Source organism: Rhinatrema bivittatum, chromosome 16 (assembly GCF_901001135.1).
Source record: "Rhinatrema bivittatum chromosome 16, aRhiBiv1.1, whole genome shotgun sequence".
Classification (NCBI taxonomy): Eukaryota; Metazoa; Chordata; class Amphibia; order Gymnophiona; family Rhinatrematidae; genus Rhinatrema; species Rhinatrema bivittatum.
In genome coordinates, this window is record NC_042630.1 from 7,907,264 (window position 1) to 7,973,099 (window position 65,836).

General features: G+C 39.5%; 4 gene segments (V, D, J or C); all 4 read right to left on the minus strand.

Moving 5' to 3' along the window:
- Positions 1-8,682: 8,682 nt before the first annotated feature.
- On the minus strand, positions 8,683-9,240 carry LOC115078516. The segment is given in 2 exon segments: positions 8,683-9,047; positions 9,149-9,240. Coding segments are annotated over 2 exon segments (405 nt in total).
- A 6,789-nt stretch (positions 9,241-16,029) lies between these two features.
- Positions 16,030-16,640, minus strand: LOC115077930. The segment is given in 2 exon segments: positions 16,030-16,437; positions 16,528-16,640. Coding segments are annotated over 2 exon segments (411 nt in total).
- A 5,199-nt stretch (positions 16,641-21,839) lies between these two features.
- LOC115078517 lies at positions 21,840-22,373 on the minus strand. The segment is given in 2 exon segments: positions 21,840-22,192; positions 22,284-22,373. Coding segments are annotated over 2 exon segments (396 nt in total).
- Positions 22,374-29,009: 6,636 nt separating this feature from the next.
- On the minus strand, positions 29,010-29,640 carry LOC115078518. The segment is given in 2 exon segments: positions 29,010-29,419; positions 29,552-29,640. Coding segments are annotated over 2 exon segments (453 nt in total).
- Positions 29,641-65,836: the final 36,196 nt, after the last annotated feature.

The window sequence follows — 65,836 nt, forward strand, 5'->3', positions numbered from 1 at the left end:
TCTATTTGGACAGTTGCTTTATACTTTTCTACATACATTCATTGCTTCTTTATTATATTGTAAGTCTGTCTGTTCACTCCAGTTCTTGATTGTTGACTTTCTCAAGCCATAAATGTCTTTAGAAGCCTTTCTTTTGGAATGCAGAACATGTTAATGAATAAACCGTATAATAATACCTCGCCACCTGCAGCCTCAGTGAACGAGCCTAAACATTTTATGTCTATTTTTCTAGTCTTTCATTTTATGGGTAATTTCAAATGCTGCAAATCTACCCCTTATTTGTGTTTTGATTTTATTTCTGAACTCTGTATTATCACGTTTTCTCCTTTCCGATATCTCTGGATCAATCATACATTTATTTCCTTGATAAGTTATCTCTGTTCTCATACTGTAAAATCAACAAAAGTTTATGTTGAGCCCTCCCACAAAATCTTAACACATTTAAATCAAACAAACAAAACCTACTTCTAGTGGACATTATTTATTGCCGAATATGTTCCCATTGTAATTATGGATTCTATTCAGGTTGAGAGAACTTTTATTGGGCCAATTCAGAAACCATCAAAAAATGTTACTGGATAACCAAGGAAAAAAGGGTCGCTCAGAAACGACAGGAAAATACAGAAAAACTGAATTAGTGCTTTGCATTTATTTCTATGAGAAGGATGGTGGGAACAGACCCACACTAGAAACATTTTTTGATGGCGATGATTCTGAGCAACTAAAGCAAATCTCTGTGATGATGGAAGATGCAATAGATCAAAGTGAGAAACCAAATGACCAGATATTAACCCCCGAGTTCTGGAAGAACTAACATGAAACTGTAAACCTGTTACTATTAATATTCTATGTTTATAACAGCCACAGTTTGTTAAGGGTGGCCACTGTAATTCCAATTTTGTAAAGGGCTCCAGGGTTGATATGGAAAATCATAGACTGGTGAGCCTGGCATTGGTGCTGGGCAAAATAAAAAGAGTTACTGGCTATACAGATAGACATAACTTACTGGGGAAGAGGCAACACTGGTTTAGCAAAGGGAAGTCATGCCTTACAAATCTATTAGATTTTTTTAAAGATGTAAATAAATAGGAAGATAAAGGTGAGCCAGTTGGAAAATGTATTTGGATTTTTTAAAGGAATCTGGCAAAGTCCTCCATGAGATACTCCTTAGGAAATTAAAAATGATGGGAGAGAGGCATTGCTAGGTATCTAAAAGATCTGGGTAACAAGCCCATAAGACCTCCTCTTCCCTTCCCCCAAAATTTTGATAATTAATCATGATCATCAGCTTTCCCTCCCCCAAGAACAATCTTTATAAACATACAATTGGACATTACAGAAATGATCTCTATTTCAGGATCCCATACAACTGTTATTATGGAGCCTCCCTTAATGAGCTGTGACAGTTCGATCCTGGTGGAAGTCCAATGGCTCTCTTCACATCTGCTTCTTACAAATTCTGTACATACAGAGACAGAGCACCCCCACTCATAATGCAGAAGACACCATTACAAAAACTTTGCACCATTGTCCTACAATGTTGGGCATGTATGTCAGTGGCATCTCTAAACAGAAGGACTTTCTAAATTTTACCAGACAGTTGAAACTGTCTGGTAAAATTACCACTGAAATTATTTGATAGCATCAATCAATAAAATTTCTTCTATATGGGAGTGAAGTTTGGGATCAATACAGAATTGGACAGAATCCCAATACAAACCCTGCACCTCCAGTTTTTAAGATATCGAGCATTCACTGAAACTCCCCCAACAAAGGGTGCAGAGCAGAACAAGGACATTTCCCCTTAGCACTCATTATAGAAAAATAATATTCAATTCACTAACAGCAACACAAGCTCCCTCCACTAGCAGGAGCAGTGTGTAATAAATTGAAAACCTGAAAAACAGTACCTGCTACACCATAACACACTAACTGCAGGACTTTATCCTTGTTCTGTCATTTACACACATTCTTTAACAAACACATCTCTCACACACACATGTCTCACACAATCTCCTTCTCTTACTCACTCCCACAGTAATCCTCACACCTACATGCTCTCTTTCTCTCTCTCTCTCTCTCTCAAACATGTATAGGCTTCCACTCTCACAGGCTCCCTCTCTCTCTCTCACACACTTCTCCCCCCCCCCCCCCCCCATGATCTCACTCCCACAGGCTTCTTCTTTCACAAATGCTCTAACTCTCACAAGCTCTCTCTCTCTCTCTCTCTCTCTCTCTCTCTCTCTCTCTCTCTCACACACACATACACACACACACACACACACACACATGCTCTCACTCTTCTCTTTTGGGTCTATTCTTCCACCATCATGGGTTGGGATCCACAGTGGTGTACCAGGCTAGGTCTGACCTCTTCCATGTCTAGTGCAGAATGGGGTCCACAGTGGCCTGCTAGACAAAATCTGGCCTCTTTTTTGGTCACCTGCAGTCTGCTGGGCCTTTTCTTCAGCCTCTGCAGGATGGGTCTGTGGCATTCCTGCAGGGCTTCTCCCATTTTTCTTCATGGCCCAACAGCTGCTGAAGGAGACTCGGGGCTCTGAGGTAGAGGCTAAGGGCATAGGCTCTGTGTGCCTGTTATGTAAGAGGCAGTGACCTATTGTGGACTGATATCAGGAAACAGAGAATAGGACTAAATGGATTTCAAAATGGAAAGAGGTCATTAGTGAGGTGTCTGAAGAATCTTCACTGGGACCTATGCTGTGCTGGAAAAGGGAACAATGAGTGAGGTAAACAGATTTGCAGACCATACAAAATTATTCACAATTGTTAAAACAGCAGTGGACTGTGAGGAAGAGAAAAAGAACATTGCAAGATTGGGCATCTGAATGGCAGATGACATTTAATGGAGAATAAAACATAGAATATCATGTTGTCCTTGAGTATTGGATGCAGTTCTGGTCACCCCATCTAAAAAAAAGACAGAGCAGAACTAGAAAATGAGGAAGAGTAGGATAACGAATATGATAAAGAGAATGGAACGATTCCCCTATGAAGAAAGGCCTAAAATTTGGAAAAGATAAGGTTGCCAGGGGACATGACAGAAGTTATAAAATCAAGAGTGAGTTGGAAAAGGTAAATAAAGGATTTTTTTTTTATCAGTTGAAACAATACTTCCATAAGGAGACTCTCAATGAAATTAACAGCAGGCAGATTTAAAACAAATTCGATAGCAAAGATCAGCAAGTTCTTCATCTGACACATAATAGTTAGACACACCAAGTAGAACCAAATAGAACTTGGATCACCTCCGAATGGAGACTGGAAAAAAAAAGAAGAAATTAATTGGAGGGAAGCACTCTAGAAACATGGAGGAGGCAGAGTCATCCAACTCTTTCAAAGAATGCGTTATCTCTGCTATGAGCGCCTCAGATATGGTAGATCGGAAGTGAGCACATTTTTTAACTCTCAGAGATTATGGAGTTTTATAAGGATTACCTCCCATATGAGTTCAAAGATTTATGCCAGATATGAATCTATTCATTGACTAATGTGCCTAGTCTTGTATGGTGCTATAATTATTAACATGAGCATTATCAACATGAATATATTACCACATCTCTCTGTCATTAAACCGGAAACGTGTTATCTCTCTACGGTGAGTATAGTTTTCCATTTATTTTCCAATTATCGCATTAACACATTCATTTGGTCTGGAGAGATGGGGTGACCCCCTTAGGTACAGCATAGGGCCTCATTTTCCAAAGCTATCGCAGGTCTGCGCTACTGAAATCGGGGCGGAGTCGGCCCCGGAAGAGGAGGAGTCGGGGGCGTCACCGGGGTCGACTTCGCGAGGACAGCGCGCCAAGCGAAAAGGTAAGGCCCTTTTCGCTCTCTATTTCGCGCCCAATAACTACACCTTCTATGGTGTAGTTATTGGGCGCGATGCCGGCAGCGATCGCACCGCGGCGGTGCGATCGCTGCCGGACAGCCCCCCCGCTTCGGCCCCGCCCCCCCGTTAGCGCGATTTTCTAAAGTATCGCAGGCCTGCAATACTTTAGAAAATGAGGCCCGATTCGTTTGCTGCTTGTTGCTTAATAATGTTCTGTCTGATACATTCAGCAAGATCCGGAGAGCACTAGTTAGCTGCCCCCTTATCTCAGGTCGTTTGTAATTAGGGAAATTGGTCAACTGCATTAGAAAGGGAAGCAAACTAGCTCTTGAATGGGAAATGATATTGCTAGCTGTACCTTACTTTTCCTTTATTCGCACAGGATCTGGATAATGGGGGTTTTGTTTTTCATTTTAAGGGTTTCATCAGTTTGGAAGAAAGAAATGAAGTTTCAAGCTTTTAGTGAACGCTGATTCTTTCCAAGTAACACTTTCTTGCTGATTTTATTACCATGAACCTAACCACACAGGAAAATGGAAAACTAAATTCGTAATGATCTAAAAAATGTATCTGGATAATACTGAGCGCTAGGAAGAGGATGATGAAGGCGTGGCTTATCCAATATTGAGCGACAATGTTGAACCGTAGAACTGAGTTTAGGGAAGCGACTCAACTAAGTAGTGCAATAAAAAAAAGTGCTTATTGAGGTTTTTGCCATGTGATCCCGGTCTCTGGCACAGTAGTAAGTGCCGGTGTCTTCGGTTCTCATGCCAGTCAGTTGTACCGAGAACTCATTTTTAGAAGTGTCTCTGGAGATGCTGATCCTGTTTTGGAAAGATGGTGCATAGCCTGTGCCACCGGTGCTAGTTACGTGCTCCAAATATTCCGGTCCCTTTCCAGTGGACTATCGGATCCAGTACCACTAATAACCCGTGGTGAGAGCGTAACGGGTGACTTTACAGGTCAGGCTAAGGGTATCGGTGGGCTTAAGAGATCCAGTTCCGGTCTGATCCAATTTTATTTGAGAAAAGACACCTGAAAAGAAAAAGAAAAGAAAAAGTAATAGAAAGAAATATTATGAGAAAGAAGAGTTTAATCCAATAAACAATGATTTACTCTCAGCGATCATTAGTTGGTTCTTACATAACGGGATGACCAGCAAGAAAAGAAAAATGAGCAACTTCATAATATATTCTTATTTAGATTTGAGAAGCGAATGGTTCAGAAACATATGTTCAGTTTTCCGTACGAGATAGTTGTCTAATCTTTTTAAACAGAAATCACTGCCAGCTTATTTGCATGAAATATTCAAATCGCATAAAGAAGAGCTAACAGACCATGAAGTACTGACATGAACATTATTTGTTTCGGAAAGAGGAGTTAATATCCTCTACCAAATTGCAAATAAGTGTGGAATTTAGACGAAGGAAATTATCTTTGTGCAATCTTCTGCAGTCCGAATGATTTGAACGCCCTTTACTATTGCTGACCAGTAGAAAAGCCCCTACATAAATGACGGGTATGGTAGATTGCAGGGTATGAGCATTGCTCTGTTGAGGGTGGTGAGTTGTATTGGCAGATGGGGTCTCTAGGAGTGGTGACATTGGGGGCTGAGTGTACATGGATGTGTGTAAGCGTGGCCAGGGTTGGGGAGGGGTTTGTGTGTGTGTGTGTGTGTGGCCGTGGTGTGGGATTGTGCAAGCCGGGTGTGTTAGTGTGTGTGTGTCTGTATGTATGTGTTTGTGTGTATGAGTGGCGATGGGGAGTGGACATCTGCAGCTTTCCAGTCTCCTATGTACAATTACTTCCCACACCCGAATCCTCCAGTTATCCTAATAATTTGTTCCTCCCCTTCCCCTCTCATTGCTGCCCAGTGCTCCACCATCTTGCAGGTGGGGTTCTGGCAAGGCAGATGGAAGGATGTCCAGACTCCCTAGGCGGTGACGTCATCCCCGCATCACTTGATCGCTCTCTCTCCTCAGAGCCCAACGCAGTCACTGCCTCCCCCGAATCATATAAAAATATATAAAGTGTACATTTGTAATTAAAGTGCCTCTCTTATCTAAATCATAAACACATATCCATATGAATCACTGCTACATTAATAAAACAATTTTTATTACACTTTTAGCACATATCTTAAATAGTACATGACAAACATGTCAACAAAATACATAAATACATCTACAAAAGGTGAATAAACTCTGAAGCTCAAAAAGTTATATAGATGTCTCCTAGGAGCTAGACAATAGATGTTACACTCAATCCATTCTTACTACAGAATCATAATTATATGGAACTTGCTCAGCAATTAGTTGTTCCTCTTTGGGCAGTCACAATTGTCAATTTTCTCTCCCCAACAAAGGCCTCTGTTTCTCCTGAAAAGGCTTCTTCAGGGGGAAAAAATGCAGGGCTTACTTAAAAAAAACAACTATTATAAGAGTATCATCACATTTTGTTGAAACAAACATTTGAATTCAATAATAAGTCTGCTCTTATTTGGTTTCGAGCATTGCTTTACATGTACTTTAACCAAGCGAAACAATTCTCAAAATCAAATAGGAGCAGACTAACCACAGACATATCCTTCTCACAACACTTCAAACTGGTAGAGGCAATCTCCACAGCCCTCCTAATAATATGTCAAAAATGATAATAAACCTATGTTATTATCCAATGCATGAACAAAGAAATGCGTTTATGCCCTAAAAAGACCTGTTAAACAAACCCCAAAGAAAGACCTTTGTTTCGCCTAGTTGAAGGCTTCTTCAGGGGAAACATACATTAAATCTATGGCAATTTCATACAATGACCGTCATTAATGGCTCAACCAAATCATAGCGGTATAGCAAGTCTCACTCCCATTTCAAATGGTCTCTTAAAGTGCTTGATCCATGAAATGTATTCACTGTGAACTGCTGGATAATAAAGTATCGCGATGCTCAAGGAGCATACATTACAGTTGTTTCTAATATTAAAGCAAGCCGCTTTGTTCGTCTTCAACAAGATATCACTGAAAACTTCACTAGAACCAATTTCTCCACGAATGCAGACTCCGCTTATTTATAATCCATAAGGTTCGAATGTAGATCTTTTCAATAGGAACCCCTTAAAGTTCATCAGATGGTAGCATGGCTAGTGGCAATAAGGAAATAGGGAACCCACGGAAGATTTAGCCAGTCTGCCATATATATATATATATATATATATAAAAGAGAGAGAGAGAGAGAGAGATACAGAAATGGTTATTATTTATTTACTTTGTAGTTTATAATATATAGAGATAGGTTTGATTGGATTTTGAATCTTTTACATTCTTTGCAGGCTTTGAGTGATCTGTGATCTGGAAGGCAGTTTATAAATTACTATAATTACATAAATTAAAGCTTTATTAGAGGAACAGGAAAATTATTATTTTTCTTCTGGTTTCATTCATGCTAACTCTAGTGCTTTTCCAACATCTATAAAACTGTCCCCTTCCCTACCCCAAATCCTCTGCATGGCTGAAACAACAAGACCTCATACTGCATATCCAAAGGAGAGCTATAGGCCTGAATGGGAAATTTGGAAGTGTCCAGTACCTACATCATTTAAATTAAGCCTATAGGGTTATTTCTAAGTATTTTTTGTGCTAAACGTAAGGGAGAAATATTTTTTTAACCTTTATCCGTTCTCTGGAACATCACTCTTCCTGTATTAATTCTCAGAAATCATAGCTAATGTATCTGCCATATCTGTTGAGTATTCCAACACGCATATTATCTGGGCCTAATGACTTGAAAACATCTAAGTCATCTAAGTATTGTTTTGAGGATCTATGTACTATGATTTGTAAAATTGGCCATTAAAATATGCATATGCGTTAGTGCTGCCATCTATAATGCACCTCCATTACCATTGCCAACTAGGGCAGCATCTGATTGAGGGTGTCTCCGGCCTTATTCCCCCACCATCCCAAGTGCTGCCATCAAGGGGATGTAATGCTTCAATCTCCCATGCCTCTCATCTATGGAGTGATGTGAACAAGGGGTTATGGAGTCTCCATCTTCCCCAGGGAATTCCTATTCTCTGAATACAAGGCTGCAGTCAAGAGATTTGCTCCAGCTCTTGTGCTGCTTTTCCATTCCAAAGTTTTCCAAAAGCAATGCTAGAGGTGGGAGAGAGCACTCCATCCTGTCCCGCTGCTTCCCAATATGCAAAATGGCACCAGATGACCTCTCACACACATTTAACCTACATATTCAGGAGGAAAGCCAGACCCAGAGGGTAGATCTTATCCTTACAGCACTGGAGGGGTACCAGTGGGTGGAAGTGCCAGTGGGGATGATCAAGGAATCCTAACTTGAAGGGTGGGAGCCATGAGGTAGAGTTGGACACAGAAGCATTTTTTTTAATGCACATAGGGTGGAGGAGGAAATGCTGAAGATAAGGTCCATCGAAGTCCTTTGAAGGCATCACTCAGCAGGTAAGAAAGGCCCAGTGTGAGCCCATATCGGGGCCTGCACAAGCTGACAAAGTTCATGCTAAACCTTTAATGCAACTCTCAGGTGTAGTTAAGTTTTAGCATTATCAGTGGGGTAATGCATGTTGTGTTGGTTAATGCAAAAAAAGAAAAAGTCCTCACCCGTATTAATTATTCATGATTAGAATGGCATGTATTTGTTTGTTACTTGTCATTGTAATTTTTTTTGTCATTTGGTTTAAGCCCCATTAATGTCAATGTGGATTAAAGCAATAAAGTAAAATTTCTATGGCGAGTATTTAATGTAGGTTATTGTATTTAATATGCATTAAAACGTCTCAGTGCAGTTACTGATCATTTTACACCTGATTCACCAGGTTCCGTTCTGAAACGTTTTTGCCAGCCATCTCATAGACTTCCTTCCACTGTGTCTCGCACAGTAATACACAGCAGAGTCTTCAGTTTTCAGGCTGTTCATTTGTAAATACAGCATACTGTTGGCATTATCTCTGGAGATGGTGAATCTGCCTTGCACCGTTTGTGAATAACGGATAGTGCCCGAGTCCTGATTGATTTCTCCCACCCATTCCAGTCCTTTCCCGGATGCCTGCCGAACCCAGCTCATCCAGTAGTCGCTAAAAGTGAATCCTGAGGCTTGGCAGGACAGTCTGCAAGACTCGCCTGGTTTTTTAGTTTCTGCAGCCGACTGTAGAAGTACCACACCTGACTCTACGCCTGTTTGATAAAAAGAAAAGAAGAAAAAAAAGATTAAGACAATACAGAATGAAAAATACAATTATTTCTCCTTCTCTGCAGTGACACATGAGAATACTGACCTGACATTAGGAAGAGGAGTAGCTGCAGTAAAACTATCATTTCTAAATTATAAAGATGTAATCACACAGGATCCCACTGCAAGAAGAATGTCAAATGTTTTGACTTGAAAAAGTCTGTCTGAGCTTTTAAGCAGGAAATGTAGCGAATGAATTTGCATAGCCTCGTGCTAATACATAAAAAGAAAATTCAAATCCTAGAGAAAACGCATATTGTGGTAAGGATGTGCAAAGATCTCTTAGTTTACTGCATCTTTATTCTGATTTACAGACTTATAGTCTGCCTTTTAGAGAAAACCTGAACAACAAAATCTTTAGCTAGTCATTGCAAAGAGGATGGAAGCCACGGAAATTGAATGGCTAACATTTTCACAGTGTCCAGGCCATGTCATAATTATCGTACACACAAGCATTTCTTCAGAAAATGTATTTATTTTATTTATTTAACAGTTTTATATACCGAAGTTCTGGTAACAAAGTTACTAATCACTTCGGTTTACATTACAACAATAGATTGACAGTATTTAGAATAATGTCTTACAATGAACAAGGTAAATAGAACTTGGAAAAAATAAATAATAACATAATGATGGGTCTTCATTGGCAGTAAATGCATGATTTATTTCTGAAGGACCACAATAACCTCTTAATGAGAGAGGAATTATAGATGGAATGTACTAAGGATTGGGTAATAAAGACCTAAACTGAGAGCGTCTTCACTGCCCCCAGACCCGGTGTTAGATTCTACCTCTATGATAGCGTTTTTCTTGCTCTGGATAAACGAATTCTAGCTTTAAAATGTAGAGTTCCTCTCTGAATACTCAAGAGCTATAAAGCAAGCTCAAAGTCAGTCTTTGCGGGTCATTTACTAAGGCTTATTCATCATTCCATGTCAAAGGGAAAACAGCACAGTAAGTCAGGTCCTTACTTTGCAAATATTTTGAAGAATACTCAGGCGGCCAAGGGTTTCTTTCTAGTTTCCATAGTTGGAAGCTTTTAGTGAGTTTTCCTTTTTGTCTTTCTGTCACAAATGAGTGTGTTTGCCTTCCCAGTGAATGACAAAGTATAGAACTGGAGGGTCCTTAAAAAGGTCTAATTTAAAAAATGTGTAAGAAGCATGTTTAAGAGAAACATGGGGGTAAGCTGCGTGGCATGGCAGATAATATTCCATAAAAAGCTTGTTGGGCAGACTGCATGGACCAGTTGGCCCTTTTCTGCCATCATTACTATGTTTCATTTGCATGGCAGATAATACTACCATAAAAAGCTTGCTGGGCAGACTGCATGGACCAGTTGGCCCTTTTCTGCCATCATTACTATGTTTCATTTGCATGGCAGATAATACTACCATAAAAAGCTTGCTGGGCAGACTGCATGGACCAGTTGGCCCTTTTCTGCCATCATTACTATGTTTCATTTGCATGGCAGTAATTTTTTCTTGAAAGTGAAATAATTCATTTGCATTTCACTGGGAAAAGTGGACTTTATGTTAGGCCACATCCATTAAACATTTTCTGCCAATGTGTATTTGGCCATCAATAACATTAAGAAACAGGCCACTAAGACTCCTTTTAGGCCAGAGAGTAGGAAGAGTTTTAAAGATAAATGATTATGAGTTTGTTTTAACTGTGTAAGAATTTATTAGTACAATTCATAGACTGCCTCCTTCATTTCCATCCTTTTCCCGTTTTTCATCTTTGTTGAACTGTATTGGAGCTTTTTCAATACTGAACTGCATTTCAACTACTAGGGGGTATTTTGTTACAGAAGTCTCCAACATCTAAATGATGTGCCAGAACTTGTTATTGATCCCTTTTAGAATTTATTATCCACTGGGGTCCCTGGTTTTGTGTGAAAATTTGAACCGTACATTGTTAAACCCAAATGATATTCTTACCTCAGACAAAAAAAAAAAAAGTGGAACTGTGGATGGGAGGAGAAACTAAAGAGGTAGGACCTGGGCCTGCATACCCTGTGTCTGCCCTTGTCTCAGGGTAAGCAGTTCCAAACTCTCTGATCTTATCTGCTTCTTCCATGGGCTGCACGACCATAAATAATCCATACAACTAGTGGCTCTGATCTGTTTCCTCAGGGGATCCAGAATTGATATACACTCCTTGTTCTGCTCCGCTTTCTTGGGTCCCAGAAACATGGTGACAGAATGCCATTCTGGATTGTTCTGCCAGAAATTACGCTCTCCATAGTGGACACAAAAAGGTGCTGAATTAGCACAAATATGAAATTTGTAAGCAGTAGTGCCATGCATCAAGGCCTGTGTTGAAGCCTTGACAATTGGCAGTACTGCTCACAGGTTTCATACTTGTGCTAATTCAAACCCTTTTTTTGAGTTTCTTTTTTGCTCTGCAGTATCTGCTTCAATATCACCCCTACCCTTCTGTTACCTGCAATACAGAAAAGGTGGAGGAGGGAGAACAAGAGAGGAGGAGCTGGATTAGAGAGCTGAGTAGCTGTTCTCTTCTCTGTGTCCTTCAGGCTCACCCTCTCTCCTCCTCTTCCCTGAAGGCTGCCTGGAGGGAAAGGGCTGGAGCAGAACACCCCTGCTGCTCTGCCTCTTAAACCTGAAAAGAAGAGCCGGGACCACAAATTAAGCCTTGGCCTTACCCCTTAAAAGTAGCTGCTTCACAATTAGAAGGTTGGACTTTGCAGCAAACTGGCTCACTAATTATGTACAAAAGGCACTGACCAGGAGTAAACATATTTTATTTATTTATTTATTTTATTAACTTTTTTTATACCGACAATCGTGGGAACATCACCCCGGTTTACAATATAACTGAGAAAGGATGGAAAATACAAAAAAACCGGGAGGGGGAAGGTGGAGCAGCCAAGAAGAGAGGAGAAGGAGCGGCAGCAGAGAAGGAAAGCAGTAAAGGAGGAAGGCAAAATAGGAACAGTACCTGAGAGGAGGTACAGGCAGGGGTAACCTTATTATCTAAACAATATAAGACCTTATTATATAAACAAAATACACCTTATTGTATAAACAATATAAGACCATATTATATGTACAATAATAACAACTTTACAATCTGTACACTCTGAGAGGGTTAGGAGATCGCAAGCAAAAATTATAAAAAAATTATACAAACAGGTTGGAAAGAAATTGCAAAAGGGAATGAGAGAGGGATAAGAATGGGGATAAGGCTAATAAGAGCAAAAGAGAAAGATGCAAGGAATAGACTCAGGGGACTAGAAAAGAGTAGTAAAATTATACGTTAAACAATGACCGTTGCAGATGAGTACAAAAATTTAGGGCACAAGCTAAGTTTGGTCCGAGTCTGGGTAAGGTCTTAATTCTTTTTTTTAATTTGCGCAAGCGCGGTTCTAATCGGAGTTCTGTGGGCAGGGTATTCCAGAGGGAGGGGCCGGCAATAGAGAGGGCTCTTTCTCTGGCGAAAGCATGGTGTGCGGTTTTAAGGGTGGGGGTATAGAGAGTTCCTGCGAGGGTGGTTCTGGTGGGACGATTGGATGAGCGGAAGTGTGGCGCAAAATCGAACCAAGGGTGATTGTGATTGTGCAGGTAATTATGAAGGATAGTGAGAGTTTTGTATCTTATACGGGAGGAAATGGGTAACCAATGACGGTCCTTTAGAATGGGGGTGATGTGGTCACCTTTATGGGTATTTGTTATAATCCTAGCCATGGCGTTCTGCAACATTTGAAGGGGTTTAATAGTGGAAAAGGGGAGGCCCAGTAATAAGGAATTGCAATAATCCAATTTTGATAATATCTGAAGTACTGTACTGTACTGTGCGGAAGTCTTGAGTATGGAGAAGAGGTTTAAGTTTTTTAAGGATGTGGAGTTTGAAGAAACCCACTTTATCATAGTGTTGATATGATGTTTGAAATTTAGTTGTTGGTCTAAGGAGACACCAAGGTCTCTCACGGTGTGGGGGAGGGCATTTGAGAGAGGGGTGTTGTCAGAAGAAGAGTGGGGTGTACGGTCTGGGTGGTTTGACATTATGAGGAGTTCTGTTTTGGAGGCATTTAAAGCAAGGTGGAGGTTGGAGAGTAGGGTATTGATGGATGCAAGGCATGATTCCCAGAACTGGAGATATTTGGTGAGTGATTCTTGAATAGGGATGAGGATTTGGATGTCATCTGCATATAAGAAAAACTTTAGGCCAAGGTCAGAGAGAAGGCGGCAAAGTGCCAATAAGTAAATATTGAAAAGTGTGGAGGAGAGGGAAGATCCCTGAAGAACACCTTGGGTAAGGGGAATGCAATTCTTACATTATAATCTCTATCATTGAGATAGGAGGAGAACCAGATATGTGAACATATGTGAGCATCCCCTGGAAAACTGCCCAACTGTTAGCCCTTCTAGGATGTGCAATGGAAAATAGTTACAGGGAACCAATAAGATAGGCCAAGACCAAATAAAAAGTTCAAAAATAGCTTAGCAAAGACGAAGGGTAAATTAATTTAATATTTCTGAGTTATTATGCATCTTTTCTACTTAATGCTAATTTAGTAACCTGGATGACCAAGTATAAGAAGTAATGTATATTTTAAATAAAGTGCTTATATCTAGTTGCTAGAAAACACAGATTTCATCTCTGCAAACTCTCTACAGGGCTGCAAGATAGGTAAGCATTATTACTATAACTTAGGTAATCAGCTTCTAAAGAGATAAATATTTTAATATAATCTGTACAAAAATAACAATCACATTTTATCACCCTTTTTAAATGTGTTTATACTAATTATAAAAAGGGAGAATGGATGGAATGGCCAGTTTCTTAATGTTATTGATGGCCAAATACACATTGGCAGAAAACGTTTAATTCCCTTGGGATCTTTGTTTTGGTTTTTCTCTCTTTCACAGTCGGTGTTAATAAAGCAATGTCTTTCGAGCCAGTTCGTTTAATAGGACGCTCAGTATTTTTCAGTCTTTTGCTGCCCCTCAGCGGAAGGTTTGCAAGCGGACGCTGGGTGGGTGTCCTTCCCTGGGGCTTCCAGACAATAATGAACCGCGCTGTCTTCACTTTTCCGACTTTTTCATTTCTAAATAAATTGTCTGTGGTGATAAGGAATATCGGCATGGAAAGTTTCCCCATCTTCTGGGCCAACTCTCCCTACCCATTGAGTCCAGTCCCTGGCGATTGGCGAAACCAATGCTTGAGGACGTCAGAAAGGCAACCGGACAGAGTCCTCGGGCTGGATCAGACTGGAAGAGTAGAACATCGGAAATGACGCCTGCAAATATTGACATTCATTTTTCAAAATATTATATATATCTTTTTTCGCCGCGCTTTTTTGAAGGTGAGGCTAATTCACTCATTATAGCGCCTTACCTAGGGAAACTGACAGGAAAAGGAAAGACCGTAGAGAAATGTTTTTTTTTCTATTTAGTTCTCCCCGTTAGCAATATTCTCTCCCAGTTTGAGTAAAACAGGACAGGATATGAAAGACTCCTCCATTATTTAACAGGAAATTTGCTTCCGAATTTGCAAGCGCTGCTTGTATAAAGGCTGCAGGATTAAGGTTGTGCTTGGATTCCGGACACGGTGATGAAAAATTAATTGCTGCTTTTTTTAATTCATTTAGAAACTTTGGGTGCTGTAGTGCAGAAGTTTGGCTTCCACCAGGTTTTCTATCATCAAATGTTTATATTTGAAACATTTCAGTTATCCAGAGATATCTACCAAACATGACAGCTCTTCTAAAACAATCCTATGAAAATATTATGTTTATAGTCTACCATATACAGTATTAAATGAGGCTGCTTTATTTATTTTTGGATTTATTAACTGCCTTTCCCGAAGCGCGAGGCCAATAGATAACACAGACACATTTCTAAAATATATTAAATGAGCAGTATTTTTTTTTTATTTAATTGTAAAAGATCATTTTTTCCAGAACATGTTATGAAACAGATAGGGTTGTGCTTTACATAGCAAACCCCCAAATTGTGTGCTCTGAATGGCACGGGTTTCCCACCTGGCTCCAGATTTCCAGGACAGGTTCATCCAGTCCTGGTTTTACTCTCACTGCTGGCGTGGACTTGTAGCTCTGATCTTCCTATTGCTTTCCCTGGAAAAGCACGACTACTGCTCCATGCAGGCAACGGGGGTAAAACCAGCCTGTCCTGAAAACCAGGAGCCAGTTGGCAACCCTATTCCCAGCCGATGTAGGGGTGGTGACAAAAGCAGGCTAAAAGGGACAGTAAATGAATCTTCACAGCAGAGAAGCTGCATTGCATGGCAGGAGAGCCCTGGGGTTGAAGCTTGATTTTCGAGACATGTGACCTGCACAGATTAATGAGAAGCGATTAAAACTGTAAATCCCTATGCAATCATTGCTTACCCCTCCAAACTATGACTAAACTGTTAAATGCACATGGGAGCTGTGGCCCGTGATAACTTACTGACATGCAGGATCCATTTCATGCAAAAAAAAAAAAAATGCTTCCAGTGACCTGAAAAGAGGTGGCATTTTGTTTAATGAAAATATTTCTGTTATTGGTTTCTTGCAGTTAGCTAGCCCTGACTAGAGATGTAAATAATTCCTCACTAATATGTTCGGTATCTAACTCCATGATTCACATTCGGCTGAACAGATGGAGGAGAGGAAAAAACTGTTTCTCATGGTTAGGGGAGAATTTATGATGAAAGAAATTAATGTGCCCTCTCGGGCATAATAATACACGGCGGTGTCTTCAGATTTCAGGGAATTGATTTGTAAATAAATCATGCTGTTGGAATTGATCCTGGAGATGATTGCATGACCCTGTAAAGCGGGTCCATAATGTGTTGTTGTCTGGTCAGGGTGAATGCGCCCAACCCACTCCAGTCCTTTCCCGGTTGCTTGGCGAACCCAATCCATCCAGTAATCAGTGAAAGTGAATCCCGAGGCTTTACAGGACAACTTCACAGACTCTCCGGGCTTTTTACACCGGATTCACCAGGTTCCGTTTTGAAACGTTTTTGCCAGCCATCTCATAGACTTCCTTCCACTGTGCTCTCGGGCACAATAATACACGGCGGTGTCTTCAGCTTTCAGGGAATTGATTTGTAAATAAATCATGCTGTTGGAATTGATCCTGGAGATGATTGCATGACCCTGTAAAGCGGGTCCGTACTGTATCGTTGTCTGGTCAGGGTGAATGCGCCCAACCCACTCCAGTCCTTCCCCGGGTGCTTGGCGAACCCAATCCATCCAGTAATCAGTGAAAGTGAATCCTGAGGCTTTACAGGACAACTTCACAGACTCCCCGGGCTTTTTAACCTCTGCATTGGACTGAACCAATTCGATATTCGAGAAGACACCTACGGATAAGGAAAACAGGATTTACAAGACCAGTTCCAAATAATAAAGTATTATGGTGCATAATTTGGGAGATACAAAAAGATACCTACAGGAAAAGTACGATGGGAAAATCAGAAGACATAAGAAAATCATAGTTTTTGACTATCCCCGGAAAGCTACAGCGCAGAGGAAACGATCCTTTGGCTGACCATCAATGATGCAGGAGCCTCTGCTCACAAAAGCGTCGCCTTTGATTTTAAAGCGGAAACGCTCTAAATTCATTTGCATATTATACATTCATTTGCATATTATAAATTCATTTGCATATTATAATTTGCAGAGTACGAAGAACAAAACAACTTGAACTCAGCTAGAAAAAGTGGACAGGTTGCATCTGACATTTCTTTGTTATGGTCAACAGTAGAAATGCTAATTACCCTAAAAAATATGTGACAGTGTATGAATGTGAGTCAGTTATTAAACAAAACCCTACAAATATTTAAAATGAGTTTCGCAACCAAATTCAGTTTTCAAACGCTTTGGGGCGAGCTTATTTTATGCGATTCAAAACTAAAAAATGCTAAAACTCTGTATTTTCCAGGGAATAAACGTAGTGAAAATATGTTTGGGAAAATAATGAGCAAAGTTTGCACATATGTCCTAATTGATTAAATTTATATTGTCTGATACAAATTAATGAGAATGAGCAATATAATTCTTTTCTATTTCCTTTATTTAAATGTTGAGTGTTCCTTGCAGGAATCAGATCACATATTCCAGGATATTCTCTTCCGGGTGGAATTGAATAACCTCCCCCCCCCCTCTCATTCTGTCCCTCTATCTGTCTCTATCTTTGTCTCTGTATCTCTTTCTATCTGTCTTTCTCTCTCTCTCTATTTCTATGACTCTCTGTATCTGTTTTTCTTTCTATATCTCTCTATGTCTATCTGTCTATCTCTCTGTGACTGCCTCTCTATCTCTGTGTGTCTCTCTATCTCTATACCTCTATTTCTTTGTCTGTCTGTCTCTCTCTCCATCTTTTTATCTCTCTGTGCCTGCCTCTCTGTCTCTCTATCTCTATACCTCTATCTCTTTGTCTGTCTGTCTCTCTCTCCATCTGTTTATCTCTCTGTGACTGCCTCTCTGTCTCTCTATCTCTATGTGTCTCTCTATCTCTATACCTCTATCTCTTTGTCTGTCTGTTTCTCTCTCCATCTGTTTATCTCTCTGTGACTGCCTCTCTATCTCTCTATCTCTGTGTGTCTCTCTATCTCTATACCTCTATCTCTTTGTCTGTCTGCCTCTCTCTCCATCTGTTTTATCTCTCTGTGCCTGCCTCTCTGTCTCTCTATCTCTATGTGTCTCTCTATCTCTATACCTCTATCTCTTTGTCTGTCTGTCTCTCTCTCCATCTGTTTTATCTCTCTGTGCCTGCCTCTCTGTCTCTCTATCTCTATGTGTCTCTCTATCTCTATACCTCTATCTCTTTGTCTGTCTGTCTCTCTCTCCATCTGTCTATCTCTCTGTGACTGCCTCTCTGTCTCTCTCTGTCTCTCTCTATATCTGTCTCTCTATCTCTATGTGTCTCTCTATCTCTATACCTCTATCTCTTTGTCTCTGTCTGTCTCTGTCTCTCTATGTATCTATCTATCGATATATCTTGTTGTATGTAATAAAATGTATAATTTATATATTGGGCTTTGTTAACAGAAACCTGATAAATGAGTATGGTAATCTTTTCTGGTTAATTAATGTTTTAAGATAAACTTTAACTCCAGAATAATTGAAACATGGATAGAGAGATATTGAATATATGATTTCAAGAACTTTGAGTACAGTTTTTCCACATGGGATCTCAGAGATTCACTTTTGAAATTAGTGTAGTCTTTTTTTCTCTATTATGCAATTACAAGACTGGGATGTTAATTCGTCCACAGAGGTACTGAATGCTACTGAGATGTAGAAGAAAGCTACTGAGATTCGGAACAAAGATGCTTTACAAGTAGATATTAGTTTAAATAATTGAAGGTTCCGAATTTCCTATGGCTGAATTCAGCTCTAGAGGTAACTTTCAGTACACAGACACCACAATTTCTGCAATATGATTCATCCGGTAGATGATGCTTCATTTGTCGGAGCTGAATGGTTTTGGACAGAATGGGATAAAGGAAATATGCCCTAATCATTGACTTGTAGGTTAGGAGTGAGAATGAAATGGTAGTATTTATAGATACTATTTTTATAGCTGCCTGTGATCCGTTTTCTTAAATCTGTGCATGAGTAACCTGCTCGGTGTGACAGTTACTACCCTTATCAATAGCACAGGGATTACTACTCTCAATCAATAGGCCTTGATACTTTTGACACAACTGCAACATCACTCTTCTCTTTGATGGTGGGAGAAAGGGGAATTGGATTTGGATGGCAACCAACATGGGCCCTGAGTTTTATGGTCTGGGGATATTGATTTGCAGACATAAGGACTGCTTCTACAGCCAAGTCCAAAAGCAAAGCAAGTTAGCATTGCTGGAATTTTCTGGAAAGGTCCTCATCCAGTAAAAATGTTGCTAGAAGTACATTTTTATGGTTTTGATTGTAAATATTTGTACCTTTATCATAAGGATTGGGGGTAACTGCATGGACTACCCTTAAGAGAAACTTGAGGTGACCTACACAGCATGGTAGACATTACCAAGAGAAGCTTGCTGGGCAGACTAGATAGACCATTTGGTCCTTTTCTGTGTCATTCCTATGTTACTATGTTTGAATATGTACACATTTATGCATAGTGACATATTTAAATGCCTGGGCAGTTATTTATTTGTGCACACATATTATTTATAAATAAAGATATCATTTAAAACTGAGGTATAATGATCATTAGTGCTCTTTTCTTAGAGATTTTCTATGAATTCCCAACAGCTGAAAATGAATATGAAGTTTATTTTTATAACTATTTTATAACCATTTAAAAAAATTACAAGCGATATAGGAGAAATATGAAGTCAGTTGCTACTCATTTAAAAAATATAATTATTTTCTGTAATTTATTATAAAAATGTATTATAAAAAATGTATTATAAAAACCAACAGAGGCCAAACCAGGTTCTTGTGGCCTGGATTGGCCACTGTTGGAAACAGGATGCTGGGCTTGATGGACCCTTGGTCTGACCCAGCATGGTAATTTCTTATGTTTTTATGTTCTTATGTACAACTTGTAATTGCATCTAGGCAGGGCCAATGCAAGGGTCGTAGGCACCCTAGGAGGACAAATACTGTGACCTCCCATCCCCACCCATATATTCTTTCTTTGTTTGTTCTCTCGCTCTCATGCTCTCTCTCTCTCCCACCTTCTGTACTCTAGGTCAGAGAAAATTTACATATTATGGAGGTAGTGCATGCAAATTTTCTCTCATGCATATTCATTGTGGATATCCTGAAAACCTGACTGGCTGGTGGGCCCCCAGGACAGGGTTGGGGACCATTGCTCTAGGTGGCACTTAGTAATGTCTAGTCCATCCACTGACCCTGCATCTAGAAAAGAGAAGAAGAAACCACTTCCTCTATTTCTTTGCTGGTGAATAACCTATGAAATGTGTATTGCATTTACAGTAATTAAAGTTTATTTAATTTTCTTGCAAACAAATACTGCAGGTCATGTGAGAGCTCTAAAGAATTCAGTCTGTCCCTATGCCATTGTTAAGCTCATCAAGAAATTATGCTTTTCAGATATAGAGCTAGATTATTTTCTCTAATATTCTGCCAAGTTGGGGACTTTCTTATAAAGATATCCTCTCCATACAAGTTAAGGATAAATATATGATTTCTTCCAAAATACAAGTTCCTTAGAGTAATTGTCCTTAGTAAATGTATCCATGCTACTGTTTTGTTTCTTTAGTGATAACTACTAATGGGAAACTCTTAAAATTGATGTTTAGTGTTTTCTTACACATAAAGATAAGCTGACATCAAGTCTCAGTCAATGAGCACAAATGCTAAATATTAATATGTAAATGTTGCTTGTAACCCACTCTAGGCAGTTTCAAAAGGATGGATTGAATACCAAAACAAACAAACAAATAATAATAATCACTAAGAACATTTCTCACTTCTCATCTAAGTTTTTTTGAAAAATTAATTGCATTTTCTCTGCCAAAATACTGAAAACAATAAACTGGCAAAATCTTTGGGCATTGTATCTGTTTTAATCTTTCTCAGGTAACCTAACAAATGTTCAGTATGCAAATAAGCCCTGTTCTCCTTTATAGCACATGTGTGGTAGATTTCTTGAACTGTGTGGCCAGATCAAAGAGCCCCTTTGAAAGTTAATATAATTCTGCAAACCTGCATGCCAGAAACCTTTGATTTGGTATTTAATTTGAACTATTTTTTTTTTTTTTGTGAATTTGGGTCTGGAAAAGGTCACTTCAATTATCCATTTATTATGTAGCAAAGCCCACTTACATCAAGATGGAGAGAGAAAGCATTGAAAACATAATTAAGATACTGACACTCTTTGGACAATACTTATATTGCAGCCTCCGATTAATCTGTGATACTGATGCCTTGTGGCAACTGCTGGAACTACATCCTCTCCCCAGACAAATACCTTTGCTGTACTAAATGAATGGGTCAACTGAATGGACACATATCAGTTTTTTTTTTATATATAGACAGAAAAAGTGCTGCTGGTGCTGGTAGATACCTTATCACTTTTTCACAGATTTTGGCAATCATAGACCCCAAATGATCTTGACAGGATATTGCACTTTTCAATGAGGTATAACATTGAAAGTGAGTAAGAAATGTAGAAATGTAGTTGACTGGAAGGACCCATAGATTAGCAAGGATTAATAGTGTCCTAGTGACTGTTCTGTGAGGTGTTCCATATAACGGCACTGAATAAATGTTGTAATAGAACATAGAGGCGGTAGTTTTGTTTAATAGCAAAAGATCGATTTTGCTTAATAGCAGAGGAAACACAAGGGGAACACTTTACACAAGCACAAAGTCGATTGTCTTCTGAATGGGACTGGTTTCTCAGGTGAACTGGATCAGGGGAAATCAGCAGGGCTAAAATATATACGGATTTTCACGCGTGGAAACTGCATAGCAGAGCTCCAGAGCCTTGGTTTCAAGCTTTCAGTTTTTAGACTTTTAACGTGCTCAGATTAGCAAACAGAAGTTTTTAAAATCTAAACTCTGGGTGTTCATTTAAATTGCCTAATGCACATGAGGACAGAGGCATTTAACAGGTTACTGACAAGAATAATCGGGTTCATTTCTCTGAAAAATAGTTCCACTGGCTGAGTTCCACTGACAGTGTTAATTCCTCAGCAGGAAGTTCAGTATAGAGATCTTTTTTTCAAATTCAGTTTAACAAATGTAGGTCGAGTAAAAGACAGGAAATTATTATTTAGTTTTATTCAGGGGAGATTTTGTAATGGGAGAAATCAATGTGTTGCCAGTCTCGATTACAGTAATACACAGCGGTGTCTTCAGATTTCAGGGAATTGATTTGTAAATAAATCATGCTGTTGGAATTGATCCTGGAGATGATTGCATGACCCTGTAAAGCGGGTCCATAATGTGTTGTTGTCTGGTCAGGGTGAATGCTCCCAACCCACTCCAGTCCTTCCCCGGGTGCTTGGCGAACCCAATCCATCCAGTAATCAGTGAAAGTGAATCCCGAGGCTTTACAGGACAACTTCACAGACTCCCCGGGCTTTTTAACCTCTGCATTGGACTGAAGCAATTCGATATTCGAATAGACACCTACACATAAATAAAATATCATTTACTCCAGTATTTCAGAAAATAGTAAGGTAATAAGGTGAATAATGTGAGAGGTAGAAGTGATACCTACTCGAAAAGAATGATGGGAAGATCAGAAGCAAGGAGAACACCATTTTAAAATATCCTCAGGAACCAAGAGCACAGAGGAAATGGTCCTGTGACTAACCAACGATGTAGTACAATTGCACTGCCTTATTTTAAAGAGTAAATAATTTGAATTAATTTGCACGTGTGATGATTTATCAAGCATGACCAACAACCTGAACCCAGATATAAGAGTAGAAAGGTACTTGTGCCATTTGTTTGTTATGATCAGTATATAAAAATCCTAATTCTCCTCAAATGTACATGAATGTGAATCAAATTTAAAATCAGAAATCTAGGAATATGGCAAATTGTAAAAGGATTTTCACAACTGTTTTCTGTTTCCAGTTGAGGAAAACATCTAGATCCAAGTCAAAATGAAAAAGATTAAAACGCTCTATTTCCCCAAAATTAAATGAAGTAAAAATAATGAGGGAAATAACATCAACAGTCAGTAAATTTGTTCTGATTACATACAGCTATAGTAATACTTTCCCTTATATGGTGTGTATTTTATGAAACATCTAATGCTAAAAGCATGGAATGTGCATTATTAGAATGTTTATTCTGCTCTTGAAAAGATGAATGTTCCTTGCAGAATCATGTCAGAGATTCTAAGATTATGATCTCCATGCAAGTATTCAATTTTATATAAAGATTATTTAAGATAATGCACCACTCATCCAAGGGACCTAAAGCTCAGTAGATAAGTGTCTCTTTGTAAGGACTCAGGTTAAAAAAAAACCCAAACCAACAACAAAAAAACACTGCTCAAAATTCTTGAAATTGTATATGTTGTTCATGTAGTATCAGAATCTGATCCATGCCAATTTTATGTAAAGTAGCCTCCATATATATATACAGAGAGATGTATGCATGTATATATGTCTATATCTATGCAAGTATGTATGTAGATCAGCATACATGTATTACTTGCTCTAGGTAATAGAACTTATGCTCTGGGCTTTGTTAACAAAAACCTAATGAAGGAGCTAGATAATGTGTTTATTGAGCTCATTAATATGTCAAGACAAGCTTTGGAGACTGCAACAATTTCCACCTAGATCCAATGGAGACTATTTTACAGAAAGTGCTCACTTTGGATTACAAATATATTCTTGTCAGGGCACCTTCAACCAGCTGTCATGCACTCTAAATTGGCAAGGATTGGATACTGATACTACATGAATAACACACAATTTCACTTATCTGCTGAGCTTTAGGTCCCTTGGATGAGTGGTGCATTATCTTAAATAATCTTCATTGCCACAACAGCAATTATTCTGCTAAAAGATCCACTATAGGTAGCTATTAGATTAAATAATTGAATTTTGTATTGCTGTAGTCATATCCTAGAAGATACATTGTTTTAAACATAGATCACATTTTATATATTCTAATTCTTTGGAGTAGAAAGGAATTTTGGCTTCATTTTTCAGTACTGGAATAGTTTGGATAGAATTAGGATAATGGAGAGAAAGCATTAGGTTTTGACAAAGATATCCTGGATCTCCATATATCCAACAGTAATTAATTCTTATTGTCAATATAATTTACTCTAATGTAATTAACTTTGGTGGTGATCAGCAAACATATGATATTTTAAAATAGTATTTTGGTAACATCTACAAACAGTGATTGGCTTAATTAATTTCATTTAATTTATGTATTTGTTTGTTTAAAATATTTATATCCTGTTTGTACAAAGTTGGAGGGGAGACACATTGTGTACATTCATAAAATTACATTAAAAAGATAAAGACATAAAGACAGTATACAAGTAAGTGAAAGGACCAATCGGCTATCAGTGAAGGAACAGTCTTGCAATAGGAGGCAAAGTCTTTTCCGATAAGGGTTTCCGGGTGGGGAGGGGGGGATTTAGGGGGCTGGGGAGTTGCATGGTCCAATTTAATTTTCTAAGGGGAGCAGGGAGGGGCTGGGAAGATGTCCAACCCCAGACCTGTCAGCCGACTTCATTTAAAAAGTGATCAAGAGAAAAAAGAGAGGGAGTGGGGCTAGGAGGACCCTGGGACCCAGACCTGGCCCTGGACCTGGCCTTGTGTGAGGATTTGGTGGTTTTGACATGCTGTGGAGGGAGGGAGAACTTGCGGGAAGTTTAATGCCTGCCTCTGAGCTGGCCTTACATCTCTCATGGTAGTAGGAGACTTGCTAGGCACTAACACACCTCCTTGCATTATAATAAGGTTATTACTCTGAAGTTTGCACCAGAGGTGCTAAGCCTACTGCCGGTTTTTGAGCATAAGATTTATTTGGCGCTAAAGTCCTTTTTACATACCTGGGCAATGTTAGTACAGCTGAAGAGTCATTAATACAGAAAAGGCACAAAACCAAGTGGAAGATCCAGGGTAGGCAAAGGAGAGCTTAAAGAGAACTAGGGGAAATGGTGTTTTTCTGGTGATTATTCAATAAACACTTAGTTGTTTTGGTTTGTTTTTTTTTTTTTTTGCATTGGAGATGTTTTATTGGAGGTTTTCAATTAAAACCTAAAATAAGAAGCCTTAAGTATATTATTGCACTCAATGGAAATGTGAAAATATTTATTAAAATGTATGCCTTAAAAATTAATTTTTGCTCAACAAATAAACCATGAGATTAAGAAACATTCATTATTTGGGATCTTTGATTTTATCACTGTTAAGTGCTAAGTCACTCTTAAAGGTGTTGCCCCATGAACACAAAGGTACTACACCAAATTTAGTAGAAACAAATTTAAATTTATTATTGCATATCAATAAGCAATGCAGGTATCTTTGGGAGGAACAGAGCTGCAGGGAATGAAGAAATAGGATTTACATCCAGACAACATCTAACAAGGCATTGATCTGAGCAGTATGAGTATACAAACATTGGGGTAACTTGCTCAATATGAAGGCTACTACCCTCAAACATTAAGCCTTATACTTCACTTTGATGCAGCTCCAACACTGCTCTCTGCATCAATGTGCGGGGGAAGGGGGGGGGTGGAAAGAAGTTAGAATTTAAAAAGTTGCCAATAAGGGTCCTGAACTCAGCGGTTGGAGTAACAGATAAGTATGAGAAAAATAAATGTGAAAGCTTTCTGGACAGACTGGATGGGCCTATTGGTCTTCTTCTGCCCTCATTTCTATGTTTCTATGTAAGCACTACTCTGTGTCTCACTGTATGTCAGTGAGTGCTGCTTTTTTATAGGTAAAACATACAATAATCCCTAATAAGGATCCATGGGAGTACCATGTATTAAGTTTCTTGTGTCAAAACAAGATAAATTAAACCTAAGTTACCTTGATCCCCCTCCCAAATTGAGGCCCACTTGCCTGATGTTCACCTCAATCTTCTGTTAGTCTTTTGTCCTGTCAGGTTTTCACCCTCAGGGAGGTTTCCAAGACTCTGCTATCGCTGGTGCCACTTTAGTTGAAACGTTGGCCTGTGAGATTCTGACCATTTCCTTCTCCTTTTCTTTGATCCCATGACCTTCCATCATAAGTTTTTGACATCTCCTGCTGCAGTCCAGATGTCTCCTGTAGTTTCTCCAAATCAGGGTCAATAGGGCATTTAAGGTTTCCATGGCCAAAACTGAAAGCAGGCCAAGGCAGCAAAGGATTCTGGGTGAGCCATAGCCTCAATGTTGGTCTCAGACTCAAGCAAACATATCATCACCTAAATCTTTTTGCCAGTACATCGACGTTTTGCAAACGGGGAAAGTCACTCTCTAATTTATTACGCATGAGTTATGCTCATTGAAAACGAGTTTGCAATTCATTGTGTTTCCACATTTGTGTAGTGAGACAGAGAGAGAGAGAGAGAAAGAGAGAATTGAAAAGGGAGATGTTTTAGAAAATGTTTCTATGTTGTAGTTATAAACTACATTAATTCTGGTTTAGGGATTTGATCTATCAGACAGGGAAATCGTATTTCCTGGTTATGATTAACTAATGGTATATAATAACAGAGCAATTCAGGTACTAACAAGGAGGATTTTGTAAGTTTTCAGAAAAGACAATCAAAAGCTATTGTTTATTCACAATTACATTTTATGCAGGTAGGGAGATAGCATTTTCAACAGTCTTATATACAAAAAGCATTGTGAAAAATATATGGCTGTACAACAATTCTAATTGCAATAATAATGTCATATAACAATTTTATTATTAAATCTAAAAGACACAAATGTGAAATAAGCTCTGTGGTTAATGGTATTTACAAAAAAATTGAGGAGGTTGAATTTAAGAATGGTGAGGAGGAAGCAGGGGCAGGTGCTTAGGAGGTTGAATTTAAGAATAGTGAGGAGGAAGCAGGGGCAGGTGCTTAGGAGGTTTATTGAACCATGAGCAGGGAGAATTCGTGCAAGAAGTGTTCACGTCTACACTGCGGGCAAATCACCCTGTTTTCCACTCTTCCATTTTTTTTAAGGGCTTAATTGAAAAGACGATGATGGTCTTAATCTGGTTTCCCGGTCCATACTCTAAAACAGTTAAATATACTGCTTTTTAAAATCACTTGCTCAAACAAACGACGAAACAACAGTAGATGGTTTTTTCTAAAGATCGCAGCCTCGCGTTTTTTGCTTGATCTGAGCTGTGTTTTGGCCGCTGTGCTGCGACAGTAAGTAATGCACTGCAGAGTCTTCCGTTTTCGGGTTATTCATCTGTAAATACATCACGCTGTTTGGATCGTCCCTGGAGATGGTGAACCGACCGATGGTAGAAGGTGGAGGACCCTCCCGTGCTCATTCCCGCCACCCACTCCAGCCCATTTGCACGGAGCCTGTTTGTAGCAATTGCAAAGGGGAATCCAGATGCTTTAGAGGACAGCGTGAAGGATTCGCCTGGTTTTTTCGTTTGTGGACCTGGCTGGATAAACTCTATCTCTGACCAGGCACCTGCACAGAAGGACAGATAATTAGACAGATAATCAATAATCATCACTTTTTCTTGTTTAAACTTTTCTTGATTATCCTTACAAGGATCTGGAATTTACCCACCGTAAAACGAGGTCAAGAAAAAAAGACAGCTGAGAGGAAACATATTTTTTCGTTTCTGAAAAAAACCCAAAGAATAAATTTTAAAATGCTCTGATCCTGTATAGTGTGGTTGTGCAGACCTTTGAAAGATCTCATATCTTAATAGGAAGTTTGTTTGCTTGATTTGCATATTGTTTTGTTTAATAGAAGCACAATCACGACTGACTTGTCATTTAGAGCCCGAGGTCACGTCCGAAACACGGAATGGAAGAGCAGGAGTAATAAACATTGTAGAACTGTTTTTGATCGAAAGCAATCCGGGAGCAGGAGCACCATCTCTTCGCCCGGATCTGCAGGCTGAGTTTTCGCATAGTCTGCCTTATTGGCGTCTACTTGAATTATTCTTATGGAAGAAATTCAACGATAATGAGAAATGCATTACCAATTTATACATCATAAACTATTAAACTGTCCAGTCATTTCAAAGAAGCACAATAAAAGTCAGAAGTTTATCATACTTCTTCTGCTTCTTTTAAAAATAATAATGCAATAATTTTATATTTGTATTTTAAACTATGTAATACTTTTCTTTACTTTTGCCTTCATCTTCATTTGGCCACTACTAGTCCAGTACCCCCACACCCCCCCCACGTACTGATTCACTCCTCTGCCAGGGCACCTGAGTCCTGTCCTGTAGCATCCCCTGCTAGTCCAGTACTGAGATGCCCACATAAAGATTTGACAGTGCTCCTCAGTTCTGCCCAGCGCACCCCTTTTCTATACCAGTATAGCCACCCAACCCCCAACTCTGCTGCTACACCTCCAGCCTGCCTTGCAGCTCCCCATATCCAAGTATGAGGCTCAATCATAGGAAGTTGATTTAACGATGCGCTTTTGGACAAATGACTGTAAAGAATTACGTGGGAGGTGCAAAATTGATTTTCATGTGAGACTGAAGCAGGATTTGAATATAAATATCCTATTTAAAATGTGATCAATGTGTAGGAATGCACCATTTTTAAGAAATCATTCATTCTCCAAAGAGAAATCTGTCATGAATAGAGACAAGGCGTCACCTCGGGGAGGGGCTGTCTGCCTACTTTCCCGTTTCCTATGTAAGGAGAATGAATTTTGCTAGGAATCGTGGGTGCAAGAAAGAGTAAAGTCTGTCCAGCTTTGCCGATCTTTATTCTAGATGCCCTGGCTGGGACACCTATTGAAGGAGATTAGAGGATGCATGCCTGCAATTTAACTTCTCCTTCGTGCTCCCAATCCTTGTTTTATAAATCTGAGAATTTAGGATGTGAATCTCCTGTCCAGTGATAAATCGCTTTATCTTCAATCCCTCCTCACTACTTCCTCCTTCACCTCACTTACAACTCCAGCTAAATTATAGGGTAGAGGAAAACAGGGGCTGTTCGTCTGCATGGACGGTATATTTGCTGATTACAGTAGCATTTTTTAAGCTGCAAACAAACCCATAGGTGAGTTCAGGGGTTTCCCCGCCATTTTCTTCCGTGCGTAATGTTTGTTAGACATCCCTGGAGCTCACAGCCCAGGTGACTCGCACACCTGCTGATCACAGTCCAGGCATCACTTGGGAAGAAGTGATCAGTGGGATGGATGGCAGAATGAAAGCAATAACTGGGCCGAATCCTGTATTTCACAGAATATCTTGCATTTGTGTAACGCTTTGCCCCGGATAATCTGCTTTATTTAATTATAGAGATCATTTTGTTTTCAAACTGATGTTCATTGAATATGCTTTTGTGTTCGTCCCCAGCAGCTCTTCTTTCTGCAGTAGGCAATGCAGGCTTCATGCTGTAGATTTGTGCGGGCTCTGGCACCGACTCTGCTCGCTGTGCGAGCGCAGTAATAGACGCCGCTGTCTTCCTTCTTCAGACCGTTGATTTGTGAGCTGGCCGTGTTTTTAGAGTTATCCCTGGAGAAGGTGGCTCGTCCTTTATAGGATGGGCTTGGGCCGGAACTGCTGGTTCCGCTGTATCCCATCCACTTCAGTCCTCCCTCCGAATCCTGGAAGAACCAGTCCATGCTATAGCTGGCAAACTCGTACCCGGAAGCCGTGCAGGATATCGTGACAGACTGGCCGGGCAGCCCGAGCGCTGGCCCAGACTGAACCAGTTTCACGTCCGATCGGACCACTACGGGAAAAAAAGAATAACATTAGAGGGAAGGGAAGACACAGAATGGCAGAGAAGGAAAGAGGGAGGGAGAGAGATGATTATATATAATGGTCTTCTTTCCTGCAAAAAGTCACACGACAGCGAACTTACAGGCGCTGAAGGATATTATAAGGAAATAAAATAAAAGCTCCATTTCATAAAACTAGTGAGCTAAATCTTGCAGGAACGTTTGGGCCAATATTTCTGGTGTTCTCTGGAGTGTAGCGTTATATTTAAGTGAGAAGTGATCTGGATTATTTGCATATCACCTCTTTGTTTTTCTTCATTAATAGGACAGAAGTAGCAAGCACTATGGGGTACAGTGATTAGGGAGAACACACACACACACACACTCACACACACTCACACACACACACTCACACACACTCACACACACACACACACACACACACACACTCACACTCACTCACACACACTCACAACACACACACACACACACTCACACACACTCTCACACACACACACACTCACACACACTCACACACACACTCACTCATTCACTCACTCACTCTCTCTCTCTCTCTCTCTCTCACTATTTCTGCCAGTCTCATTTCCATTCTCTCTTTTTCTGTCTTCCTCTCATGCACCATCTCTCTCTATTTCTGCATATAGTTCTGCATATCTCTCTCTCTCTCTCTCTATTGTTCTATTTCTACATCTCTCTGTCTTTTCCTTGCACGAACAAAATGTCCATAGCAAAAACTATCTAAGGTATCAAACGTCTTCTTCGGTTCTATGGCTATAAGGACAATACTCGATAATTCAATCCCAGTTTTTCCTATTTAAAAGAGCTAATCGGAATTGACTTGGTTGCCCTAATTTCGATTTCTTCCATTATTATATTTAAAAGTGATTTTTATTTCTCAGCCTTTAGTAGGTTCCAAGGTTGTAATATTTTCCCTAGTGGTGGAGATAATTCAGATAGATGCCTGACTTGGAATTTTCCCCTGAAAGTTTATGATCTTTATGAATAATGGGGATTTTGGATTTATGGTTTATGGAGTGTGCTGGTGCCAGAGGAATTTCAGGTTCAGACAAATTCAAATGGATCTTGCCTTTTCTTAATCTTGCCCTTATATCTATACAATAAACTGTGAACTGAAGTGACCTTTTACACTTTCTAACTAAAAAAAAAAATTAATAGAGACATGAGATAGCAAATGATAGGTTTAAAATATAAATCTGAAGAGTCATGTTCGTTTTGACATGTGACCTTTGATCTGGAAGTGTAATTATTAACTCCTGCAGCCATGTGCTCTAATGGGGATCAGGGCTTGATCGCTTACATATTGAATGACTTTGCATTTGGAAAGACAATTACACTCATGCAGGGATACTGCAGGGGTATTTTCTTTAAAGTTTGGATTAGGTCTGGGATAGGCAACTCTAGTTCTGGAGTGCAGCAATTAGATCTGATTTTCTTTCCTTCCACAACGAATGTGCATGACACAGTGCATACAAATATATCTCATGTGTATTCATTGAGGGTATCCTGAGAAGCAGATTTCTTCTGGCAATCGAGGACCAGAATTGCCTATCCTCAGGCTAGGAGAATGCAATCAAACCTCTAATTTCTCAAAATGTTGTCGAAAGAAGGGAATGAAGTCCCAATCTTTTGGAGAGACTTTATTAAGGTGTTCAGCAAGCAATAATATCAGCATTTAAAATTCAGTTGTGTTTACTAATTGATGTTTGAATTTCATGGGTTTCCCACTAATATCATTATATCCAACATTTCCTTCCCCCCCCCCCCTCAAATAAGGATTTCAAAAAGACCATGGAACTAGCTCCAATCCAGCAAGAATATTTTGAGGCAAAGATGGCTTTTTAACTCCCAGCTCTAAGGATTCTAAGATGTGTTGTGTTAATACAAAGAAGGTAATAAGATCTACTTGGTCCACCCATTCAGCTCATCCACACTGCTGGTTATGGCTATTTCATAGCTGTCAGTTGTCCACTTGCAGGATATTATTTATTATTCAAGATTTGCCTCTTTGGACCTCTAACATTTGTGAGTGGATAAGCATTCGAATTCCAAAATTTAAATCAACACCCAGTCTTTCCTGCCCCACCACCTCCAAAATCTGTTAGCCAACCTCTGCTACCTGGTCATATTCTGACCCTGGCACACTTAAAATCTGTAACACTATAAGTTTTATTTATTACTTGATCTATATTCCAATTTTCAGTCACTTCAAAGCAGATTCCATTCAGGTACTGTCCCAAGAGGACTCACAATCTCTTTGTACCTGAGGCAATGGAGGGTGAAGTGACTTGCCCATAGTCATAAGGATTTGAAACCTGGCTCCCCTGGTTTGTAGCCTGCTGCTCTAACCACTAATCCTCAATGGATTGTTTCTTTAACAATTCAGAATAATTTCATGTTAGCTTGCATTATTTTTCCTGGAGTAAATGATTGTTATTTTGATTTGATTTTTTTCATCATTGGTTGATGTATAAATACATTGCTTATCAAATACCTCTATTTAACCATAATTTCCTGTACAAGATTTCCTGAGTAGCTTTGAAATGAATCAGCTTGTTTCCTCATTCAGAGATTATGACCACAAAGCTGGAGTCATTTTAAAGATCTAAAGTTTAACAATGTTGTCTTTTTTCAATTGTAATTCCAATTTATGTGGTTAAATGTATCATACAATTTGATTTTGCAACATCATTTCCAATTTTAACATGCTCTTTTTTAAGGGAAGTACAGAGTTTTAGGGATCTTCTGAATCCTGTTGTGTAAGTTAATTTATGTCCAGAGATGATTAAATGATTTAACAGATAACCTATGATATGAATTCAGTAGTTTAAGGGAGCCGACACTAACATCTTTTGTGAGGTAATCAATCAGTTTTATTTTAGTAGCATAAATATGCATGATTTAATATAGTTTTGATTTGTTTTAATTTTTACATATCAAAGTACTGTTATAAGATTGATCATAAATTCATGTATCTCAAAGTCAACCTGCATTTGACAAATGCACAATGCCAAACTAATTAACCCAGTTGAAAGATTAATTAAGTCAATTTTATCTCACCCTTAGTCATTTGTGAGTCACAATCCTGCAGAGATCATGCAGAGATGTAGATGTATGGGGAGGGGGGGGGGGGGGAGGAAATGACACTCCAGCAACACCCCTTGCTGGCAAATGACAGGTTACACTACAGCCTCAGGGAAAATAGGACCCAGAAGTCTCACAGATGTCTCTGTGAGATATGTCAGCAGGAATGGGATAAAGAAGGCTTGCCAACATTCCAGCAGGAATAAGGTTGGCAAGTTTGACAAGGCCAGCTGCTCTAAAGGTAATGGAGTAGGCTGTCTTAAGGAACTCAATCTTAAACTTGCTAGTTTACAGGTATAGTGATCTGCAGCAACTGAAAAGTTCTGTTGGCAAGGCAGTCACAAACCTGTAAGGTCTGGGGAAAAACTCCCTGAGAAAAGTTCCCAGTTCATTTCTCAGTCTGGTATTCCAGATTTTTTTGTTGTGCTCAGGACTTCATTGATATTCAGTTCCATTGAACCCAAACATTGATCTTGATTGGATATCACCACCATTTTAATGCACAGGATTGGTGGGATGCTGATGACATATTCAGAATCCAGATGTATGTGCATATTCTCACTATTAGTAATGAGGTTCATCATCTGACATTCAGCCAACAATACCTACTTCATAACTGGTTTCGAAGCTGGATACAAAGTTTCCACCAAGGACATACTTAGCAGTTTGGTGTCTGAGGTGTAATAGCAAATTGTGAGGTGTAGACCAATGGATAATAGAAGAAAAATTGCAGTTTCTTCTTGCTAGGTGATTCATACATTCTTTCAAAGTGAAACTGTAGAAGCCATTACATGGCTGAAGACTCCATTTTGTGTTGTTTCAGGCCTGCACTTTGGTTCAGTCTGTGTACAAGACTGCATGCTCCGGTTTAATGATACACATCCTTTTAAAGTGCCTACAGTGGGAAACTGGATTATTTTCTGATTATAACAACCTTTCATTGTTCCAGCATAAGAAACATCCAAAGTTGCTCTGTCTAGTTCCTGAATTTTCCAGATAACATGGTCCCTTGTTCAGATTTTTTAAATCAAACTTTTCCCCGTGGAGTCACAAAATAAATAAACATAGTAATGCCATTTACATACCAGGAGCACTTAATGAAAAAGAAGAATGTAAATTAGAATATGGAAACATGACAGTAAATATGTGACCATTTTGTCAAACCCTGACTGAAGATAAAAGAATGACAAGTGGATTGTCATTCACTGAATCAAAAGAAGAAATTACCCTTACTATCTGGCTCCTATGAAGGATGAACTTGTTTAAACCAGAAATGAAGAGCATGTACCCCTTGTCTTGTTTTCTTTTTTTTTTTTTAAGCTATTGATTTTGTTTCATCAAGGTATTTCATTGGCAGAGCACCAATTTCTGGCTAAATTGATTTCTGTGTGGGTTTATAGATACAGTGGACCCTCGAGTTACGACCGGCCTGACATATGAACAACTTGGGTTACGACCACAATTTTAGTCTTGAGTTATGACCAAAGTCTTGAGTTATGACCTGAATGCTGGCTGAGGCCAACTTGTGCATCCAATTGTAAACAAAGACCCGAGACACCAGAGAAGCATTTGAAAGCATCAGTCCACGCCCAGACATGCGTGTTTGTGGATGTAATTTTGATCAGTGCAGTGCTAATTGCTATCAAAATGGCCCCAAAAAAGCTAGAAAAGAAGCTAAGGAAGGAAGAGAAGGTAAAGAAAGCAATCACAATTGAAAAGAAGAAGGAAATTGTGCAGAAATATGAGAATGGTGTTGGTGTGACCAATCTCACTAATATGTACAGCATGTCAAAATCCACCATCTCAACAATCTTACAAAGAAAAGATTTGTATAAGGAAGCTAGTGTTGCTAAAGGTGTTACTCAAATTAGTAAGTCACGATCATCAGTGTTAGATGAGGTAGAAAGGCTATTATTAGTGTGGATAAACGAAAGGCAGATAGCAGGTGATAGCCTATCTGAGTCTATAATTTGTGAAAAAGCTAGGGCTATAGGCTTGCAGGTAGACAGTGGTGATGTTGAGGAACTGGTGGAGGAACACTCAGAGGAATTGTCTACAGAGGATCTTCAGGAACTTCTGGCTGAGCAACAGAGAATGGCAGCTGAGGAGCTTTCTGATCAACAATCAGCGCAGCAAATTTCCTTTTCTGAAATAAAGGAAATCCTGAAAAAATGGACAGCGCTACAAACATTTGTAGAGAAGACCTACCCAGACAGAGAAAAAGCCAATTGTTGTATTCACTCACTTAATGATAATGTCAAACAGACAACCTTAGACCAGATTTTAGTTCCAAAAAGGTTGAGACCTAGTGAGCCAGAAGCAGGTCCTAGTGGGTTACAGACTCTCCCAAGGAGAGAAAGGACACCAGAGAGCCACATTCCAGATGTTCTTATGGAAGGGGACTCTCCTTCCAAACAATAACCACCTTCCATTTCACCCACCCCCTCCTCCCTTCCTGCAAGCCAAAGATGTCAGCTTGAATGGTGAGTACAGTATGAAATTGTTGTTTCTGGTAGGCTAGGCACATTTTATAACTTTTTGGTGAGTACACTAGGAAAATTATAGGTGTTCTAGTAAATTATGCACATTATACAACCCTTTTTTATTATGAAAAGGTTAGATAAAGGGGTGCTTTGGGAGGTTCGGAATGCATTATGGGTATTTCCATTATTTATTATGGGAAAAATAATCTTGACTTACGACCAACTTGAGTTACAACCAGCCCTCGCAAACAAACTGAGTACATAAGTCAGGGGTCCACTGTATATAAAATATGTGAGGTAGTGCAACTATACATTTAAATTTTCATATACAAAAAAATATACTAATACAAACCAGGAACACTAATGACATTTTTTAGAATTCCTTTTAGAAAAACATAACAATGTCATTTATTCACCCATAAATTAACAATTTTATAAAAACGGTACAAAGAAACATAATGCTCAGAACTTAATGAAAAACAGTACCTAATATCATGCACATGCAAAAAGTCTGTATATTTTAAAAGTCCATAAAAAAAAAATCCAAGACATATATTCAAAGAGTGTTTTATGTTCAGTCTCACTAGTTGAGGATTTCTACCTATAATCCTACAAAGTTTCTCAAAAGGCAAAAAGATGCCATTTTCTCAAAATGTAAAATGTAGTGAACAATAACAGTCACATCAGAAGTCATTTACATGAACACACACACACACAGGTAGAACACAAAATCACATGATTGTTTAACATCACAAATATTATATTAATACATCACAGAAAACTGTTAATTTCCAATGGCGGAAAGGCGAGTGTGCTATGAAATAGGGATCCCTTTACACATTAGCAAACCAAGACATTTAGGGAAAGCACATTAAAATATCTTCTTAAAATTTACCAGTCCTTTTGCACTAAACAATTCTGCCAGGTGACCATGAACTAGCTTACATACATAAATGCATGTGCGTTTCTGTATTACAATGTTTGTGAGTGTGACTGCACCCCAAACCGATTTATCACATTTCAGATGTATTAGTATCTCAGCCTCGGATGCAGAAACTCGCGAGCTCATTGCCGAGATGGGAGCGGGAATGCCATGTTTTCGTGTTGTTATCAGGTTTTTACACAACCTAAAGCTCCCCCGCTATCACCGTGACTCTCTTGCACAGTAATACACGGCCGTGTCTGCAGCGCTCAGCCTGTCCATCTGCAGGAGCGCAGTGGAGCCTCTTGTAGAAGGGGTAACTCTGCCCTTAAAATCATTATTGATGTAGGTGGTGTAACCGGTTCTAAAAGCTGCTAGCCAGACCATGGCTTGCCCCGCATGCTGTCTTATCCAGTGCACGTGGTGATCATTAATATTAAAGCCAGAAACAGCGCACTCTAAGAGGAGGGAGGTTCCCGGCTGGGCGAGCTCGCTGCTTTTCTGCTGCAGGATCTGGGCCCTAGAACCTTTGCAGTAACAAGAAAGAAATACAGAAATAATCATTTCAGCTGTAGCAGCAGATCATTTAGAAATATGAACTTGTAAGATAAGCCAAAATGATTTTGCTTACAAAGTGAATAGGAAACAATAACACAAAGATAAGTTATTAATTTCATGTCGGCTTCAAGGAAGGACCTTCACTCGGTTAAGAAAGATATTTCTCGAGTTTTCCATTAGCGAAAACATTCCCTTACATAGCGTTCAAAGGACCGACTGATTTGCATTTCATGTAAATAATAATGAGCGCTGTTTTCATGAAAGAAAAATACTTTTTCTGCTTTGAATTACTTGTGTCGAGGTAGAATATTTTTGCCTAACCCATGTCTTTATTTAATCACATTATCTTTCTTTGGTTTCCTGAATAAGTTTAGAATCATTCAGCATCTTCTCTCCTTCAGATTTTCTGCCTCCACCCCAGGAATTCAGAAATAATCTCTTCAAAACAATAAAGCGTTCTATAAAAAAATCTTATTTAATGAAGGAAAACACTGCATTTTCCAGCATCAATTCATTTCTAATTTTGATATATTCTTTAAAAAAATGTGAAAATGATTTGCACTGACTCATAAAATACATGAAAGTATCGCAGGCTCGGCAACATTTGATTAATTTAAAATGCTTGATTCAGGAATAGGAATATGAACAGGTATTGAATAATACTACAGTACGTTCGGTTTACTGCACAGAACATACGTGTCTTATTAGAGAAATCTGAAGATAGAACATCAAGAGATGCACTGTAATGAACATTTCAGTAACTTTGCAGATCAGTCTAAGAACCAGAATGACTTTTACCAAATTATTTTGACCTTCTGAATAGGAGACGCTCTGAATGTTTTTTTTTTCTGTTTGAGACCATTAACCCACTGTTTCACTTGGTCTTTAAAACTCATAGAACTTTTTTGCAATGCTTGCTTGTTTTTTTTTACTTAAACAACAATGCATACCTCATTTTCTATTTATTATGTTATGATAAGCCGTGTTTAATGAGAAGATAGGAAAACTGTCTTTGAATTAGTATTTATTTTAAGTAGTTTTGTCTGCGCTTGAAAGTAGGGCATTTATTAATCAATGGCGCCATCTACTGGCTTCTTAGCTGACTACATATCTTATCTACTAATTGCCATTTGGCTTGACCTTCTTCTTTTAAGATGCAATGAATTTGAGTAATTTTCCCAACAAAAACAACTCAATAAACTCAAATTATGTCTATTTATGGCATTTGCTTTTTGGATTTTATGTTTTTACTTTCTTTAGGGAATCGAGAGAGCTTCCTTTCCACTGACAGTAAACACATTCTGTTATTACAGGTAGCTGCATTAGGGTAGCTTTCTTAGTCGGTGTGATTTTGGGGTGGGGGGGGGGGGGGCGCACAAGACAGAAGGTGCCTAGGCTGCCTTATCCCCTTGCACTGGCCCATGGAACACCCTTTAGATAAACAATATTTATATTAAAGTTTGAAATCATTCTTGAGAACCAATGTACTAAAAGCAGTGGTTCTCAACCTATTGCTTGGGATACACTTGGCCAGTCATGTTTTCAGGATATACACAAAGAATATGAATGAAGCAGATTTGCATGCACTGCCTCCATTGTAAGTAGAGCGGCGGGGACGCTTAAAGAGACCTCATAATCATTGTCAACTTTTTAAGCTGGCATGTAAGCTTATAATGGCTCAAGCTTTACTTTACTTGTAATCATCGGTCTCTGTGAGCGTATGATGCTCCTGCAATAGGTAGCTATCTCGCGGCACGGTCAGTCTCTATTGGTACTCTAGAGAGTCTCTTGATATACTTAACTTGCGATTTTCATGTCCGTAGACAAACCAGTATTGTTGATACAAGTGTAATCCGATGCTGTTACCGACACGGCGTGTTTCGGAGGAAACCCTCCTTCATCAGGGGCTCGGATGTCACTAATGCCGGTTTTTCACATAGTTCGTGGGAGGCAAGTTATGCGGCTGTATTATAGCGTCTCAAATGGTTTTCCAATGATGCTGGACTTGCATTCGTGGAGCCGTGCGAGACGTCTGACAGACGTCTCGCACGGCTCCACGAACGGCTCCACGAATGCTCCACGAATGCTCCACGAATGCAAGACAGACGTCTTGCATTCGTGGAGCCGTGCGAGACGTCTGACAGACGTCTCGCACGGCTCCACGAATGCAAGTCCAGCATCATTGGAAAACCATTTGAGATGCTATAATACAGCCGCATAACTTGCCTCCCACGAACTATGTGAAAAACCGGCATTAGTGACATCCGAGCCCCTGATGAAGGAGGGTTTCCTCCGAAACACGCCGTGTCGATAACAGCATCGGATTACACTTGTATCAACAATACTGGTTTGTCTACGGACATGAAAATCGCAAGTTAAGTATATCAAGAGACTCTATAGAGTACCAATAGAGACTGACCGTGCCGCGAGATAGCTACCTATTGCAGGAGCATCATACGCTCACAGAGACCGATGATTACAAGTAAAGTAAAGCTTGAGCCATTATAAGCTTACATGCCAGCTTAAAAAGTTGACAATGATTATGAGGTCTCTTTAAGCGTCCCCGCCGCTCTACTTACACGGGATTCTTCATTTGTTGTTATAATCATTATTATCCTGTCCAGTGGATTCTCTTATTTCTTGTACTGCCTCCATTGTATGCATATCTAACCCTTGCACAATCTCTTGTTACACAATGCAAGGTTCCTCATTAGGTGTAACCATTCAGGAAAAGGATCTAGGCATTATTGTTGATCATAGGTTAAAATCTTCTGCTCAGAGTTTAGCAGCAGCAAAGAAAGAATGCTAAGAATTATTAGGAAAGTAATGAAGAATAAACCAGAGAATATTATAATGCCTCTATATCACTTGCCAAAACAAATGCTAAAAAAAACCCCAAACCATCAAGAGCTATCAATAAACAAGGCAGATACAGAGAGAGAGAGGAGCGGTGAGAAAGGTCTGTAAAGGTGTGAACACTTTCTGTAATATTATAATTTTGTATAATATGCTTGCACATCCCAAATGCATTATTATTGCTATATTTGCCTTTGGAAAAGTAAATTCAGGACTTTGCATGTCATCACTAGTACAAATATTTTATAATGAACATAAATTTTACTCCCCACCTTATTCAGATTTGCTCTACATATGGTAACACTCTAGAACAGCTGATGGCATGTGCGTCAGTGAATTTTTCCCTCTTTCCGCTCATCCTGATTCATCTTCTGAGGAACTTAGACTTCTATCTGCACACTTCTTATTTCTATTTCTGGCTGTACTTACCTGGCTTAGGAGCCTTGAACTGCAAAATTTGACATCTGGATTTCATTGGGAACAGCTGTCCATCTACTATATCACAATTGAATAAAAAAATAATAAAAATAAAAAGAATTGTGGGCCATCTTTGTAGCACCTTTGTATGTGGGGCTTGATGGACCCTTGGTCTGACCCAGCATGGCAATTTCTTATGTTGCTAATATACCTTTCTAAATCTCTGATAAAAGAGAAAACTTATCAACTTTCAGTCTCTTGACAGAAAATTAGACACACCCAGAAATTCTTCTGTGAGAGGGAGCAATGAGAAGAGATAAAGAAAAAAAAATAAGTGGGTCCAAACAAGAATTACAATCATTAAAATATAATCTGTATATGTGGCAGAGAATCTAAGTCAAGAGTTGCCACAAGCTGACACTGGATGTCAGCATAATAAGGTAAAAAGTACAGTATAAGCTCACGTGCATGAAAACATGCATGTGACAGTTGATAAGTGGCTCAAACTGGCTCAAAAACACAATGACAATCAAAAAATATGATCTGTATAGGAAGTAAAGAGTCTAAATTATGTGATACAAAAAGATGGCACTGACTGTCAGCATAATATTGTAAATAATACAATAAAACTAGGTGTGCACGAAAACATGCACTCAGCATTTCTAGGGTGTTTCAATATTTTTCAGGAAAACGGAAGGGGGTGGAGTTGTCAAATTATCAGAAATCAAAGGTTGGCATAAATGGAATAAATTCATGAAGTTTCAATCCACTGTGATAATTTTTACTGATTGTGCAAGCATTTAAATTTCTTGGCTGCATGAAAATGTACACTCAGCAGTTCCTAGCCTGTAGGATGTAAAAATGAGGTTTTGTGGCTAGCTTAAGGATCCTAATAAAAGTGATTGATGAGGCTTGAACTGAAACCTTGGTCTAGGATTGTCAACAGACTCCATTTTCTTTTCAGAAAAGGCAAATTCAGCCCTGATTTTATCTCATTTAATACATGCTCTGATTTCCAAAAGAAAAGGAGAGCAATGTTTGTTTGTTCCATCCATTATGGGTGAGGGTTATGTGGTCATAGTTCCCCCTATGTTTTCTGAAGCCTCTTCTTTGCAAAACAAACAGGCAAACAAAAAGAATAGCAGAACTAGTTCATGCAAGTTATGGATAAAACTAGGAATGGATTGTTTCATTTTGGCAAGGCCAGATATCAGGCCTACCTGGGTCTTTCAGGTTTATTGCTCTATGATCTCAGCACTTGGTTATATGCGCCTTCCTTAACATTATAAAAAGAATAGAGAAAAATGTATCTAATACAATATCAGCAATGCCTGTTCATTGATTACTCCTAGGAGAATTCTGTGCTACTGCAGAATGCAGAATTTGCACAGAATTTCTACTTTGTGCAGAATTCCTTTCTCACCTCGCAGATTTCTTCACTCATCGCAGTTCCCACAGATTTCATTGCCGCTGCACAGATTTCAACACCGCCGCGCAGATTTCAACACCGCCGCACAGATTTCCTCCCTCGTTACCTTCACGATTTCTTCCCTTGTTGCCCTCACGATTTCTTCCCTCACTGCCCTCGCGATTTCCTCCCATGCCGGAAAAGGATAACCTTCCCCCCCCAGAAGCATGCCATGCACGGACAGCGACCAATCCGGGACAGTGACATCAGGTGGCGCATGGAGAGTGGAGGCATCACATTGCAGCACAGCACTGGTGGCTCGATGAACAAGCAGCAAGGAGGAGAAGAGGGAGAGAGAGAAGGGAGGGGAACAGAGGGGAGGGAGAAAGAAAGAAGGGGAAAGAGAGAAAGAAGGTGGAAAAAGAGAGGAGAAGAAGGGGGGAGAGAGAAGGGAGGGGAACAGAGGGGAAGGAGAAGGGGAAAGAGAGAAAGGGGAAAGAGAGAGAAAGAAGGGGGAAGGGGAAAGAAGGGGGAAAAGAGAGGAGGAGAAGGGGAGGGAGAGAGAGAGAAGGGAGGGAACATAAGGTGGTGCATGGAGAGTGGGGACATTGCAGCACAGCACCGGTGGCTCGAGGTAAGCAAGCAAGGAGAAGAGGGAGAGAGAGAAGGGAGAGGAACAGAGGGGAAGGGGAAGGGGGACAGAGAAAGAGAGAAGGGAGAAGGGCAAAAGAGAGAAACAAGGGGGAGGGGGAAAGAGAGGAGCTAAAAAAGAGGCCCTAGCCCTGAGAGTGTAATGTTTGAGCCCTTATGTTTGTTGTGAGCCAGTGGGTAGGTGTCTACCTGGAAGTCTGTGTGAGGGGGGGGGGGGGGGAGTGTGTGTGTGAGAGAGAGAGTTGTATGTGGGGAGACAGAACATGTGTGTGACAGATGGCATGTGAGAGAAAGCATATGTCTGATATCATGTAAGAGAGACAGTGAGCAGGGATACTCAGGTGGAGAGGTTAGCAACAACTGCAGCCGTCCCTGCCAGCTTGGCTCATTGCTGGCAGATGAGCCAAGTTGCCAGGGATACTCATTGCACTGAAATGCAGAATAATTTGCAAAAAAATATTGTGTTATTTTGAAAAATAAATGTGCAGAATTTTGAAAATGTGTGCACAGAATTTTCAATTTTTTGTTGCAGAATTTTTAATTTTTTGCACAGAATTCCCCCAGGAGTAATTGATTATAAGGATTAATCTAGAGTTTGAATTATAATATGATTACATTTTATATTGGTAGAAAAAAGTGAATATAACAATGAATATACAGTAATTAATTAATACCTTATTTATTTATTTATTTGCTTTTATATATCGACATTCGTGGGTACATCATGCCAGTTTACAATATAACTGAAGGAGGAAATTACAAAAAAACAGGGTGGGGGGAAGAGGGAGCAGATAGGAAGAGAGAAAGGGCGAGAGAAGAGAGGGAAAAACAGGAAGAAGAGAAAAGGAATAGTACCTGATGGAAAACAACAGAGGAAACATAATAAGTAGCATTGCAAATTATATACTCATTTAGGGACAATGTGTAAATGTATCCACTGTGGATAACCTTATATAAATTATACACTCCAACCAGTATTATATACAATAATAACAAAAAGTATATACAGTAATATACATTATATTTAACTAGTACATACAGTACTAAACATTGTCATTTGTTTACAGTTTATGAATAAACATGTTTAAAAAATTGTTAATATTAATTAATTTCCTACTGCTTTTTTTTTTTTTTGCTTTGGAAGCTGCTTTCAATATGTAACTATTGTAGTTACCTATCCCATTAGAGGAGGATGTATTCCAGTTTCTTTTAAGTAGCAAAGACAACAATATAACCTTGAAAAAAATATACATTTGCAATCTTCACGTTGTCCCCATGTTTCTACTACTGCACCACATGTGATTTTGTGTGCTTTTGCATATTCATATTTGTTTTCAAAAAGGCTTGACAATATGGTATTTTGATATTCTCCATGCAGCTGTGCTCCTTTTATGCTAAGGTCCTTCTTCTTCCAAAAACTTGAAATATGTTTTCCTGACTTCATGGATCCCCTCAAGAAGGGGGTGGGAAGTATTTTTAATAACCGTTTTAAAAAATGGTATTTCTATGATTTTGTTTTTGTGAACCCCTATTTCTTTTTGTAATATTTGCCAGTGGTGGCTCCAGAAATGTTTGCATACAGGCATTGAGACAGCACAGTGAATTTCAAAGTGGGCAAGTGACAAATTCCTTTCCAGCCAACCAAAGAGGCTCAAAGACTGGAGGGTATGGCTGGAGAGGGGAAAAGCTCCTAGTGTGGGGCCCTTGCCTCCCCTCACCCCCAGAGTAGCCCATGATACTTCCCTCCCTCTCCAGAATATTTTTCTGCAGGCACCCATGGCTAACTTCATTTGAGATCTAAAAATGAAATTCCTTGTCTTCTTGATCTAATATTAGAAGCAAAGAGAGGGTCAACGAGAAGACGTTGGCCTTTACTGAAAAGATTAGACTGAGAAAACTGAGATTTGATCGTTGTGTATCTCTTTTGGCACACAATTAAACATCATTGTCTGTCTCTCCAGCTGTAGTTTGCCAGGGGAACCACTTGTAGACTGACTAATTTGTCCTTGAAATGCTTTAGAAATGTAAGTTTTGGGACCACCTGTGCAAACTTTTCCCCCATTGCCAAGAAGAGAATGTTCATGCTTATTATATCCAGCTGCAAGGTAATCCAGGAAAAGACATGGCCAAGTTGATATTGAGAAGAACTTAACTCGTGCTGCCACCACACGAAAAAAAAGATGTCCTACAGAAACATTGTCATTTGTGGAATAAAATGATGTCATTTTGTGAACTCAGACCCCGGACCTTGACTTCCACTGGGTTGAATTCCACTTTAGAATTTCCATTTAAAGAAATGCTAATCCAATTCAAGTTTGTTTCATGTGTCACAGAAAGCCAAACAAGAAACAAATGTGACTAACAGAAGTGAGAAACACCTGGTGGTTATTGAGATTTATAGATTCTTGACCTCAAGTTGCTACATTTAAATTAAGGAAACAGAAGCAATGGGTGATACTTCCTTTTGTGGTCCTTACTCACTGCAAAGTAGATTATGCATCCCTAGCATGACCGTGGCATTGGGCGCCCAGGAGATGCGGCTGTGCATGGGTTAGGAAAACGGACGCTCATAAATTGAGCGTCCGTTTTCCTAACCTGACTGCCATCAAAACTTTTTCCTGATGCTGCTTTCTGTGGTTCCTCCTACTTAGTATTGCAATGATATTAAGTAGAAATGAATTCTAAAGCTCTGAGACTGGTGTTAATTTTTATGTGTTAAAATGAGCACATCAGGTGCATAGTGATTTTTTGCATTGGGGATAAAGTTAATAGCATCATCTGCATAGCATTTACATGTGATGAGTGCTATTAGCTATGCGCTGGTTTAGACGCATGTTTTGGATGTCCAAATCTTTTTATTGCGTCGGGAGTTATTCTAGCGCATCTAAAATGCACATCCAACTGCGCATCAAGTTGTGCGCCAGGCCAGGCATGCTATATTGCACCAGCCCCTTAGTCTGTTGCTGTGATAAGTGTTTATGTTAAAAGAAATACTTGCTATTTTCTTAAATTGACACTAGGAAAATAATTCTAAAATAGGAAAACATTGTGTTCAGGTGATTTCATAGAATGACTGTGGCACTGAGCTTACACTTCAACATGGCACTAGGCTTTATGATGCTGCAGGAGGTTCCTTTTGTGACAGATTTCAAAAGATATTATGCTAACACTCACTCTCTATCAATGAAAATGTTATTATACAATCTGTAATTTTGCCCCAGGTTTGGGAACTCCCCTGCAAGTTGAATGGATAATTTGGGAACAAAACTGAAATCACTTCAGAAGCACCAGAACCCCAAGTGCAAGGTGATGCATATAGGGAAAAATAACCCATGCTATAGTTACACAATGTTAGGTTCCATATTAGGTGCTACTACCCAAGAAAGAGATCTAGGCGTCATAGTGGATAACACATTGAAATCATCGGCTCAGTGTGCTGCAGCAGTCAAAAAAGCAAACAGAATGTTGGGAATTATTAGGAAGGGAATGGTGAATAAAACGGAAAATGTCATAATGCCTCTGTATCGCTCCATGGTGAGACCGCACCTTGAATACTGTGTACAATTCTGGTCGCCTCATCTCAAGAAAGATATAATTGCGATGGAGAAGGTACAGAGAAGGGCGACCAAATTGATAAAGGGAATGGAACAGTTCCCCTAAGAGGAAAGACTAAAGAGGTTAGGGCTGTTCAGCTTGGAGAAGAGAAGGCTGAGGGGGGATATGATAGAGGTGTTTAAAATCATGAGAGGTCTAGAACGGGTAGATGTGAATCGGTTTTTTACCCTTTCAGATAATAGAGAGACTAGGGAGCATGCCATGAAGTTAGCATGGGGCACATTTAAAACTAATCGGAGAAAGTTCTTTTTCACTCAACGCAGAATTAAACTCTGGAATTTGTTGCCAGAGGATGTGGTTAGTGCAGTTAGTGTAGCTGGGTTTAAAAAAGGATTGGATAAGTTCTTGGAGGAGAAGTCCATTACCTGCTATTAATTAAGTTGACTTACATAATAACTAATGCTATTACTAGCAACAGTAACATGTTTTGGGTACTTGCCAGGTTCTTATGGCCTGGATTGGCCTCTGTTGGAAACAGGATGCTGGGCTTGATGGACCCTTGGTCTGACCCAGTATGGCATATTCTTATGTTCTTATGATCTAATCAGTCTCCATGGATCCTGATGATATCAGGACAACATCAGTAAAGCTGTGGATTCCACTGGGTTTGAGGTCATTTGTGGTGCTGTTTCAAGCAGGGTTCCACCCACCAGTCCTGGGGAAGGGAAGCAAAGGGAAGGAAGGGGAAAGACAGAAACCTGAAAAGTTCCAAATGGCTCAGTTGTAAAATTTATAAGTGATAAATTGCTGCTTCACTGATTGTTATGTGATGATTCTGAATATTGTACTTTGTGGGAAGAGCAAAGGTTCCTTTCAATCTGTGGGGTAAAATAATGTGTTTGCCCTGTTAAATCCACTTAAGTCATGGAAATAAAGGTTGACAGAATATACAGAGATAGATTTACAGACAGACATATAAAAGGTGGTATCTTTTCATTTGAATATCTTAATACATTTGTTGACTAGCAATTGGGAGTTATGCTAATATGTTTAAGAAAAAACCCCAGTACTGTGTACACTGGGTTCAAGGCAGATCCTAGAGAGTTTTTCAGAAAAATAAGAATGAGAATCCAGGTTCTTTTACTATAATTCCAACATCAGCTGTACAGGCAGGCTCCAAATGACATTGCACCTCTGATATTCCATTAAAGGAAACCTCTTCCCATCTGGCAGACGCTCCTGCAAAATCGAGAATGGAACATCTCGGTAAAAAAAAAAAAAAAAAGAGAGAGAGAGCTTGCTTTTATTTATTTATAAAATGTATATGCTGCAACAAGTTATTCTAAACAGCCCACAGTCACAATACTAACAAAATTGCAAGAAACCGTACATTACTTTAAAGCAAATGCAAGATAAAACAGCAAAAACATTTACTGCTTTCATTATTACTTTTGCTAGTAATAAAAATGCTCTCAAATGTAGTTTCAGCCACATGAAACAGAGCCCCTGATAAGTTTCACAAAGCATCAGATCGAAGCAAACAGATGTTCTCGACCAGATGTGACTGTTGAGCCCAGAACTGAAAAGCTGATTCTTCTCTGGGAGCGGAAAAGGAAGGCTATTTTCAGCCCCCTTGCCCTCCTGTGACAGGAAGCCGAGCTGGCCAGTCCCTTGACTGGAAAGAGTCACGGACCACAGGCTCGGGCGAGCGGCAGCTGTGGGGGACCTCGTGCGTGTGAAGTCTTTCACGCATCGCTCACTCGGCACAGAACTTTGGGTCTTTCTGCAGTGCCCTGCAGAAATATATTCACCGATTTAATATAGCACCCACTGCAATTACTTTATGAAGATGTAGGCGATTCGGTAATGATATTAATGCAGAATAATAATGATAATTTTTATGAGCCGTTTAGAAGGCTAAGATTGAAAATCATTTGAAATAGAACCCGGCATTCTTAAGATAAAGGTAATATATGATTCTAGTAAAAATGGGCTTGAATTTTGAGTTTGAAAATGTAGGATTATACATTTAGTTTCTTCACATCTATCATACACAAAAGATCTAAATGTGTATCATTATTTCACAATCTTATATTTGTCTTGATAGATGTTAAAAAGCCCCATGAATACGACTACTATTACCTCCAATCCTCAACATATTATTTATTAATTCTAATTTATTAATAATTTTATTGCCATCCAGATACACAGTACTGTACAATATGATTCACAGGGGTGAAAGGGATCAGTGGAATGGAGAGATGCATTCCTTGTTGCTCACTCATAGACGGGCCGATACAGTAAGGAGCGGTAGGAAGAGCTGCGTTAGTGCCGGGCGCACCCGCGTTTGCCGCACGCACAGTCCGGCTCACCTACCGCTCGATACTGTATTTAAATAGCTTGCAAATGCAAGCTGCGTCCAAGAAGCGTCCGAGAAGGGTTAGGCCCGCGCAATCCATTTTACTGTGTGGTGGGGTGGTGAGACACCACCCCACCACACTTCTGCCAGTGCATCTCACTCCTACTCTGCAGCACTCCCTGCTATTCCTGAATGAGACAGCACCCCACCACACTTCTGCCAGTGCACCTCACTCCTACTCTGCAGCACCCCCTGCTATTCCTGAATGAGACACCACCCCACCACACCTCTGCCAGTGCTCCTCAATCCTATCCTGCAGCACCCCCTCCTACTCCAGTGCCGAGACCCTTTATACACAGAACTCTGCCAGTACATCTCATCCTGCCATGCAGCAGGAGGATACTTCCAGGCCCTGCAAAACAAAATCCAGTCTTTCATGTGATACTATATTAAAATATTTAGTGAGATCTGGCAAAGCTATATTAATCATATTTGCCATATCAAGCTTACAATTAATGTTCTTGTAAAAAAAAAAACAACACCTCAGACTACAAGGTTAGTTTGGCAGGATCTGTTGCTCTTGAGCCTATGTTGGTCTGTGATAAACATTTCTCTCTCCTTTGAAGTGCACACCCATCTCCTTATCTATGATAAAATCCAATGGGGAGGGTGATGGGGGGTTCTCTGATGGTCAGAATGTTCAGGACAGCAGAGCTCAAATTCTGCTTCTCCCATTGATAAGACCCTGTTCAGTCACTTTATCTTCCATGACATCAGGAATCCACTTAGGGTCTGATTTACTAAGCATTTTCCACGTGGACACAGAATGAGAGAAAAGCTTTAGTAAATCAGGCCCTTAGATTGTAAGCTCTTTAGGGAAGGGATTCATATATCACAAGAAGTTCCACCCAGAACTAAGGATGCTACTTTCTGGGATGCGTGATTATGGTTATGGTTTATTGTTTTTTATACCGTCACATCGGCATAGCCTTCACAACGTTTCACAATAATAATATAATAAGGAAATACAATGAAACATTCAATAAATAGTAATAACAGCTGAAATATTTTAAAAGAGAACATACATATGGAATTTAGCTATTAAAATAGAATTAAAACTAAAGAAAACTTTAGTTACTTTAATATTCCTAAAAAGTAGTATATAATATATCCACAGTCCACACATATGCATGGAACTGAAAAAAACCTGTCCTGTGAGAGTCTGCATGTCCCCCAACATGTCTTGCGAATGTGTTGTACATAGGACACCAACCGGAAAAGTAATTAGGGGGAAACCCACATTCACTCACAGACACAGCAAACTCTCAAGTCTTCTTTTCCCAGGAAAGTAGCCTATCATAGTTACATTAGCTAGAATTAATGCCAGGCTATCGGGTCTAAAGTTGTCGGCTTTTCTTTCGGATGTTTTTGTGAATATGGAACTTACATTTCTAGAGAAACCAATCCAATGCTTATTGATTCCTGGAGGACTAACAAAAATGGTTGTGCCACCCCCTCCACTCAGTTCCTACAGCAAGTTGCTTGAATGAGTTCCATCTGGGGCTGGTACTTTATGGATTTTCACATTACCCAGTTCTTTTTGGGACCTGTTTCATAGTTGTACAGACCCAAATCTGCTTAATGTTTAGGTCTAGTGCCCTTATTAGTTGACTTTCCTAGCAGGACTGGTGCTTCCATTAAGCAAACTTGGTGGGGACTTAGAATGGCAAAACTCCACCAGTTTGAGGCATAGAGGGACTGTACCAGAGAAGGGAGTGCTGTGCGGGAGCCAGCTGAGCTGGAACTGCCATTAACAGGTACATTGGAAGAGGAGGTGCTTGACTGAAGGTTCACTTAACATGCCAGATACTCTTGCAATGGTCCTGCTTCCTATGGATGCTTTTTTATGTTAATGCTGAAGAAAAAAGTGATTTACTATTACTACTTTTTGCTTTCTCTCCAGCAATTATGTTTCCCATTTCACTCACAAAGGATGTCCAGCCTTAGTGGTTAGAGCAGTGGGCTACAAGCCAGGGCTCAAATCCCACTACCTTACCTTGTGACGTTGGATGAGTTACTTCCCCTCCATTGCCTCAGGTACAAACTTAGATTATGAGCAGGGAAATAATTACTTTACCTGAATGAAATTCACCTTGAAGTGGCAGAAAAATAAACATGTATGATGAACCTTTGGGGATAGGTTTGGCTATCTGTGGCAGTATTCCTTTAATTAATTTTAGTCTGCCCGGTTTTTCTTTTACACTCTTTATTAACATTTTGTAGTGCAATACCCCCTTTATTCAGCATTATAATGACCTGCTCTGGCAAAATTATCTCCATGTAGCACTATCAGAGTGAATGAAATGAGTAGAATATGATGGCCATGGCGCACCATATTGAGTAGGTACAATGGATGCCATTCCCATCAGCACTAACACAAAGAAAGCCAAGATTTTCCAGAGGACCCCAATTCTGTAAGATAATATTATTTAAACAGCAGATAGTGGCATGCTAGTAAGAAAACTGTTGGGCCCAGGGTATTGCTCGATAACACTTTAATTGGGCTTTCTATCATTGTACTTTGAATAATACATAGAATCTTTGATATTTCTGGCTTAGCTGGGAAATGGCTTTCTAGTGATGTTTGCAAAGACAATAATTTTTTCTCTGACTTTGACTGCAGGGGAGGCAGCTGCAAGTTTCACTGTAGCTGAAACCTTCTCAGGAAGGTCTCCTGAGAAGCCACAGGTACACCAGATTCTTGCTTTCGGGTCTTAAAAGAAGCAAATTATGTTTCCTGGAGGCTGCCTGGGGTCCAGGTGCAATGGAAACATAAACTGTTGCCCATTAGAAGTAAATCATGGGACTGCACAAACAGAAAGTATGATTTGTTCAGAAAGTATCTGGGACAGGTGGAAACCCCCTCCAACCTTGAGTCAGAGCAAAGGACATTTTGCAGAAACAATGCAGGCTTTCTCAGATAGCAACAGCCGTTTATTAGAGAGAATGTTGACAGAATAGATGGAAAATATCCAGAATTTGTTTATTATGCTGTATTATTTATCTATCTAGCTGTATTTTGTGTCTATTTCTGTCCAATTTCTCATTAGATGCTGCATTTATCATATTATTTTTGTCTGTTTACAAGCTGGAAATATTAGTTATAGAATAGGATGGCAGATGAATGCCCCAGACCCATCCAGACTCTTCCCATTTTCTCTTCCTACCACAGACCCTACGTGATCTCCAGCTTCACTTAATATTTCCCAACTAGTTTGCTCCCTCCCCCACTATTTCCATGGGGGGAGGCTGATTTAATTGGTCTTTAGTGCACATCTTTTCTAAAATTACAACAGACTTGCCATATCTTGAACAGGGTCCTGTTATGGAAAGGTATCCTGATGTATGTGATGTCCATGTAACTTGCAATGCCAATGATGCATTTTATAAAGTAAAAGGATTTCACATCCATATTATACAGTGCACCCCTGAATATTTATTCCTGAAACTTTGCCCCCTACTGTATTCAGGTTCTGATGATTTTGGTCAATATTAAATCCCACCCAAATCTATATGTCTATTGGCAGGCAGGATTTATTGGATAATAGTAGAAATCAGATTTTCTGGTACAGAAAATGCATGAAATGGATTTTTATTCCTGCCCAGGTTTAGTCACCTGGATACTGAGGATACGCACCTAGCCAGTTTATATGAATGTCTAGTTAAAAGCCAGGTGACCAACTCACAAACAACATCAAAATTCACCAGTACTTGAATTTCAATAATTTTTTGAGGTAAGAAAAGTCAAATTTGACCTTACATCCAGTAAAAATTGTGGAGGATAAAAAAGTTATTGAAGCATTTAGAGTCTGATTTACTAAAACTTTTTTTCTGATTAATATCTATAGAACAACAGCATAATAACTCAGGTCTTAATTGGGTTGAGCTAAATAATTTTGAAAAATTCAGAATCCACTCCAAGCTCGGTGTCAATTGGTTCACGCCATTCCAGTACACATCATAGTGATCTGAATCTGTCTCTGAGTTTATCCTACATCCTAAGATAAAAGTTACCATATTGTATAACTGGCACAGTAAGCACACTAGTTCTGGCCTTGACCCTTTAAATAAAGGTCATTTATTATTTACATAGTGGCATCATTATACACAGCACTACGCATGATAATTTACAATTTTAGGAAACGTCTTCCTCAGATACCCTACAATGTAATTGCCATCCGCAAAAGTGACCCTGCACAGAAGCATTCATATTGTCACACAGAAATGATAGTACAAGTGATTTAGCAAGGTTACGAAGTAAGTCATGGATGGATCAGGGGAGGAAGGTTGGAAATGTGGGGAATGGCACTGGGAACTCTTCTCCTCTGGCTACCTTGTTCTCTCCCCAATTTGCTGCACTGTGTGAGTTCATCATCATTAAAATTTATTTATTTATTTATTTTTAGTTTTTATATACCGATGTTCCTGTATAATATACATATCACACCGGTTTTACAAGGAAATAAAACTGACGCCTCGTAGGGTGGTTTACATTGAACAAATAACAGATACTTAAAGGGGCAAAAAGGAACTTAGAAGAGGTTATAGAAAATAAACATATCTAGTTAACTTGCATTAATGAATTATTCAGAAACATATGTACAGGGGGGATGGTGGGTCAATGTCTGTATAGATATTATAATGTATTCTTCCGACTCTAGATTTCCGGGAATGCTTGTGCAAAGAACCAAGTTTTTAGCTTCTTTTTGGAATGTGATATGGCAAGGTTCAAGGCGGAGGTCTGGATGGGAGCGAATTCCAGAGTGTGGGACCCGCTGTGGATAGTGCGCGTTTCCTCAGGGAGGGTTTAGCTGGTTGGGTGATTAGCAGGTTCCTGTACGCACTTCTAGTCGGTCTCTTGGAGATGTGCAACTGGAGTTGAAAAGTTAGGTTGAGAGGAGAGATGTTATGTAGGGCCTTGTGTATCATCATGATGGTTTTAAAGTGAATCTGGGATTTAATCGGAAGCCAATGAAGGTGCTGGAGGATGGGGGAGATATGATCTCTTTTTTTGGTGTTTGTGAGAATTCTGGCCATAGCGTTCAGGACCATCTGGAGAGGTTTGGTGGTGCAAGCGGGAAGGCCCCAGAAGAGTGAGTTGCAGTAGTCCAGCTTCGGGAGTATGATGGATTGTAAAACCAGGCGGAAGTCTCTGTAGAGTAGTAGGGGTTTTAATTTTTTTAATACTTGCAATTTAAAGAAGCATTCTTTAAATTGCAATGAGGGAATGAGGGAATGCTTTCATGTATAACAACATGCCTGCTGACTCCGAGAGTTTGTGTGTGCTATTGTAAGTTAAGAAAAAGTATCTCTCATCTGCCTAATTTTTATTCTGTATGCCATGAGTTCCCATTACTTATTCCTCCAAGAATACTTGATTATCTCTTAGTTATTAAAAGTTGAAATATTAATAATTGAGCCACAGGGACATTTACTTGAAAAGTATTTTCTTTTTGCCTCTTGAGCATCTCATAGTTTCTGAGACTCAGTTATCCCCACAGGCATAGACACCTTGTATCATGTTTAAAACAATATAATGACTCTAAAGCTGCTACCTGTTATGTTACATTTAGAGACAGTCTTCCTTGAACAAAGTGGCTGACCACCAAAAAAAATAAATAAAATACAATAATCCAATATATGAGCAGTCTAGAGACACAACTCCAATCCCACTCTTAAAGACCCCTTGGAGCACCCATGCTTCAAAGAGTGTCAAGTGTGGAATTACATTGAACAATCTTTCACCTAGATTCATCAAATGCTATAAATTTCACATGGTTAGGGTAATTTTTGAGTTACTGCAATGTGTGTTAAATTTGTCACACATGATATTTCCTGGAGAGAGAGAGAGAGAGAGAGAAACACTTTGTAAGGCTCTCATAGTAGTGAACTATGTATACCACTATAGGAGGGTCATCTAGAATTCGAAGTGAGATTTTAGTGGTGGTCTAGGGTTTGTGGGCAGTTTTACATGCCCAGTCAGATGTACAAAAAGCACAGTACACACATCAGTAAAGATTTGAAGTGATTTGGAATGAGAAAGGTACACAAAGATGAGATTTTACAATGTACTATCACCCTAGCTTGATGCACTCTAAACCTGGGTGTGAAAAATAATGCATTTTGCTGAATGACTCTGGATTGGTTCATGCCATAGGCATGACATCACAACTAACACTGACCAGCAAGATCAGCTTGGATATGTGTGTGTATGTGTGTGTGTGTGTGTGTGTTGTGTGCAAGCATGCAAAAGAGAGAGGTAGACCATAACTCTTAGGGGTCAATGGCACTCACCAGTAGGGATGTGAATCAGGCTTCGGACGATTGAAAATATCGGATGATATTTTCAAAATCGTCAGAAATCGGGGGGCTCCCGATAAGAGAACCCCACGATTTTGTTCCTGGGGTTCTCTTATGTTTTGGGGGAGGGTGAGAAAAACGGCACACCAAAACAATCCCTAAACCCACCCGACCCTTTAAAACTGTTCCCTTAGCTTCCCCCACCCTCCCGAACCCCCCAAAACCTTTTACAAGTACCTGGTGGTCCAGTGGGGGTTCCGGGAGCCATCCTGCTCTCGGGCCGTCGGCTGCCACTAATCAAAATGGTGCCAATGGCCCTTTGCCCTTAGCATGTGACAGGGTATCCGTGCCATTGGCCGGCCCCTGTCACATGGTAGGAGCACTGGATGTGAGAATAGACTTTTTTGTGGGATAGCTTTCCACCTTTTGGATGGACCCTTGAATACACTGAGTGTATTGTGCAATGCTGTTAGGAAAAGGCATCATTCTTTTAATTTAGAAGACCAATATAAGATAAATGGAAAAATGCCCTTGCACCTGAGTGTTTATGATACACAGATTCTTTCTTCCTACTTCCAATCTGACTGTCAAGCTGCCTACAATTTATTCATATACATTCTGTATAAGTATCTTTTTTGTATTTCCTCTTTTTGTCTCTTTTCTTGAAACTTTCCTTCTCAGGTGGAAAGTTTAGGTGGCACAGAAACCCGTTGCCAGTCCTAGGGGCTGGAGGGATTCTTCCTTTGAGTTGCACCCTCAGCGCTACTCATTGGGTGGCAGAAGTCACCATGAAAATGGTGATCTTCTCCCCTCCCCAATATTGATCATTCCAACCATGTTCCACACCAGCTCCTACAAGCCATGATAGATGGGGGTGCAAACCAGATCCCCCAATCCATGGTGAGAGCACTATAGTCTGAGCCACAGTACTTAACTTGATTGAAATGCATTCTAAAATATCTGAAGGTAGTTTTTTTTTTTTTTTTTTTTTTTACAGATTTGCTTTGGATTCAATCTGATTTAAGATGCTGGCATTCAGATTATGTTTTCCAGGTTCTAAATCAAATGTATATAGAAAGAGGAGTGAAGACTGTACGACATATCAAGAGCATTAACATTTATTAAGTAGCTTTTCCATGTTTGTTCTCCCCGCTCAACAAAATCATGTTAAATGAATACATTTCTTGGTTTTGAAACTGCTAGAGATGTGAAACTTTGTTCAGGCAGTGGCCCCAGATGTGGTTTCTTTGGGTTACTAAAGAGTATTCATAAAAGTTATTTCTAAACCTGAAACCAGAGGAGGCACAGATGATTATCGACACATGGCTTCCATTGGTTTCCTCCCCTTAACAGGCAATCACACAAACCTGATCATCAGCACTGACCCATATCATCAGAGACATTCCTTGTAAATTTATGAGATGTTTTTTTTTAATTTAAAAGTGTAAGGCTAATAAAATTAAGGAAGCCCAGTATTGACAATGATGATTGTTGTTTGCTTATAGTAGTCATTAAGCCATAAATCAATTTTGGTGCAAGGGTCCCCACTCACTTCTTTTGTTCCAGTTTCTGAATCCAAATTCTGATGAGAATTAGATTAAAACGTCTGACTGTTTTTCAAAACTGGCTCAGAGGTTTCCAGGATGATTTTTAATGTAGATCAGTCAATGACTCAATATATGGAAAACCTCTCTGAATCTCTTCAGTTTGTTTCTAACTTAGGTTAAGTTTGAATTGCCTCACGATTCCTAGTAAAAGTATCTTTTAGGTCTCTGGGCCATGTTAACAAAGAAGCTCTGGAACAAGATATTTGGGGTTACTCAATGGTGTTATCCACTTGAATAAACCATGGTCAAAGAAGCACTGTTCACTGCATTTTTTCACCAATAGATTACATTATTTACCTGAATAAGGATATTTGTATTTAAAGGCACTATTATCTGATTAAGTGTCAGCGATTTAAGAAAGGAATTCTCAAATCTGTAAATCAAGACACCCTGTCTACGATACAATGGTTTTCAACTTTGGTTTAATTGTACTGTTTAAAGCTTCCATATTATTGCTAAACCAGTTTACCTAAATTATTCTCTACAGAACTATGCCAATGGTCCCATGAGTAGCTCTGAAAGGTGGCTTAAAGAACTGTTTTTACAGTGCTGTAGTGTGGTCTCATGTTGATTTTGTAACCTTAAAACTTGCTTAAGCTTTGGGTCCCTGGGCTCTATGATGGGACGTTAGTTCAGTACTGACTCAGAAGGAAGAATGCCCTCTCTAACATCATGGTTCAACACGTCTCAGGGATTAGAGTGCCCTTACTAAATCACCATCATCACTTCATGCAGCACTCAGTGCTCCTTGGTTTCCCATCCTAGTTCTGGCCAGATCCAATCCTATTTATCTTCTGAAACTCAATACTTAAGTTGGCATGACTCCAGTTCTACGATGAACTGTGGAAAAATTGTAATGTGTAGCTCTTTATCATTTACAGTGCATGTATAATTTATTGGAAATGTTTTGATTTATCCAAATGGCTGGTGCTGCTCCATAGTAACTGACATAATTTCTAAACTGCCATTATTTTTTTGGAAGACCATACAGAGATGACATGGGAAAGGCCAATCACACACTGTAACTGAATTCATCCTCATTGGATTCTCCAACTTTCCTTTCAGTTCTGCTTGGTGATTTACCTCATAACCATGACTGGGAACCTCATCATCATTTCAAACACATAGATTCCTGCCACCCCTCCCTAACTCCTCCCATCTTCCTTCAGAACTGCTTCCTGGAAATTTAGTTCATATCAGTTAATGTGTCCAAAATGCTAGCCAATTTGCTGGCCAGAAGCAAGGCCTTCTCCTTCCAGAGATGCTTTGTGCAGACAATTCTATTTTACTGTCTTGCATAGAGGTCTTCCTGTTAGCCATCATATCCTTGGATTGCTTTGTGCCCTCTGCAACCCTTGCATTTATTGCTATCATGAACAGCATGGTTTGCCATGGACATCAGTGGCTCATGGATTAGGCTTTTCTGATCTTTCTATGATCAGATGTTGCCATGCTTTCTGAGGGCTCAATGTCATTAATCATTTCTACTATGAAGGCATTTCCTTTCTGAAAGTGACTTGCACAGACACTGTCCTCATTGAAATAATTGATTTCCCCTTTGCTTCCATAATTTTCCTGACAACTGTGTCTTACACTTATATCATACCTGCCATTCTGCGAACTCTTCTGCCTAAGGGAAAAGCAAGGCCTTTTCCAGCTGTGCCTCTGTGGGAGCTGCACGTTTGAATGTGAGGCTATCACAGAACTTTCCTTTTAACATCAACGAGATGGTGAACATGCTGTACGCTGTGGTCACACCATTTTTTAACCATTTCAACTACACTCTCTGAAATGAGAAGGTGAAAGAGAACCTGAAAGATGCCAGAGGATAGAAGGCATTATGACTGAAGGTAGCAGCACTCAGTGGAAACTGCATGGGGAAATGAAGGATTGGGCCATGATTTTGCATAATCTTGTGGGAGCAGGGACATGATATCCATGTGAATTATTGTGTAGATAATTGTGTGCACAGTTGCAGCAGTATACATTTTCTCTATATAATTACCTTGCATGAATAAATTGGTTGCTGTATCTGTCAGGCTGGAATGCACCTCTTTACTGTGACTTTGATGAGTATCTGTGCATGAAGATGGGGTCCTCCAGCTATCCTCAGGATGTTGTAACAACAATGGAACAAAGTGGATTGATATTCATGGATATTTATTTATTTAAAATTATTTATAATCATCTAGCAATAAAGTATTGATCAAAACAGTGTACAATATACATAAACAAACAAAAATAAAAGCAAGAAGAAAGATACAATCATGAAATTATATTAAAACAAGATATTTGGGGTTACTCAATGGTGTTATCCACTTGAATAAACCATGGTCAAAGAAGCACTGTTCACTGCATTTTTTCACCAATAGGATACATTGTTTACCTGAATAAGGATATTTGTATTTAAAGGCACTATTAACTGATTAAGTGTCAGCAATTTAAGAAAGGAATTCTCAAATCTGTAAATCAAGACACCCTGTCTACGATACAATGGTTTTCAACATTGGTTTAATTGTACTGTTTAAAGCTTCCATATTATTGCTAAACCAGTTTACCTAAATTATTCTCTACAGAACTATGCCAATGGTCCCATGAGTAGCTCTCAAAACAAATATTTTAAAATAATAAAATATATCTAACTTTAAAAACAAGAAATAAGAAAATAAAGACAATTCAAATTGGATAGGGAGTACATAATGAAGAATGCTGTGTATAATGTAGTTATGAAAGATTTGTATCTGGGGTGACAAATGCTTTTGTAAAGAGATAGGTTTTTAGTGATTTCTTAAATTCTTTTGGATTTGAGATTTGACAAAGGGGAGTAGGTAATGAGTTCCATATTTGCGGGCCAGCTACCGAGAATGCTTTACAGATCTTTACAAATCTTTACAGATTTTGCCAATGTTCACATTTCCCATTGAGTCAGACAGTGCTGAGAATGGACTAAGTGGCATGAGCCACTTGCTTACCCTAACAATCAAGAGAATGAGCTGATGGTGTTTAATGCACACTAATGGCTGGGAGCACCTACATAAATTACAAAATGACTCCAGGATGCTTATTTAATGGTTCTCAGTACTGATATGTGTGCCTGAGCTTGAGACCAAGATGGAGATGGCAACTGACCCAGAATCCTTTGCTATCATAGCCTTTCTGGCTATTTGAACTTTAAATGCCAACTGAGCCTGACCTGGAGGAATTCCAAGGACACCTGGACAGCAGTTGAAGCTGGAGACAATTTGTGATGTCTAATTATAGGGTCACAAGAGCAGAAGGCAATGGTTAGAACCTCAGGCTAGAATGTTGGTTACAGGGGCAACTGTAACAGGGGCATCTGTAAACATAGCCTAAGATGTAACGATTACCCTGAGCAGCATGATTTTAACAGAGCAAAGGATTATCTAAAGATGATGGTAAATGGGCCCCAACTTGGAGAACTGGTCAGGATAGTTTAGGGATACTCTATCATGCTGTTGACATGACAACCTATGTAAATAATACTCCAGGTGGTCACGCAACTTCAGAATTTCTGATCTAGTACTGTATTGCATTTTACCTATAAAAGAAGGATCAGTTCATGTATACAAACCAGCTGCTGGTGGTCAGTTTGTCAGAGAACGGGTATCCAGCATCTCCCAAGAATACTTATATTGCTCAACAAAATATTATACATTCTACAAAATCTAAGTACAGTGTTCTTGTATCTATGCGTAAGTGTCATAAAGTGAGTTTGGTGCATAAGAGTACAATGCATTATGCAAAATGAGAGCAGTGGGAGGGTTAGTGAGTCTGTGACAGAATGAGGTAATGTTGTTGAGAGAGTGGAAAGGTATGGGAGAATGAGTGTCTAGGATGGAAAGTGTGAGGAGGCTAGAACCAGTGACTACATGACCAGGACTACTTTTTTGCTCATCATTTTTCATGGTCTTTTTCTGAAAGTAAGACTACTAATAATAGCACAAATTTCCTTGTAGATACTAGGTGCATATTTCTTTGTATATTTCTATTTTTTACTTTTCATTTACATCTGCAAAAGTCAGGAAATCCAGGTTAGTGCTACTCATCCTTACTTTCTAGTTCTCGTAGCTTTGCTAGTCTTGATGTCCATGACAGCCATAAAACTATATGAGCAGACCTATATGTCCCAACATTCTGTCACTAACAGGAGCAATTAGCAGCATGTGTAGAGTTGTCCATTGGCATATGGTATACAAAGGGAAGTTGAAAGCCAAATCACCAGTTCAATAGGAGAGCACAAAGCGATCTGGCAAAAAAGGTGCTGACAATTCCGAGCTGTTCGCTGGTAAAGCATTCAATGCCTTTATCCAAACCTAAGTAATGCGTTTTTCAATTGAGTTCATGGTTCCCCGATGTGGACCATGTTTTGTAGACTGTTTAAATGAAAATACCAAGGGAAAAAAATCTATAAGTAGTAAATTGTTAACATCTATGCTTTATCCATAATGTGGCCCCATTATTCTGCCAATATCAAATACACATTTGAAAATTGAACTTTCTTTTGCATGTACAGGTAATCTGGTCAAGATTGCACAGGCAACACTATGGGCCTCATTTTCCATAGGGATCGCATGCGATAAGGGATGTTTCGCACTCGAAATGTCCCTTATCGTGTGTGATACCAAAATGGGGGCGGAGTCGGCCCCGGAAGAGGAGGAGTCGGGGCGTCACCGGGGCCTACTCCGCGAAGATGCCATGGACGACGAAAAGGTAAGGCCCTTTTCGCATCCAAGTTCGCGCCCAATAGCTACACCTTCTATGGTGGTGCTATTGGGTGCGAAACCGGCAGTGATCGCACCGCGACGGTGCGATCGCTGCCGGCTAGCGTAGGTCCACCCCCTGTTTCGGACCCCCACCCCTCATTCCCTAAAGTATCGCAGGCCTGCGATACTTTAGAAAATGAGGCCCAATATATTGTTATGTAATATTCAAATAAAATTGGATCTACCATATTTTTAGACCTAAACTTTGGGGGCCTATAGAGTATGTGTTGTCCATTTCCCTATGTGTTGTATTTTCTCTGTGTGTGTTTTATTTATTCTTCAAACATGTTATTTAAAAAAAAAAAAAAATATGTCAAAGCCTGAGATCCAATTGCTACTGGAAATCATCAGCACTAGTGGCTGTAAATCTTTTGCATTTCTTTGTTCCTGGACTCAGATTTACCAGGTGAAGCCACCGTATGTTCATTCAGTGGCAGGCGTCTGTCTAATGCTTCAGTGGTGTGACACATAGTGCTGGCATACATGAGCTGAATATGCAACTCACCACGTTGTGTGGATAATCAAACCTGCACTGAAATACCGGTGCAGAGAAATCAGTTTCCACGGTTTCTTGCTGTATCTCTAATTCACTGGCCTCACTGTTCTATAACTAAACAGTTTTAAGCCTCCATTTTTATTGCATTTTTATCAGACACATTAATTATATAAGCATATGACTTATAAGCTAACACAGGGTTGTAATCCATCACTGAATATGGCAGGTTACAGTGATCAGCAAAGAAGAACATAAGAACATAAGTACATGCCATACTGGGTCAGACCAAGGGTCCATCAAGCCCAGCATCCTGTTTCCAACAGAGGCCAATCCAGGCCATAAGAACCTGGCAAGTACCCAAAAACTAAGTCTATTCCTTGTAACCATTGCTAATGGCAGTGGCTATTCTCTAGGTGAACTTAATAGCAGGTAATGGACTTCTCCTCCAAGAACTTATCCAATCCTTTTTTAAACACAGCTATACTAACTGCACTAACCACATTCTCTGGCAACAAATTCCAGAGTTTAATTGTGCATTGAGTAAAAAAGAACTTTCTCCGATTAGTTTTAAATGTGCCATATGCTAACTTCATGGAGTGCCCCCCCTAGTCTTTCTATTATCCGAAAGAGTAAATAACTGATTCACATCTACCCATTCTAGACCTCTCATGATTTTAATCACCTCTATCATATCCTCCCTCAGCCGTCTCTTCTCCAAGCTGAAAAGTCCTAACCTCTTTAGTCTTTCCTCATAGGGGAGCTGTTCCATCCCCTTTATCATTTTGGTTGCCCTTCTCTGTATCTTCTCCATCGCAATTATATCTTTTTGAGATGCGGCGACCAGAATTGTTCACAGTATTCAAGGTGCGATCTCACCATGGAGCGATACAGAGGCATTATGACATTTTCCGTTTTATTCACCATTCCCTTTCCAATAATTCCCAACATTCTGTTTGCTTTTTTGACTGCCGCAGCACACTGAACCGACGATTTCAATGTGTTATCCACTATGACGCCTAGATCTCTTTCTTGGGTTGTAGCACCTAATATGGAACCTAACAATGTGTAACTATAGCATAGGTTATTTTCCCTACATGCATCACTTTGTACTTATCCACATTAAATTTCATCTGCCATTTGGATGCCCAATTTTCCAGTCTCACAAGGTCTTCCTGCAATTTATCACAATCTGCTTGTGATTTAACTACTCTGAACAATTTTGTATCATCTGCAAATTTGATTATCTCACTCATCGTATTTCTTTCCAGATCATTTATAAATATATTGAAAAGTAAGGGTCCCAATAAGGGTCCCAGTAAGATCCCTGAGACACTCCACTGCCCACTCCCTTCCACTGAGAAAATTGTCCATTTAATCCTACTCTCTGTTTCCTGTCTTTTAACCAGTTTGTAATCCACGAAAGGACATCACCACCTATCCCATGACTTTTTACTTTTCCTAGAAGCCTCTCATGAGGAACTTTGTCAAACGCCTTCTGAAAATCCAAGTATACTACATCTACTGATTCACCTTTATTCACATGTTTATTAACTCCTTCAAAAAAAAGTGAAGTAGATTTGTGAGGCAAGAAGAGGAATGGAAACTTCTTTTTTTTTTTAACTCAGCCAACTGTGAAGCTATGGGTCTATTTGTTATTTTGTGACTGCATTTCTTTAAGACAAATTTTTCTGTATTTTAAATTCACTTCTAACTTGTTTTGTTCTTTTGTCTTGCTACTCTGCAGGGCACCAGCAGCATATGCCCTGAAAAGAAGAAATCAGTTTTACTCCTATGTAATCATTCATCACGGTCCTGCAGGACCAGGTGCAGGCAAGATTAGAAAATGACCTTACTTTAAAAAAAAGACCAAAAAAAAAAATCTAAGAGTGGAAACAGCCTGTTAGAGAAAGACATGTTAAAAAAAACAACACAAAAGTTAAGGAAACACCTGTATAAATCAACAGATGTTATTTGTGCAAGACTCTAGTCTTCAGAAGCAACGCTGTGTGAGTGCCCTCTAGTGGAGCTTCTCTGAACAGATAACCCAAGGCAAAGTAAGACCAAATCGATTCAGAATCAAGGTGTCTGTAAAAGCGAATTGCCAATATTTATTCATGCAGTAGGAAGTTAAGGAATGGACGAGATTAACAAACATAATAGCAATTTGGATTATGTTTATGTTATGTTATGTTATACTTACATACCTTACATACAGTTGGATCCCAATCAAGGTGACATCTTTTGGCCAAAGAGGGGTGCGTTTTTATTCCTTTAAGCTCAAATTTAAATTTCAGGCTAGAGTAGGGTAAACAAAGCTGCCAAAAGCCTGCAAGTTAGTTTCTAGTAACTGCTACCCAAAATGTTACTTTTTTTGGAATCTCTAGAAGGTAAATTATTTTCTCAGAAGAAAAACGCTGATGCAAAAAGCCTAAGGACATTTTGAACAATTTTTTAAATTGAGCATTTAGAGCAAAAAGCCCCTGGTGCCATTAGCAGTGAGTTTTGGCTTCCACGGGTTTTCAAATGGAAATCTTCTTCTCCCTGTAGTTGCAGGAAATTAAATCCTTGGGCAAAAGAGAGACTGCTTCAATATGGGGCAAACTGATAAACATGCGGGATTTTATCACTCCCCTCCCCCCAAGGCTTTGGCTCAAAATTTCAATCTGGACTCCATTTTCAGGAATGGAATTTTCCCCTGGAATTTACCTGCGGTAAGGAAGGCAAACATTTTACGTAGGTAAACATCTGTATGTCCACATAAAGAGTTCTGAAGCTCACCTGCCTAAATTTGTGCATGCTGAGTTTCCCCAAGGTTCCTGAAACTTTTACTCTAGAATTGTAAAATAAAATGTATCCAATGAAGATCTTGAAAGATCCTGTAGATGCCCTTCTTTTTTTTAAATTTATATGTTTCCTGGCTGGTCAACCACCTCAAAGCAGATTGTGTTCAGGAACATCATAGATGATTCCCTGTCCCCAGAATGGGAGAATCAGGCCCTAAGTTTGTACTGTATCTGATGCAACAGAGGGTGAAGTGACTTGCCAAATGTTACAAGAAACATTACCGGGGTTTGAAAAGTGGTTTCTCTGGCTTTCAGCCTCCTGCTCTAATCACTAGGCCACTGTGCCCTTTTTCAATGACATTCTACTATGATGTAAAATTTGGTTTCTTGGACACACCTAATGAAAAGTCATCTACACATTTTGAATTAATTCCTACTTTTTAGTGTTCAGTAAAATAGTTTCTCACACTTTTTGAATTCTGTACAGGCTATGAAAACTATCAATGGACAAATGTAAGAGTAGCAGCCTAGGAGCTTTAGAGACCACCGTTTGCTTCTTCAGATGTCACCGAACCTTGAGTGCTGCGTCTCTTAGCCCAATGAAACATTTCCAGATTTAGCAAGAATTCCGGTTTTCCTTAAATAAGCCAGACATGTTATAAATACATGAATACTACTAGAAATCATTCACTTTGGGAAAGGGTGCCGTGACCTAAGGTGACCTAAGGTGTCCTTGAGGACCTCTTTGACTTTCACATTCCTCAAAGTATAAATGAAAGGGTTCAAAAGTGGGGCTAAAACACTGCTTATCACAACCACTATTTTGTCCAGGTCCAGAGGGCTCTTTTGCATCGGCCTCACCTCTAAAAAATGGCACTCCCGAAAGTGATGGAGACCATGCAGAGATGGGAGGCGCATGTGGAGAAGGTCCTCTGCCTCCCTTTCCTGGAAGACTTCAGTATGGTGGATATAATATGCATGTAGGAGATGGTGGTGAGAGCTAAAGAGCCAAGCAACACAACGGAAGATACAATGAGAGCCACCACCTTAATGAGTCGCGTGTCCGCACAAGCCAGGGCCAGCATAGCTGAGCTGTCACAGAAGAAGTGGTTAATGAGCTTGGGGCCACAGAATGGGAGCCGGCAGATCAGCACAGTCGGAAGAAGGAGAAAGAGGAAGGAAGATATCCAGCAACCTATGACCAGCCAAGCACAAACCTACTGCTCATGATGATGGAGTAATGCAACGGGCGACATATTGCTACATAGCGATCTATGGACATGACGGACAGAAGGAGAAAATCTGTGGGGAAAGGTAAAGTAGAAATAAGACTGGGCCAGGCAAGCTTCGTATGAAATTACTTTTTTCTCTGACAAAGAGGATCAGGAGTTTTGGGACAATTACGGAAATGCAGCAGGTTTCCAGAAAGGATAAGTTGGCCAGGAAGAAATACATGGGGTGTGCAGGCGGTAGTCCAGATATATTATCACAATGATTAAAATGTTCCCCATTAAGGTGACAAGGTAAGTCATAAAAAACAACCCGAAAAGGGAAATCTGCATCAGAGGAGAGCCCGGGAATCCTTCCAGGATGAATTCCGTCAGCCACGTCTCATTCTTCACCTTCATAGCACGTTGGGCGTCTGCAGTAATGACACAAAAAGATCACGGGGTGAGGATATGAACATTGGTGCCCGATCCAGAGAGTTCAATTGCAGTGAATCAGGTACTAAACATTGCACTGGAAGGCTTGAGGAATTGCAGACTCTGGATCTCACCTTTTGCCTTTCTATTAATGGGGAAAGTGCTTTGCAGTTCCCTGGATCTCAGTCCCAAGCTCTGTTCTATCACTTGCTTGTTGCTTTCTCTACCTCAAATTTGCAAGGCTTTAAAAAGACAAGACATTTTCCCACCTTTCCTCCTATATTTTGATTTGGGATCATGTCTGGATAAAGGTGTTTATAAATGTAAGTAATGTTAGTATAGTATTATTGCTAGGAGGATTTTTTTTTTTTTTTTTTTTGTATAACGTCTTCTGTCTCATAATCCATTCATTTTCAATATGAT